The 71,136-nt window shown below is 44.8% G+C and overlaps 3 protein-coding genes across 4 annotated transcripts in view; 1 reads left to right on the top strand and 2 right to left on the bottom strand.

Annotated features, from left to right (window-relative positions):
• TUBAL3 (tubulin alpha like 3) overlaps positions 1-3,614 on the bottom strand; it is a 10,874-nt gene extending 7,260 nt beyond the window's left edge. Inside the window, exon 1 of the mRNA XM_027559523.1 lies at positions 3,454-3,614. Coding sequence (XP_027415324.1) covers positions 3,454-3,456 — 3 coding nt within the window. The 5' untranslated portion in view covers positions 3,457-3,614. The remainder of the gene's footprint in view (positions 1-3,453) is intronic.
• Positions 3,615-11,016: 7,402 nt separating this feature from the next.
• On the top strand, positions 11,017-45,711 carry NET1 (neuroepithelial cell transforming 1). 2 transcript variants are annotated; one of them, XM_027559525.1, is made up of 12 exons: positions 11,017-11,235; positions 22,538-22,604; positions 25,169-25,228; positions 38,992-39,099; positions 39,509-39,676; positions 40,052-40,114; positions 40,434-40,530; positions 40,873-40,949; positions 41,526-41,783; positions 42,196-42,366; positions 43,345-43,531; positions 43,876-45,711. In XM_027559525.1, the coding sequence occupies exons 1-12, from the start codon at positions 11,108-11,110 to the stop codon at positions 44,262-44,264; spliced, it is 1,773 nt and encodes a 590-aa protein (XP_027415326.1). In that variant the 5' UTR covers positions 11,017-11,107; the 3' UTR covers positions 44,265-45,711. The 2 variants fall into 2 exon arrangements, with proteins under 2 accessions (XP_027415326.1, XP_027415327.1); XM_027559526.1 differs by lacking the exons at positions 11,017-11,235; positions 22,538-22,604; positions 25,169-25,228 and adding an exon at positions 33,900-34,112.
• Positions 45,712-63,964: 18,253 nt separating this feature from the next.
• Positions 63,965-64,826, bottom strand: LOC113902818 (calmodulin-like). The gene has a single exon (XM_027558185.1). The coding sequence runs from the start codon at positions 64,660-64,662 to the stop codon at positions 64,216-64,218; it is 447 nt and encodes a 148-aa protein (XP_027413986.1). The 5' UTR covers positions 64,663-64,826; the 3' UTR covers positions 63,965-64,215.
• Positions 64,827-71,136: the final 6,310 nt, after the last annotated feature.

The following is a 71,136-nucleotide window of genomic DNA, read 5'->3' on the forward strand; positions in this document are numbered from 1 at the left end:
CATTAACTCTAGTTATATCTAGGGAGAATTTTTTATCCTCTTTAAACGTACCTATTTTCATTTCCATTGGCCTCCCCTTCCTCTCCCACTTTTAAATCACCATTCACTTCTTTTTTTTTTTTTTTTAAGGCAAACAACTTTTTGTGGTAATTTAAGTATCTACTCACCTAAGAGGAGAAAAAGTTAAATCCTAAAAATCTAAAAGAACAGCAATTGCTGGCTTTAGTATCATTGTGTTCCGATTGCCAATTGTCATGGAACAAGTCTGTGCAGAAGGGTAAGAGGTCTATTTGCTGCAATATCAGGACCCTTCAGGCTGTCTGTCCGATCCACTAATAGGCAACTCTGCCCTCGTCTGTCTGTCCATGGCTGCACTTTGCCAAGGTCTGAGTTATTGTTCAGTCCAACTCTTTGTGACTCCATCGGCTGCAGCATGCCAGGCTTCCCAGATGCCACTATCTCCCAGAATTTGCTCAGATTCATGTCCATTAAGTCAGTGATGCTATCCAACCATCTCATCCTCTGCCATCCCCTTCTCCTCCTGCCTTCAATTTTTGCCAGCATGGGCATCTTTTCTAATGAGTCGACTCATCGCATCAGGTGTCCAAAGTATTGGAGCATCAGCATCAGTCCATCCAATGAATATTCAGGACTGATTTCCTTTACGATTGACTGGTTTGATCTCTTTGCAGTTCAGGGGACTCTCAAGAGTCTTCTCCAGCACCACAGTTCAAAAGCACCAATTCTTCGGTGCTCAGCCTTCTGTATGGTCCAACTCTCACATCCGTACATGACTACTGGAACAACCATAGTTTTGACTCTACAAACCTTTGCCAGCAAAGTGATGTCTTTGCTTTTTAATATGCTGTCTGGGTTTGTCATAGCTCTCCTTCCAAGGAGCAAGAATCTTTTAATTTCATGGCTGCTGTCACTATCCAAAGTGACTGAGACTGGACCACAAAAAGACACTAGCTGGAGGTTGGGGGTAGTTTGTCTGGCTGGTCACACCCCCATCATCTGACCTGGACTCTGTTCCTGCTTAGCTGCACAAACCCTGTACTTTGCCTCTCTGAGTCATGTGGCCTAACAGTGCTTTATCAGGAATTCAAGTGCACAAATCGAGTAGAACTTCCCTCTTGTCGTTTTTCTGTGCCACCATGTCTCTCACAACAAAAGCAGTGAACTTCACTTAGTATCAACCAATTTTTCCAATCTCTTTCTGGCACAGGAAAGCCTAAACAGCACATTCCATCAACAGCCTCCTCACACCCCATCTGCAAAGCACAGCTTTCTCCTCTCCCCTCAGGAAGAACTCAAGATGATCTCAGTACATCAGCTACTGTAATCAGATCAAAACTTACCTACATCTCAAGATTCAGGTACAAACTTGAAAGCAGTGGGGGTGGGGTGGAGGTTTGTTGTTTCTACATCATTAAAACCACTTACATGTGGACTTCTCTCACAACCTCCTCCCCTGGCTGTTTTTTACCCAGTCCACCAGTCCACAGGGCACTTGTCTTAATTATTCACAGTAAAAGTAAACACCAACATGGAAAAAAATCACTGCTCTTCATGGGGACTATTCCCCTGTGTGATGCAGACATCGGAGTGAGACTGAGCCTTTTGAACTTAGCAAGAATACTTGGCCCAAGAAGGACAAATCTTGCCCATACTGGTTGCAGAAGCAGCCGAGTTTATCTCATAACTATGTCCCTAGGGACAGAAGGCTATCTCGACCTTATTCTTCTCTTAGCCTCTTCCTCCTTTCCAAACTATCTGTTAAAATGATCACACTATTTAAACAAACAAACAAAAAAAAAATGCCCACAGAATATCAGTAGTGATGTCCAAGCACTAATAAATGCAGCTTTAAAGCTTACTGGAATTATTGGGACAGCACAATTTTCTAATTACTTTTTATTTTGAGATAAATATGAATTGTAGATTCATGGATCGCTCACCCATTTTTCCACAGTGGAAATATCTTGCAGGGTCACACCCAGAATATCAAAATTGATACAGTAAAAACACAGTGGGTTTCCAATGCAGCAAGCACTCCTCATGTAGAAAGGCAAAATTTTTCAGATCAAAACAATATAAAACAAACATCCTTAAATTTGGAGAGAGTGTCCAACAGGGAGAGATGATAAAAGATGAAAAAAAAAAGCAAAAAGCAGTTTGAATGCTTGCTTCCATTGAAGAATTAAAAAATTCTAAGATACTAAAATTTACTGTGACTGGAACATAAGAGATTACACTGTTGGTGGGAACGTAAATTGGTCCAGCCACTGTGTAAAACTAAAAATAGAACTACCACTTAATCCGCAATTTGACTCCTTGTATTCCAAAAAAACAAAAACACTGAAAAGACACACGCACCTCAGTGTTCGTAGCACCGCTATTAACAATAGCCAAAAAATGAAAGCAAACTAAATATCCGTTGAAGATGACTGGGCAAAGAAGAAGCGGTATGATACAGTGGAATATTACTCAGCTATTAAAAAGAACAAATGTTTGCAATTTGCAGTAAACTAGATGGACCTGAAGTGTATTATAAAGTCAGACAAAGATTACATGTTATCACTTATATATGGAATCTAAAAAAAAATAAGCAAATGAATATAATAACAGAAACAGACTCACAAAGAGAACAAACTACTGATTACCAGTGGGGAGAGGGATGGATGGAGGTTCAAGACAGGGGTGGAGATTAAGAAGTACAAGCTATTATGTACAAAGAATAAGCTGCGAGGATATAGTACACAACACAGGGAATACAGCCAATATGCCACAGCAATTATACATGGAGTATGACCTTTGAAAATTATGAATCACTATACTATATACCTGTAATTTATATAATAGTGTAAGCAACTATATGTCAACTAAAGAAAGAGAGAATGAAAGGAAAGTGGATCTTAAAAGGTGGTCTCCAAACAGAATTATTGTTAAGTGTGTATTAATTATTGTCCACAAAGAACTACACTCAAGAGAGAATAAGACAGAGGTCCCTGTACTTCACCTGGCCACGCATTTGTGAGCTTAGCAAGAGCAACCTAGGTCTAAAGTCCCCAGAAACTTTGAAAGCGTAACTAAAAACGAAGCTACTGATTCCTACTGAAAGATCAGCACACTCACTCTAAAGCAAATGTAAAAACTAAAGAAAGAAGATCTTGGCTCAGTGCTTCCATTGAAGGCAAATCAATGAAGCTTTTCCCAAAAATAGCAGAATTATAGATGAACAGGTGAAAGTCAGAGTAGATTTAAATCTGATCCAAACACAGATATTGAAAGAAACAAATGTCTCTTTAAATATTTTGTCTCTTGTAGGAAGAATCTATGAAGAATTGTTTGGTGGGGAAAAGCTGCGAGGATATAGTATGATATAGTATGATAGGATATAAAGACACAGGATGAGTAAAGTTTGCTATAACTATTGACAGCAGCACTTACCATGCTGATCTGAAGGTGCCCCACTGCCCGTGGTAATGACAGGAGGCACCAGCCCAGGTAAGCTTTATCACAGGGCAGGAAATGACCCCACCTGAGGGCTGCACACTTAAAGCAGCACAGCCTCTTTTCAGTTTTTCACTTTTCTGGGATCAAAGGAGGTGTGACAGGCCTGCCTGAGTCTGCTGGGATAAAATCTGTGCACAACCACTGATGAATTTGCTAAACTTTATCCAAATCTGCTTCTAACATATACCTAGGTTGAAAATAACAAATGTCTTTTAAAAAAAAAAACCCTCCTCTCATATTAAGAATGTATGACAACCGATGAATGTTTCACTTGGTAAGTAGTTTTACAAAAACACTGTTTGATTTTTTTTTCCTCTTTACTCCTTAACTTTACTTTCTAATTCATCACATTTGTATCTGTTACTGCCTCTTTGAATCCTGTTTTTGAATTTTTAATTGAAGGTAATTGCTTTACAATGTGTTGGTTTTAGAATGATTAATTTATACATTAATTTATATTAGTATACTAGTTGCTGAATATACGTAATATCAACCTACACAGTGATCGATGTAATTGCATACAGCTGAAGATTCTGGAAATAATCTAGAAGGAAATCCCCCTAAATAGTATTTGTAAATTTATTGTTGTAAATCCATGATTAAAGGACTTTAGGTGACATTTAGGTCCAATTAAGGTAACAGGAAGATCTTCTCTGGGAGGGAAATCTAGTCTGATTATTACAAGAAAAATAATGAGAGAAAGAGGATTCAGGGAATGTTTGTCATGTATTCAGCACTGTCCTAGGCAGAGTAAGACATTCCATTTGGGAACGGGATTTAGCAAAAGAAAGTTGATCTCTTGTAGGATCAAGATGGTTCACCAGACTTTTCACATCTTTGAGTACCCAGCCCTCATACTAATCCACTATCCTCTGCTCTGTTTCTGCAGTACCTAGTAAAATTTGTCTCCTATTCATCACTTCCCTAGTGTGTAGCCAGGGCATCTTATAGCAGGAATTCAATAAACACTTGTGAGTAACTGAACAAAATAGTAGGTTACTAAGTGTCTAAAAATAGGAAAGGGAGGCTCTGCCTAAAATGACAGTATTCTGATTACTGATAAGAAACCCCTCCCCACTGAGAATCCCAGTCGACATCCTGGATTACCTCTCACTGTGGGAACTGATGATCACAAATCCCAAAGGACTGTTTCCTTTTACACCATCAAAGAGCTAAGGACAGATTCTAACTTCAGAAAATCTCAACTAAGTGCTAGGTTGAAAGGGTGAAATTGTTGTTTCTCTGAGTAAAAAGATCAAATGTCAGCAATTTCTTAGGTACCATTGACATCCCTGCATGTTCTGAAGCCCTGTCTGGGTGGGGACCAGCTTCCCAGATGACATTTCTGTACTGCTTTACTCAAACTGCTCCAAAGCAGTATAGAGATGATTCTTAGCTATCGGCTTCTTACTCTCTAACTTCTCATTCTTTCTACAACTAAAAACTATTTCAACATTTTGTACTAACCTATAAGGGAAAAGAATCTAAAAAGAAATATATAAAATATATACGGTATATATCCCTTTACCTGAATCACTCCTGTCCATTAACACAATATTGAAAATCAACTAAAGTTTAATTAAAAAAAAAAAAAACTTTTTTCCCTGTGTCATGATTCTAGTGCAAGTTCAGTCGCTCAGTCATGTCTGACTCTTTGCAACTCCATTGACTGCAGCATGCCAGGGTTCCCTGGCCATCACCAACTCCTGGAGTCTGCTCAAACTCATGTCCATTGAGTTGGTGATGCCATCCAACCATCTCATCCTCTGACTCCTCCTCCTGCCTTCAATCCTTCCCAGCATCAGGGTCTTTTGAAATGAGACAGTTCTTCACATCAGGTGGCCAAAGTACTAGAGCTTCAGCTTTATCATCAGTTCTTCCAATGAATATTCAGGACTGATTTCCTTTAGGTTTGACTGGTTTGATCTCCTTGCAGTCCAAGGGACTCTCAAGAGTCTTCAACATCACAGTTCAAAAGCACCAATTCTTCAGTGCTCAGCTTTCTTTATAGTGCAACTCTCACATCCATACATGACTATGGGAAAAACCATAGCTTTGACTAGATGGATCTTTGTTGGCAAAATAATGTTTCTGCTTTTTAATATACTGTCTAGGTTGGTCATAGCTTTTCTTCCAAGGAGCAAGTGAAAGTGAAAGTCTCTGTCCTGTCTGACTCTTTGCAACCCCATGGACTATACAGTCCATGGAATTCTCCAGGCCAGAATACTGCAGTGGGTAGCCTTTCCCTTCTCCAGGGGATCTTCCCAACCAAGGGATCGATCCCAGGTCTCCCCCATTGCAGATGGATTCTTTACCAGCTAAGACACAAGGAAAGCTCAAGAATACTGGAGTGGGTAGTCTATCCCTTCTCCAGCAGATCTTCCCGACCCAGGAATCAAACCAGGGTCTCTTGCATTGCAGGCAGATTCTTTACAAACTGAGCTATCCAGGAATCCCTCTCCAAGGAGCAATCATCTTTTAATTTCATGGCTGCAGTCACCATCTGCTATGATTTTAGAGCCCAAGAAAATAAAGTTTCTCACTGTTTCCACTGTTTCCCCATCTATTTGCCATGATGTGATGGAAGTGGATGCCATGATCTTAGTTTTCTGAATGTTGAGTTTTAAGCCAACATTGTACTTTCCTCTTTCACTTTCATCAAGAGGCTGTTTAGTTCTTCACTTTCTGCGATAAGAAATCTGTATGTGTCTGCGGTGTCATCCGCATATCTGAGGTTATTGATATTTCTCCCAGCAATCTTGATTCCAGCTTGTGCTTCATACAGCCTGGCATTTCGCATGATGTATGCTGCATATAAGTTAATTAAGCAGGGTGACAGTATGCAGCCTTGACGTACTCCTTTCCCGATTTGGAACCAGTCTGTTGTTCCATTGCCAGTTCTAACCATTGATTCTTGACCTGCATACAGATTTCTCAGGAGGCAGGTCAGGTGCTCTGGTATTCCCATTGCTTGAAAAATTTTCCACAGTTTCTTGTGATCCACACAATCGAAGGCTTTGGCATAGTCAATAAAGCAGATGTTTTTCTGGAACTCTTCTGCTTTTTCAATCATCCAATGGATGTTGGATATTTGATCTCTGGTTCCTCTACCTTTTCTAAATCCAGCTTGAACATCTGGGAGTTCATGGTTCACGTACTGCTGAAGCTGGGCTTGGAGAATTTTGAGCATTACTTTGCTAGCATGTGAGACGAGTACAATTGTGCAGTAGCTTGAGCATTCTTTGGCATTGCCTTTCTTTGGGATTGGAATGAAAACTGACCTTTTCCAGTCCTGTGGCCACTGCTGAGTTTTCTCAGTTTGCTGGCATATTGAGTGCAGCACTTTCACAGCATCATCTTTTAGGATTTGAAATAGCTCAACTGGGATTCCATCACCTCCACTAGCTTTGTTCATAGTGATGCTTCCTAAGGCCCACTTGACTTTGAATTCCAGGATGTCTGGCTCTAGGTGAGTGATCACACCATTGTGATTATCTGGGTCATGAAGATCTTTCTTGTATAGTTCTTCTGTGTATTCTTCCCACCTCTTCTTAATATCTTCTGCTTCTCTTAGGTCCATACCATTTCTGTCCTTTATTGTGCCCATCTTTGCATGAAATGTTCCCTCGGTGTCTCTAATTTTCTTGAAGAGATCTCTAGTCTTTCCCATTCTATTGTTTTCCTCTATTTCTTTGCATTGATCACTGAGGAAGGCTTTCTTATCTTTCCCTGCTATTCTTTGGAATTCTGCATTAAAATGGATACATCTTTCCCTTTCTCCTTTGCCTTTCACTCTCTTAGGGTATCCAGTAGACATGAGAATATAAATGACAGAAGATGGATTAACAGGAGAAAAGCAAACAGACTTTGACATGTACAGAGGAGCCTCCATAAGAAAACAAAGATGAAAAAAGGCAGCAAATCCTCAGTGCTTAGGCATGAGGTGGGACAATGAGAGGGAATTGTGGAAAAGTAGCTAAAACACACAGGGCCACCAAAGGAAGATAGGAGCTACTTAAACAAAGTCTGTTTCCACACAGTTCCCTGTCTCTTGGCTCTGCTTACCTCTGGTGATAAGTATGTATCTTTCCCCCTGATGCCGGGAGGGCCCCTCTCACAAGAGAGGTTTATCTCCCACCTTTACGAAGAAAGGAGAGGTCAGAAGGCGCTTCTGGCTTTGTTGTTCTTCAGCTCAAAAGAATCCTGCTTCCAAAGCGGCATATTTGGGGCAGCACATTCTGCTGCCCTTCAATGTGTATATAACTTCATTTCTTGGGATAGATTCCCTTTCCGGTGTGAAAGGAGAGGCTATTTTTAAAAGCTTTGAACACCTACAAAGCAGTATTTTAAACCAAAGAATGTACTATATAACAATTGTTAAATTGCCTTTTTTATTTAAGAAGGTCCTTTAGGTGATGTGGTCCTTTCTTATAATTAGAGGATGAAGCACTTTCACCCTCTTTTGCTAAGGAGATGCTGTCCCCACTGCACTGGGAGGCAGGAGGTCTCAGAATCAGATTTACTGTTTCCTAGAGACAACCTGAGAACTCATCTCCAGTACCTTTGGCAACTGGGGATTATCGCACATGAATAATTCATTTTAGCTCATGACTTTCAACCTCTCTTCTCCCCAAAGGTTAAGAAAGATCTAAAAGTTGAATGGTTCCATGAAGACCTACAAGACCTTCTAGAACTAACACCAAAAATAGATGTCCTTTCCATTAAAGGGGACTGGAATGCAAAAGTAGGTAGCAAGAAATACCTGGAGTAACTGGAAAATTTGGCCTTGAAGTACAGAATGAAGCAGGGCAAAGGCTAACAGAGTTTTGCCAAGAGAATGCACTGGTCATAGCAAACACCCTCTTCCAACAACACAAGAGAAGACTCTACACATGGACATCACCAGATGGTCAACACTGAAATCAGATTGACTATGTTCTTTGCAGCCAAAGATGGAAAAGCTCTATACAGTCAGCAAAAATAAGACTGGGAGCTGACTTGGCTCAGATCACGAACTCCTTATTGCCAAATTCTGTCTTAAAGAAAATAGGAAAAACCACTAGACCATTCAGGTCTGACCTAAATCAAATCCCTTACAACTATACAGTGGAAGTGACAAATAGATTCAAGGGATTAGATCTGATAGAGTGCCTGAAGAACTATAGATGCAGCTTCATGACATTGTACAGGAGGCAGTGATCAAGACCATCCCCAAGGAAAAGAAATGCAAAAAAGCAAAATGGTTGTCTAAGGAGGTCTTACAAACAGCTTTGACAAGAAGAGAAGTGAAAAGCAAAGGAGAATAGGAAAGATATACCCATTTTAATGCAGAATTCCAAAGAATAGCAGGGAAAGATAAGAAAGCCTTCCTCAGTGATCAATGCAAAGAAATAGAGGAAAACAATAGAATGGGAAAGACTAGAGATCTCTTCAAGAAAATCAGAGATACCGAGGGAACATTTCATGCAAAGATGGGCACAATAAAGGACAGAAATGGTATGGACCTAAGAGAAGCAGAAGATATTAAGAGGTGGCAAGAATACACAGAAGAACTATACAAGAAAGTTCTTCATGACCCAGATAATCACAATGGTGTGATCACTCACCTAGAGCCAGACATCCTGGAATGCAAAGTCAAGTGGGCCTTAGTGCTTCCACTGAAGGCAAATCAATGAAGCTTTCCCCCAAAGTAGCAGAATTATAGATGAACAGGTGAAAGTCAGAGTAGATTTAAATCTGATCCAAACACAGATATTGAAAGAAACAAATGTCTCTTTAAATATTTTGTCTCTTGTAGGAAGAATCTATGAAGAATTGTTTGGTGGGGAAAAGAAAGACACAGGATGAGTAAAGTTTGCTATAACTATTGACAGCAGCACTTACCATGCTGATCTGAAGGTGCCCCCCTGCCCATGGTAATGACAGGAGGTGCCAGCCTAAGTAAGCTTTATCACAGGGCAGGAAATGACCCCACCTGAGGGCTGCACACTTAAAGCAGCACAGCCTCTTTTCAGTTTTTCACTTTTCTGGGATCAAAGGAGGTGTGACAGGCCTGCCTGAGTCCCCTGGGATAAAAATCTGTGCACAACCACTGATGAATTTGCTAAACTTTATCCAAATCTGCTTTGACTATGCCAAAGCCTTCGATTGTATGGATCACAAGAAACTGTGGAAAATTCTTCAAGAGATGGGCATACCAGAGCACCTGACCTGCCTCCTGAGAAATCTGTATGCAGGTCAAGAATCAACAGTTAGAACTGGCAATGGAACAACAGACTGGTTCCAAATCGGGAAAGGGGTACGTCAAGGCTGCATACTGTCACCCTGCTTATTTAACTTACATGCAACGTACATCATATGAAATGCCAGGCTATATGAATCACAAGCTAGAATCAAGATTACCAGGACAAATATCAATAACCTCAGATACGCAGATGACACCACCCTTATGGCAGAAAGCAAAGAACTAAAGAGCCTCTTGATGAAAGTGAAAGAGGAGTGAAAAAGTTGGCTTAAAACTCAACATTCAGAAAATAAGATCATGGCATCCAGTCCCATCACTTCATGGCAAATAGGTGAGGAAACAGTGGAAACAGTGAGAGACTTTATTTTCTTGGACTCCAAAATCATAGCAGATGGTGAGTGCAGCCATGAAATTAAAAGATACTTGCTCCATGGAAGAAAAGCTATGACCAACCTAGACAGCGTGTTAAAAAGCAGAGACATTACTTTGCCAACAAAGGTCCGTCTTGTCAAGGCTATGGTTTTTCCAGTAATCATGTATGGATGTGAGACTTGGACTGTAAAGAAGGCTGAGCACTTAAGAATTGTGCTTTTAAACTGTGATTTCAGAGAAGACTCTTGAGAGTCCTTTGGACGGTAAGGAGATCCAACCAGTCCATCCTAAAGGAAATAGGTCCTGAATTTTCATTGAAAGAGCTGATGGTGAAGTTGAAACTCCAATGCTTTGGCCGCTCGATACAAAGAACTGACTCATTGGAAAAGACCCTGATGCTGGGAAAGATTGAAGGCAGGAGGAGAAAGGGACGACAGAGGATGAGATGGTTGGATGGCATCACCGACTCAATGGACATGAGTTGGAGTAATCTCTGGGAGATAGTGAAGGACAGGGAAGCCTGGCGTGCTGCAGTCCATGGGGTCGCAAAGAGTAGGACAGGTCTGAGCGACTGAACTGAGCTGAAAATGCTTCCCAGTTTCCCTTGACTTGTGGTGAAAGTCCTAATGAACTGTACAGTAGTAATCGGGCCTTGGCGATTTAAGAACTAGACCCCAGGCCACCGGCTCATCAGCTGGGCGACCCTGAGGACCACGCTCCCCCTCACAGCTTCCGCAGTTTAGCGCCTGAAGAGAGGGGAGGGGCGGGACTCCACGATCCTAGCAACCGCGCCGCGTCCCCTGATTGGCTGGTTGCCGCGCGGCCGCCATTTTCAAACCCCGGAAGATGGCGGCGGCGGAGGTGGCGGCGCTGTCCTGACAGAAACCTGTCTTCGGGCCGTAGCGGCCGGGCGCCGTGCGGCTCCCAGCGGGCCTCCCGGGCACCCAGCCACCGCGCCGCCCCCTCCGCGCCATGGAGCCCGAGCTGGAGGCCCAGGAGCAGAGCCGGCCGCGGAGGCGAAGCCGCCGGGTCTCGGGGCTCAACGCCGGCGGCGCCGCGGAGCCAGCGGCCGACACCCCCAGGCCCGGCCCGGACGGCAGGTGAGCGCGGGGTGAACGGCGCCTGGGGACTCGGGGTGTCGGGCCCGAGGCTGGGGAGGGGGTGGCGGGCAGGGAAGGGGCCGGGGGCAGAGAAGAGCCGGGCTGCCTGCTCTCCTCTCCTTCCTCCTCTCTCCCCTCGTCCCCGTCTTCCGATCGCCTGACCCTCCTTTATTTTTACCTCCGGTTCCTCTCCTTCCTCCCTCTCGTCTCCTCCCCTCCCCGCTCAGGGGGTGGAGGTCCTCTCTGCACACCCAGCAGGTTTCCGGCTGGATTTGGGGGTGGCGGGGGCGGTTCCTAAATGCCTACGGAGAGCTGCTAGCTCAGGGGACTGGAATCGTTCCTGGAGCCGGAGAGTTTCTTTTGTTCAGTCGCTCGGTCGTGTCCGACTCCTTACGACCCCATGGACCGCAGCCCGCCAAGCTCCTCTTGTCCATGGATTCCCCAGACAAGAATCATCCATTCCCTTCTCCAGGGGATCTTCCCAGCCCAGGCATCAAGCCAGCATATCCTGCATTGACAGGCGGATTCTTGACCATTGTGCCACCAGGGAAGCCCCCGAGGACTTCTACCAGACACCAAACTTTTAGCCTAAAAGCAAGCATTAAAATAAAAAGTTTCGCCGACGCCAGAGTCCCTCCTTTCGAGCCTCTGACCAAGTCGGCGATCAGGGCGCAGCTCAGGGCCCCAGCCTCCCGGGTAAAGAGGACGCAGAGGCCCGTCTTAGACTTTTTAGCTGTTGACACATTTCATTCTGTCCGGTGCGTCTGCGAAGGGAGGACACCGGCCGAGGGTGTCAGAGGTGGTGTCTGCGAGGCAAGCGGTGAACAAGGGCTGGGGGCATTGCTTTCCCGTCAGGATGCTGCAGGCCCTGGGTTCCTGTGACCGGCCATTGGACCTTTCATCTCTGAGGTTGGGTCCTCATCCGTCATATGGGGTTGAAATAGTATCCACTTCCTCCAAGTTGTGCAATTCAGTGAGGTCATTGTGTGAGCCTACATGCAGGGAGTTAGAAACAAACTGTTATTTGCTGATTTTTATCAGTAATTCCACATCCGCTTCTCTTTTCAGAAGTCCCTGTGGTCCACTACTTATTCTTAAACTACAGTTCCTTACTGAAGTTACATTCCAGTCATGCTTGGATGTGCCAGTCGTTTTTTCAGAGAAAGGAAAACACCTTACTTTCATGGACAGAGCATTTGTAAATTCACTGTTAATAAGTCATTGTGCAGAGAACTAGACTTTTTCCTTAGATACTGATTTTTTATTTTGAAGATTAGGATAATCCTTGCCTGAAACCTTTTACTGATTACAATTTATATGAAAGAGGTAGTGAAAGAGCAGAAAGACGTCATCATCCCAGAGACTGAGAAATAGGAGAATCAGGACCATGTAGTGAAGGGAAGAAAAACAGTGATAAATTCATTCTGCGTTCATTCAATAAAGCTTTTGAGCATTTGCCTGGAAAGATCCCCAGAGAAGGGCATGGCAACCCACTCCAGTATTCCTGCCTGGAGAATCGCATGGACAGAGGAGCCTGGAGGGCTACAGTCTGTGGAGGTCACAGGGAGTCGGACACGACTGAGCAACTAACACTTTCACTTCCCTAGATCTTCATGGTGTTGTAGATATTGGAGATTTGGGTGAACAGATGAAGTGTCTGCTCTCATAAAGCTTACATTCTGATTAGGGATGAAAGAGGATAATGAAATACCAGGTGGTCATCCTGTGAGGAGGATTAAGGCATGGTAAGGGCAGGCAGAGATAAGGAGAGGGGCTGTGTTGCTATTTTTTAAAGATCAAAAAAGCCTCCTCCATGGTAATGATGCCATTTAAGCAGAGATCTGAAGGAATTAAGGAACTCCACCATGTGAAGATTTGGAGAGAAAGGCAGTAAGTGCAGGGCTTCATAGTAGAATCCTGTTTGGTGTGTTCAAGGACTGTAGAGAAGCCACGGTAACTGGAGTGGAGCAAAACAGCTGGAGAAAGGTGGACAGCGAGGTCACAGAGATGCCTGGGGTCAGATTGGGTAGTACATAGCCAACCACCAGAAAGACTTCAAATTTGAATCTGTGGTTGGGAGACAGTAGAAAATTCTGTGATGTGTATTTTAAAAGGATTGGTCTGCTATGTGGCTGGGAGAAAATCAGGTAGACTAATGAAGAGGTTATTGCAGTTTGAGACATCTGAGTGGTAAACATGGTGGAAAATACTCCTATTTGGGATGTATTTTTAAAGTAGCACCGACAGGATTTGCATATGGATTCAGTGTGGAGTTAAGAGAGACGGAGGAATGAAGAATGATTCCGAGGTTTTTAATCTGAGCACCAGAAGACCAGGTTTCCATGTTCCTGGAGAAAAGTTGGGTTTGGGATGCGTTATGAGGCTCCTATTAAGGAGTGCATCACAACAATTTTTCCCCCTCTTCTCTTTTTTTGCTTTTTTCTCTTAAAAAAAAAAAAAAACTTTTATTGAAGTTTAACAGTCAAATGAAAGAGTGCATGAACCATAAGTGTTTTGCCCAGTGAAATTTCACAAAGTAAACACATCTGTGTAACCAAATATAAATTGAGAGCTTATCAGCAAATAGACTTGAAATCTCAGCACTGGGAAGTCATCTATATAGTCTGACTAAAGGAGAGTTTGAGGCCCAAACCCCGAGACACTCCCCACATGTAAAGGTCCGGGAGATGAACAAGCTCAGAGGAGCCACAGCTGGTGAGGAACCAGGTGAGATCAGTGTCCAGGAGGCCAAGTGGCGAAAGGGTTTTGAGAAAAGAGATGGGAAAGTATGTCAAGTGTTACTGATAAGGAAGGAATGAACAGTTTAGTGAGATAAGGAATGAGTGATCGTTGAATCTGGTCATGAGAAGAGCATATTGACCTCTAGTAGTTTCCATAATATAGTTAAACTATTAAGAATGTTTGTAAAGGGTTGAGAAGAGAATGAGGTGTGGTTTTTTCCAGAAATGTGTGAGTGTCAGACACTATAAATATGGAGATGCAAAATACTGTCCTTACTCTGGGAGTGTTGCCGAGATCCCAGCCTCTGTTCTCTGGTGCTGGATAGAAACACAGAGACAAGAGTTTTGGGTGAAGTTGAAAAGAGTAGCTTTTATTGTTTTGCCAGGCAAAGGAGGCCACAGTAGGCTAGCGCCCTCAAGACTGTCCTCCTTTGGGAAAAATATGAAGGGATTTTAAAGTTCAGGAGGGGAAGGGAGTGCTGTAGATAAGGAATAGGGCAGTAGCAAGCTTGCATTCTTCTTTCCTTTTGGAAAATCTCTGCATAGTCTAAGTCAGTGTCAGGCTGTCGGGAGGAATACAGAAGTCCTTGAGGCTATCGCACTGACTTTCTAGAATAAAGAATGCTGACAAAAGAAGGGAGTGTTAGGAAGTGCTTCCTCAGAGAAGCGAACACCATATGCATTGTACACAGCTCTGATTAGAAGGTAATCATTTTCAAAATGTAATTAAGTAAGCAAGAGAAGCTTTTCTGAGAAAATGGCTTAGTGGACTTAAAAGAATAAGGCCTAGCATGTTGGAAGCAGCCTTAACCAATTTCTGCTCTTACAGAATAACTTACAGTGGTATAGGGAAGACACTTAATAATCATAATCGTGTATGATGACAGTTACTATCGTGTTAGGTATATGATGCCATAGATGCAAATAAAAGGAGAAATTCTGGTTGGAAAGGACAGGAATGATTCCCTGTTGTAACCCTTGAGTCTCGGAGGGCCAGTTTAGACAGTGGATGTGCATGGGTGATATCATGTAGGGGGAAGCATTTAAATGTTAAAAGGCCCTTTACACAAATGAGAGTGAAGAGTTTTAGGTATCATGACACTGACTGTATAGGGAGAAGACTGAGATGGGGATAGAGAGGAGGTAGTGATTAGTGATGATACTGAAGAAGTAAGAGCCACATCACTGAGGGAAGCCTTGTATGCCATGATAGTAAACCTGATGAAAACTAGCCCCCAAACAAGTGCTCATATACACAAAATTCCAAATTTGTGGACTCTTGCAGCCCAACTATGGAACCAAATTAAAAGTCGCAAGTGAATTCATCATCGGCGGGAAGTCAATTTGCAGTTACCTGGATGAGTGTTTGAATCTGGTGGCTGGCAGTGAGATTGGAGAACTTGAAACACTGGGTTACACTTTTAGGAAGTCTCACTGCAACCCGAGGGCAAGAAAGAATAATGGCGGCAACACCCGAAAGAATAATGGAGGCAACACCAGCTTGTGGGGTAGATTCTGAAGAAGGGGTGAACTTGATATGGGGCGGATGAGGGAATAAGCAAGTACAGAGAGAGGTTGAAGAGACAGGAAAGAAAAAAGGTGATAAAACAAGCAACCAGAAAGACAGAGAAGGATGGACTCCTAAGTGTAAAGATAGAGCATCTAGCCTGTCTGAGAGCTGTGGACAGTAGCCTTTGGGGTAAGTTTGGGGAATGTGGGATGTTATGAGCAGGAATTTGGGGGCTTTCCCACCAGGGTTCTGTTTTTTAGGTGAGGTTGTAAATTATGTCAGCTGAGAAAAGGGTGGTGACATAGGCTTCCCTGGTGGCTCTGTGGTAAAGAATCTGTCTGTAATTCAGGAGACACAGGAGACATGGGTTTGATCCCTGGGTCAGCAAGATCCCCTGGAGAAGGAAATGGCAACCCACTCCAGTATTCTTGCCTGGGAAATCCCATAGACAGAGGAGCCTGGCAGGCTACAAAACCACCACCATAGGCAGCGTTAGGAGAATGATGAAGTTGTCCTACTTCATTACTCTGTTCTTTTTTTGAAGGACAAAAAAAAAAGAAAATGAAAGTATCACCTTTTTATAAAACAGTGTTCACATACTATACAGTTTTACCCACTTGAAGTGTACAATTCACTGTTTTCCTCTGGATTCAGGACATGTGAATGTCCTCTAGATATGTGCAACCATCACCAGGCAATTTTTGAACATTTTCTTCACCTCAAAATGAAAGCCCATACCTCTCTCCCTAACGCCTCTCTCTTCTTTTACCCCAAACTCTAACCTGCTTCCTATCTCTATGAATTTCCCTGTTTTGGACATTTCACATGAATGAAATCGTATGTGGCCATTTTTTAGTGAGGCATCCTTTGCCCATTTTAAAAATTGGGTTATTTATATTTTTTATTACTAAGATATAAAAAATCTACTCTTGATAACAAGTCCCTGCATGGTTTGCAGATATGTTCCCCTATTCTGTGGGTTGTCTTTTTTGTTAACTGAAGTCCAGTTGATTTACAAATTGTGTTAGTTTCTGGTGTACAGCAGAGTGATCCAGCACGTGTGTGTTTGTACACATATTTGCATGCACACTGCTGTTTACAGGCCTGCCATTTAATCAGCCTGTCCACGTGGTTGGAGCTCATTTTCAGCCACATCTTTGCTAATTGTTAATCCTAGCCATCCAGATGAGAAACGGGTAGACTTGAGAATGAGCTCAGGAGTTGGAATGGCTAATACATGCAGAACCTGAGAGAGAGGGCCTACTGTACCAAGTTAAATAACGGATCATGACTCTGATCTGCCTCTGCTAAAGACTGATCCCGGGCATTGCTTCACACAGAGGTAAAAAAAAATCTTGAACATAATGTGAATGCTGACACCGTAGGACATAGCTGGGGCAAGATAATTAGGGAGAAAAAGTGAGTAAAGACAGCTGGAATCCATTGGGGGTCTAAGCTTGCTCTGTGGCAGTGGCTCTCGGCTGCTTTCTCCTCCTCCTTGTCTTGTCCCTCTCTGTTCTTGGTGGTAATAGGCCAGTTTCTTGTCCACAGGCAGCCCTGGGCCCCGCTACACGGCTCAGAACTCAGAAAGCAGCGTGCTTCTCTGGCCTAGTTTTCCTGACACTGAGTCTATTCTAGCCCCGGCTTTGATTCAGTTAATTACTCTCTCTGGGAATGGACATTCTTTTAGACTGAGATCCAAAGCTGAATAAAACATTAGTGTTTAAAGAGTTTAGGCTTTACAGTCAGACTCCTTGGGTTCAAATTCTGGCTCTTGAGGATTTAATCTCTTTAAACCTCACTTCATACTTTCTAGCTCATTAGTAGTATCTGTCTCATCAGGCTGTGATTAATCTTTTTTAAATCTCACTTTATAGTATCTGTCCCATAAGGTTGTGGAAACTATAAGAGGTAATTCATATAAAACATGAGAATAATACCTAGATATTAACAAATGCTCCATAAATCTTAGGTATCATTGTTTTCATTTTCTGCAGGAAACACTAAGAGCTATAACTTACCCTCTATCAAGGAGTATTTAGCAATTATCTCTGTTATCAGTTTTGTAGAGGTGGATCTCTGACTAGATGGTAGATCTTTGACTTTTGTTTTTCTAGTGAAATTGATGGATTTGTAGAGGGGACATCCAGAGTTAAATGTATATTCTTAAAGCAAGTTCTGTTAATTTTGAGCTAAGGGTTCCTGTTGCCTTTAAGGGAATTTAACTTCCTGGATGGACTGTTTTTCAAAACATTTAAAAAACCAAATTAAACAGAAATTGAGCCAGTCCTCGATAACCCGGGATTGTCATCATTATTACTATTTATATTAATAGTTGCTGAAAATAAAAGGATGCCCCCACTAGCTCCTAAGGCTGTTTCCTCCCACATCAAAATGACTGTACTGTTTAACAGTTTTATTGAGACATAATTTGCATATCATAACATTCGCCTGTTGTAAGTGTGCAATTCAGGAATTATTAGTAAGTGGAAGGCGATGGCACCCCACTCCAGTACTCTCACTTGGAGAATCCCATGGACGGAGGAGCCTGGTAGGCTGCAGTCCATGGGGTCTCTAAGAGTTGGACATGACTGAGCGACTTTACTTTCACTTTTCACTTTCATGCATTGGAGAAGGAAATGGCAACCCACTCCAGTGTTCTTGCCTGGAGAATCCCAGGGATGGCGGAACCTGGTGGGCTGCCGTCTATGGGGTCGCACAGAGTCGGACACGACTGATGCGACTTAGCAGCAGCAGCAGCAGTATAGACACAGTCCACCATTAGAATTTTCATCATCCCAAATACTCCCTCAAGTTTGTTTGCAGTCAGTCCTCCTCCTACCCCCAGGCCTAGGCAGCCACTAGTCTGTTTTCCATGTCTGTAAATTTCTGTTTCTGGATATCCATCTAAATAGAACCACACAATATAATCTTTCACATTTGCGTGTTTGTAGTTCGTCTATATTAATTACCTGCCATGATAGAGGAGGGCAATGACATAAGTCATAATCTCATATAATTTTTCATATTTTTCATATAATTTGGCTTGAGAATGAAATAACAGGTGATTTTTTGTGGAACATCAACTGTACCATTTTATTTATGTTTTGTTTAGACTAAATCTAGTTGAGTGTAAAAATAATTTACATAGTTTGAGAATACATCAAATGACACAAAAAGAAGTATGTAAAGACCAAGGAGTGATCAGTGGGGCTAATAGGAAACACAGTTTAATATATCAAGCTAGTTCCTTCGGGTATTCATTTATTTTATGCCTTAAAAGTTAGTAATTAATTGGATATATGAAAAAAGATTGGACAAAAATTCTTAAAAAGATGAACTGTCACTTCTTATTTCAGCCTTTGAGCTGCTTTTTAAACGGACTGTACTGCATATCTTTTAAAGGCCACTTTTAATGTTTTATGAAATAAAAAATTTTCCCACAAGGATTTAAAATAGCTGCTACATTTTGAGTGTGACCTCTATGAAAAAATGACTATATATCTTTCCAAGTTTTTTGAAAGCTGGCACTGACTCACATACTTTCAGGGCACAGTTTGTTTTTTGGGTTCCTATTTTCCATTAGTTCTCAAAATAAATAGGTACTTGCTTTTGAAATAGGAAAAAATAGCATTACTATAAAGCTGATTACAGCTGGTGCTGGAAACAATCTTGCCATCCAGTTGGAAATATTTTTCCAGTTTTCAGTGTGTTTAAAATTCCTAACAGCTAATTCTTTCCAGCTTTTAAACATCAAATTCATTCTGAGGTCAGAATGGACAATTCTAGGGAATAAAGAAATGAATATCTTTGGTTTTGTGTTCTCCTTGTCTTATATCTGAAAGGAAGTGCTCAGTGACTATTTTAAGTGCCACTATGATTACTATTTTGTAATGAATATTTGTATAACTTTAAAAATAATCTTCTGAGAAATTATAATTTTTGCTTCTCAACCCAGTCTCCACTGGTGGCTCTTTGTGTAGTATATGATACCTAGAACAGTGTTTTTAAAAAGTAATCATAACATGAAGGTTCCATTTGCCCTGTAATCCTTTGGCATTTGATTATAGCACTATATCTCTGTATACTCTTATCTATGTATTCTTTAGTCATATGAATTATAATTTACTGCTGATATCTTACTGTTTTACCAGAAATCATGCAATCTTCATTGTTACTTGACTTTTCTATAGTGGCAAGGAATGACCAGTTCCTTAGTTTATTTTGCTCCACTAGAGAGGCCCTCAAAACAATTTTTGAGCTACAAATAGTTATTTAGGGAGCATTTGCTTTAAATATCTTCAGATCTTTCGTATCTGTTTCTAATTATTATTAATGGCATCCTATTTCACTGTGTCAGGACCCTTCCCAGGAACTGAACAGGCCTTGAGAGGAAGGGAGAATTCTCCAACCGGACCTTGAGCCCTTTCTAGTCACCTCCCCACTCTGCCGTTGCTGCTGTCCCTCCGCCCCTCGCCATCTGTTGTCAGCAGTATCAGAACTGCCTCTTAACCAGCCTCCTGACCAGTGCTGCCTTCTTCCAACTCAGCCTTCTTGTTCCTTAGAACTCAATTGCCGACAGCTGCCATACGTATTCAAGATCAAGTTCATATTTTTAAGGGCTGTACATGAGGCCTTTTATCATGATCAAGCCCTGTTTTATTTCTTTTGATGCTCAAACATAAAGAGCTACTTGCAGTTTCCTGTATATAATTCATTTCACCCCCCGCTTCACTTGTGCCTTTCCATTTCCCCACAGAGCCTGCCTGGCTCTCATATGCTTTGCTGATTGAGATTTCTCTTTGCTCCAGTTTTACGGTTCAGAGAAGGCAATGGCAACCCACTCCAGTACTCTTGCCTGGAGGATCCCAGGGACGGGGGAGCCTGGTGGGCTGCTGTCTGTGGGGTCACAGAGTCAGACACGACTGAAGCGACTTAGCAGCAGCAGTATTAATTCTTCTGCAAAGCCATTTTGCTGTCCTCTTTCTCCTTGCAGCCATTTTCACTTGTGCTCCTTGTCAAAAATAAACAAACTTCTGCTTTATATTTAGTTTAGAAAACTACAAAAAGCCTGTGTTTGATTTAAGCTTGTAAATGTTTGTAGAAATAACCACCGTCTGTGGTGTTTCTGTAACTTACAGTGACTGAGAATGAAGGTGAGAGACAGAGTACACAAGTGGACAGTGGCCTGACAGTGCAAGAGCTAAGCAATAACTTCTGTAATAATTGGTCCCAAATGGCCAAGACTTGATCAGCAACAGTCAGCTTCCCCAGTTTTTGTCTTTGGTTCAAAATTAAGAATCTCCCTCCAACGCAGGACACCTGGGTTCGATCCCTGAGTCAGGAATATCCCCTGGAAAAGGGAATGGTAAGCCACTCCAGTTATTCTTGCCTGGGAAATCCCATGGACAGAGGATCCTGGCGGGCTATAGTCCATGGGGCCGCAAAGAGTCAGACATGACTGAGCGACTAACACTTCACTTCCAACTTAAAACCAACTCAAGCAAATCCTATCTGCACCCAGTAAATCACACAGGAGCCCCAGTCCCACTTAGCTTGCCTGCACCTTCCCCCTGCTGACAGCCTCCAGTCAGAACACACCTGAAGCCTTCCCTTGTTCCTCATTCCCCAGCCTGCCTTTCAGTCTCCCTAAACACCAGTGATGGTGGCCAGCTCCCTTGCTGTAGCAAGCTCTGAAATAATAACCTTTGCTTTTCTCATAAGTATAGTTTATAAGGGCTTCCCAGGTGGCTCAGTGGTAAAGAGCAGGAGATTCAGGTTCAATCCCTGTGTCAGGAAGATCCCCCGGAGGAGGAAATAGCAGCAACCCACTCCAGTATTCTTACCTGAAAAATCCCATGGATAGAAGAGCCTGGCAGGCTACAGTCCACAGGGTCATAAAGAGTCGGTCAGACACAACTTGAGTGACTGAACATGTGTACATAGTTTATAAACATTTCTGCACTACCTATGTTTTGTGATTTTCTACATGTTTGACAAACCTAGACAGCACATTAAAAAGCAGAGACATTACTTTGCCGACAAAGGTCCGTATAGTCAAAGCTATAGTTTTTCCTATAGTCATGTATAGATGTGAGAGTTGGACCATAAAGAAGGCTGAATGCCAAAGAATTGATGCTTTTAAACTGTGGTGTTGGAGAAGACTCTTGAGAGTCCCTTGGACTGCAAGGAGAACAAACCAGTAATCCTAAAGGAAATCAATCCTGAATATTCATGGAAGGACTGAAGCTGAAGCTCCAATACTTTGGCCACCTGATGTGAAGAGGTGACTCATAAATAAGAAAAGACCCTGATGCTGGGAAAGATTGAAGGCAGGATTGGTCAGTCACTAAGTTGTGCCCAACTCATGGACTGAGCCTACCAGGCTCCTCTGTCCAGGGAAGCCCGTGTCACTTAGTAGTAAAGAACAAAATCCTCGTCACATTTTAACCTTACTTGAGAACTTTGTCTCAGATATAGTTATTCAAAGCTTTTTATTTGGTTTATTTAAGTTAAAACACTAAAAAAAAACAATCAGTACATGGAAGAGATTTACACATAAAATACAAAATAAATTCATTTAACTTTTGTTTATTATGTTGAGTTTTTTACTATTATTTTTAAAATATTAAACATGAATGCTGAATTTTATCAAGAATTTGTTGCATCATTTACTGTTTTCTTAACCTATTAGTGAAATATATAAAATATATTTGATATCATTGAGCCATGTATACGCTTCTAAAATAAACTCTGCTTGTTTTGGTGAATTAGTTTAATCTGTCTACTAGTTTTATAAAGGCTTTTTCACTTTTGTAATGTCTCTGAAAATTTCCAGAAGTGACTAGAACCTATACCCTGATTTTTTGGATTTTGGTTTTTGTGGGTTGTTTTGTTTTGTTTTTAAATACCCTCCCTCTTCTTGCTACAATTGAATGATTAATTAGGCTACTTTGAAGAGTTTTGAAACTATGAAAAAGATGGCTTTTTACCTGTTAGTGCTTAATTTTACTGAAGTTACTCTCAATGTATTTGAATTTTCTGTTAACAGATACTCCCTTCGGAGAGGTAGCTCCTTCACATTTTTAACACCTGGCCCCCATTGGGATTTCACTTTGGTGAGTAGACACCTGGGTTTTTATTTCAAGACATTAGATAGAAATAATTCCTGACTGTCCTTCAATCTAGTTGTCTGTGCATCTCTGAAAGTCTTAAGGCACAGAGTTTCTATCACTGTCTTTGCCAGCATAATTTAACTCTTCTCTGCTAACAGACTGACATTTTTATTTCAGTTAAATGTAAAATATATTTTGAAAAGTATTGGATCTATTCATCTTTATTCAATTCATTCTCTTATTTCTACCAGTGTTAAAATTAATATATTATGAAACATGAATATATTAATATTTTTATGTACATACTCTGACAGGTTTCTCCTTTGTTGAAAAATATAAAAATGATTGTAGGTAATACATATAACAAATGAATTATTTCTGTTATAAACAATCTTAGTATAGAGGGACTGCTTCATTATTTTTAGGAGACTTCCAAAGGCATCCAACCTTATGGAAACTAACACCAGAAAATTGGAGTTTTTTAATAATTAAAAACTAATTTAAATAATTAAAACCTCATTGCTTCATAATACCCATATAAATAAAATATGTACAAAGAGAGCATGATTCTTATGCTTTTCTTATTTGGGGGAAATAGCAAAAATGGTTCTGCTTCTAGTATGCCAAACTTTACCTGTGTGCATGTATTATGATGGTCCAATAATACATGCTTCATTTGTATTCTATTCTCTTGTATTTAATTTGATATTTTAGTGTATCAAAACACAATACTCAGGGTGAGGTTAATGAGAGTGGACATAAATGTGTATTTCAGATAGCCAGAATAATTTCACAGTTGGGGACTGACTTCTAAATTGGATCTGATTAGATTATCATTGTCTTTAACTCACATTGGAAAATGTGAGTGATGATGAGCTTGTCATCTGTATATTAAATTTTAGTAGCTCACTTTAAGGAGTAAGAAATACATAGAAATGAAGTTCTAATATTTTACTCCTGTACTCCAGGAAAGATATCTTGCATTTTCTCTGAGATAGGTGCATCTCACTTGTGAAAACACTTCTATAGAGGTCTCCATGACAAAAGAAATATCTCATGGTTCATGTATTAACACTTTTGGCATATGATTAAGAAAACTTAAGAGGGAGATTTATTACTTTTTAAATACATAGTTGAAAGGAAAAGATCAAAAATTAAGCATCTAACTCAAGGGGTGAGAAGAACAATAAAGTGAACTGAAGAAAAGAGGAGGAGAAGTAAGAGTGGAAAAGTAAAGTCAACACCCAATCATAGTAAAAGTCTTGGCAAACCAAGGTGAGAATATAGACTATAACATCGTACTTAGCCTGAGACCTACCACAAGCAACATACATGATGATAAAGTGCTAGCCATGTTCCCTTCCATGTATTTCCCTGACTTCTACCTGGACTTTATCTTTCCTTTTCTCAGTTGTCCCCATCCTGCGCAGTGTAGATTCTATTCTCCCAGTTCCTCTTCTGTGGGGTGGCCAGGTCCTGGCTGCTCAGTGTTGAGAGTTCACAGGAGCTGGGCTGTGTCATATTTAATCAGAAAATTATTTTGAGATACAGAAGAAATGTTACTTAAGGATTCTTTTTCAGTATTGACTTTGTTGCTGTTCAGTCGCTAAGTCATGTCTGACTCTGTAACCCTATGGACTCCCTATTCCTTATAATTTCCCAAAGTTAGCCCAAGTTCATGTCCATTGAGTCGGTGATACCATCCAACCCTCTCATCCTCTGCCTCCCTCTTCTTTTGCTTTCAATCTTTCCCAGCAATATTGACTAAGAACTAGAAGTTAAAGCTATATACACAGTTGGGTCACTGCTGGCACTTGTAGGGCTGAAGGAAGGTGGTAATGATTACTGGAAGGTTCTCTAGGTACGTGCATGTTCCTCCAGCTGAAAAGTCCTGCTTTGGGCAACACACCTTAATTACTTGGACCAGGAAAAAAGGATATTTCTTTCCTAGTGAAATCACCCCCTCATAGAATAAATAAAATGTGTTCCTTTTTAAAAATACTTCTGCCTGTATATATAAAATATATTTTACTTTTTCTCTAACAAGTATAGGCTTGACTTGCATAAGAGTTCTATTCTGGAAAACTTTAGATAAGTTTTTTAGTAGAGTGGAATCACTTCACACCAGATAATTCAATCTGAGGGAACTTTTTAGAAAGTATATAGTATGTGCTAGTGATAAATTATCAGAGAAGGCAATAGCAACCCACTCCAGTACTCTTGTCTGGAAAATCCCATGGGCGGAAGAACCTGGTAGGCTGCAGTCCATGGGGTCGCGAAGAGTCAGATACGACTGAGCAACTTCACTTTCACGCATTGGAGAAGGAAATGGCAACCCACTCCAGTGTGCTTGCCTGGGGAATCCCAGGGATGGGGCAGCCTGGTGGGCTGCCGTCTATGTGGTCACACAGAGTCAGACACGACTGAAGCGACTTAGCAGCAGCAGCAGTGATAAATTATGAGTATCCCTCATAAAAATAACTTTCTGATGAATATAGCCTAAGGCTTCACTTTTTAAAAGTGATTTTCCTTCTATATAAGAATGAAATCTTTTCCTTTTTTTATAGAAAAGAAAACGAAGAGAGAAAGATGATGATGTTGTAAGCCTTAGCAGCCTTGATCTGAAGGTAAGCCTTATGCTCTAGCAAAGAAAAGCTTTTAAGAATATGCAGATAGCACTTTATTTCTGTGCTATAAAAATAGCAAATGCTGAGTTTTTTTCCATTTTGCATTTTCTGAGTGCAGAACTGAGTGGTATTGGCTCTTACAGATACCCTCCTTTTTCTGTTCTACTTCTCTGTGAAGAATGAGCAGAAAATGTCACTCAAAACAGTAGTGACCACAAGCTCCTGTACCTGAGGAGACCAGGCCTGTCATCTGTGCAGAGGAATGCAGGTAGCTGATGGATGGAAGAGCACGTGTCCCTCCTCTGAGAGGCAGCTTCTCCTGTGCCTTATCCCCAGATCTGGGGTTTTGTATGAAATCCAAATTTTGTATGAAATCCAAATTTTAAGTGTTGGATCAGATTTTTTCTAACAACTGTGCAAGCCAAATAACTTATCTGCAAGCCAGATGTGGCCCAGGGGTTTCCAGTGTGTGATGTATGATCAACCAGAGCTCAGTGCACACTTAGAAACAATTATGTCTCCTATTCTGTAAAATTGTACTTTGAAGTCCAAAACTATTGTTTTGGAATTACTTATTTCACTCTTGTCACTTGGAAGTTTTACAGAACCACCTTGGTTTTAACGAACTTTGTTTTAAAAGATTGTTATGAAAAATTATACATTTTTAAGTGAGGTTTTTTAAAATATGTTTGCCATCATGTTTAATGATGGGAGCTGCTACTTTTTAAAGACAGATATTTTCTAAAAATCAGATTTTTATAGATCTGCCCCTCAACATTTTAGCAAACCTGGTTAATTTGCTTGATTATCAAAGATTAATTGTCATTGCCTAGATTCATTTTTCATTGACATTGCAGAATAGTTCTATTGTGCCTTTATCAGCTCTTTATTAACTGGAACACTTCTGTAAAGAGAAAATTCCTCTCATCAACCTCGGCTACTCAGAGTACTCTTTTATAATAAAGGCTGGACAAGTGCTTGATTCCTTTCCTTTATCAGTTTTCAAAAATAATGAGTTTTAGTCATTAAAATCCTCTAAAAGTAACTAGTGATTTTTGTTTTTAATAGTACTATGAACTCATGGATGTGAACATGTTTGTTGTGTTTTGATCCATTTTAGCTGTTACTCTTACTGGGCTCACATTGTCCCATCTTTGGCTTCTGGATGGCTCCTATGTCCTTTTCCTCCAGCTCTAGTAAGATATAATTGACGTACAACATTGGGTAAATTTAATGTATACAGCAGGTTGATTCCCCATTCCTTTTGATAGCCTCACCTCACAGCCAGAGACTAAATGGCCTCCTTTTCTTCCCAGACGACAAGGTATTCCAAGCCTTTGCGGGTCATATGGTCTTTGCCTCGTGTTATTTTGTCCCCAGTCTGGTGAGAGGGAAATTCAGCTTTCTTCTAAACCTGAGTCATTTTAGCAGTTTTTATTGACATTGAATTTATGGGAATTATTTGAATTACTATAATTTTGAGGGTAGATATTATATTATGAACTAATATTCACCAACTAGCCAAAGACAGGCTTCTGTTGCCCTTCAGAATTTATTAATAGTACATTTTAGGGCAGTAGTTGTATATTTGTACATACTGTTGTTAACTTCCTTTAAACTGAGGAATTATATTCAAGAAGGAAATCCTTATAAAATTTTGGTTGCATTAAATACATGCCCAGCTACAAAGAGAATAATGCAGCAATATGCAGTCTCCATTTGTTCCAAAGCCAAGGATTTGTGTACAACTATAGTAATGAAAGAATGAATTTGAAATAATTATTTATTGAACATCATCTTTGTATACCCAAAATTCACTGAGGTCTGATCTAAATTCTTTTATTCTTTTATTTAAAAAAAAATACCACAGACATTTAGAGTACCCACAATATTTCAAATACTATACTGAACTTTAGAGAGAAGACAGGAAACAAGAACCTCTGACAGAATCATACCTGCATAGATTACAGTAGACTGCAGAAGTACCAGTTGGTATTGCTGCTGCTGCTGCTAAGTCACTTCAGTCGTGTCCGACTCTGTGCGACCCCATAGACGGCAGCCCACCAGGCTCCCCCATCCCTGGGATTCTCCAGGCAAGAACACTGGAGTGGGTTGCCATTTCCCTCTCCAATGCATGAAAGTGAAAAGCGAAAGTGAAGTCGCTCAGTCGTGTCCGACTCTTAGCGACCCCATGGACTGCAGCCCACTAGGCTCCTCCATCCATGGGATTTTCCAGGCAAGAGTACTGGAGTGGGGTTCCATTGCCTTCTCCAATATATAGGGCTACCTCATGCTTTTGTGTAGTATTTCATAGTATTAAAGTACCAATTGCCTGTCATAGTCATTAAAGAATAAAATATATAATTTAGTATTAGGTATAATCTAAAATTGTAGAGTATATCATTATACTCTGCAGATTGGTATACAGTTTGAGTATACCAGTAGTCAAAATGTAACCCTTCAATGCACTATTAACTTTTAAGAAAATGAGATCCCCAAATCTGAACCTCCAGAGAAAGAACCACCACCTCCTTGCAGGAGGCTTAACAGAGGTACAGTAGAGATCACCGCTCTTGCTTACTCCAAATTTGATAGCTGTCTCTGCGTTTTCTCTCGGTATGCAATATTGCTTCAGTCTCTTACCTTGGCCCAGGGGTAGGGGGTTACATTTCAGGGGCTCCCACTTTGCCCTTCCCTCTGTAATGACTTCTGAGAACATGAAGGTTACCATCTTCTTTTTCAGTCTCTTAAAGTAATTAACAGAAGCCAGCCAACTCTGTAGTCCTTACAGTTTGTTGCCCCCATGTCACCCCTGCTACAATACCATTGCTTCACCGCTCCATCTGTACCAGTCCATACCTGTGGTCCTTGTCACCACTTCATCCGTGAGTGACCGGTTTCAGACTCCCATCCCGAGTGTCTGGTCTCTAGGGCCAGTCTCCGTGTCAGTGTCTCAGCCCATGGTCCCTCCAGAAATCCAAGCCTGAGGCATGAAGTAGTGGACAAGGTAGTCGGGTTCCAGGTGTGGTGCCAAGGAACATGGAGGCAGCTACTGCAAGTGTCTAATTATGGGACCTTCTGAAGAGCCACATAAAATACACCACACAGTTGTCTTCTCAGGGTACTCACCGGGGAGCTTTTACCCACCAGCTTCTGTGCTCCATTAGTCAGTGGGTGTCCCAAGGGATGTTAATCCCTCACACTTCCAGGCAACCACTTGTAAATGCCTGTCTCCGCCTCTGAGAAGCCCAGGGTGAGAACTCGACGCAGCTGGGGCCAGGGCAGCTGGGGCCAGGGGCTATCTGAGGCCGAGCCATTGCTGCAGCAGCAGCTGGAGTGAGATATGGGTTGAAAACACAGGACTGGCTCAGAGCAGTGCAGTTGGTCTTTGGGTTTGGGCCTTAGCTGATTCTCAGGGGGGAAATTTGGGAAATCCCACTCAACATCATGATATTAATACATAAGCACAGGCCATCTTAAATGATGCAAGAAATGTTATCCTGTACACTTGAGATAAAAAGTCATCACCAACAGCAGCAGTATCTGATTCTGTTTGATGCTTGGGTTATCATTGCAAAGAGAACTGTGGTTTTGATAATACCAAGCTTCTTAGCCTGTCAGCTATTCTGGTTATAGTCTTTCTCATAGTATTAACTGATCTGAGTTGATCTTTTCCCAAAATAAATTCTTAGTAAAACTTGGACATACTACTCAAATTTTACTCCAAATGTTTTACAATTTCAGATCCACATATAGTTTCATTGCTGACTTCTTTCATACGCATCTCGCCCAAATGTGAATGCCTTTTTTGGTGTTGTTTTTAACTCATTACTAGATATTGTGGAGCACTCGTTCCTCAGAAGTACCACTTTGTTAATATTTCAATCAGTGTTTCCTTTTTTAGTAAGATTTGAAATTCTATTTTTAACTCAAGTATTTTTAGTGAAGTACAGTAGTTTTTGTAATCTTGAACTCGTTTTAAAGTGGAACATAGATTTTTATATTTATAAAAAGTTCTTAAAATATATCTTGTGAACTTTGCAATCTCTTTATATACTTGTACAATTTTAAAATGTTTAATTTAGCAATATAAAACATGAGCGCTATACAAGGGCTAAAGATAAAAATTTTATTGTCCTCAGTATAAGATCCTTACAAAGTTGAAGAAAAGCAGGTTGGCGGTTGCATTTCACATTATCCCTTGTAGAGGGCAGCAGAGAGCTTAGATTTTGTTTTCTTCTTTACCTTTAAGAAGGGTTTCCTAGCCTAATTTCCAATTGCTTGTTATTGTTCTAGACAAAAGTAAGAACAAATAGTATCTAGACCCAAAAAAAAGTAATGATTATTCTTCAGCTCTAATTTATTTCTAAATTCCAGAATTCTTATTTCACATTAAAAGGAGAAAAAAGGTAAATTGGCTAATAGTCCTTTGTCTATAGAGAAGGAAAACATCTTTCTCTTCACATTATTCAAATTTTAGGAAAGTAAGCATTGAAGGCACCATGCGAACAGATGAACATAGGCTATCATTACACTTGGTTTTTGGAAAACAGTAATTTTACCAAAAACTTTTTTTTTTTTTTTTTAAATAAAGCTGCATTACTATTTTTAGATAATGCAATTTTGTTTTTATGTTTATAAATTCTAGATTTTATACACAGACAAGACACTTAACCAATTTGTGTTCCAATTATGCCAGTTGTTGAAAGTCAAATTGCTGTTAATAACATCATTAAAGTAAACTTGATTGAAATAGGATTTTTTCCTAAAACTTAAGCAGCTGGAACTGCTTAATAATAATTTCATTATTATCTTTTTATTTACCTGCCTATAATACAAATAATCTTTCTACTATGGTTTGCTTCCCTGTAAACTGTTGGCAGTTATTTAGCAAAACTAGCCTGGGACTAAGAGATTGGGTTTTAAACTCAGCTCTGCTCCTAACTCACAGAATGACAACCAGCCATGCCTGAGCACTGAGCTGAAGGTGCTACACAGACTGTCTCATGGGGAAGGGACACTGCAGCAGCAGTTGAGCAGACCAGATTCGAACCTGTCTACCACTGATGACCCCTGAAACTTGGGACAGGTTTCTCAAACCTTCTGAAGCCTGATTTCCTCCATCTGTAAGATGAAGGTAATAATACATACTTCATAAAGTCTGGTGAACAAGATAATATACATAAAGCTCCCAGCACAGAATAAGGACTCACATTTCCCTTTTCTTTTCCCCACTGTCCATTTTCCTCTTAAGTTTTCTTAGGAGGGTGAGTTAGCAGTCAAAAGGGACCTTTTTCAGCCATTGGATTTTAATAGAGCATTGTTAGAGTCAAGAGTCCCTCAGACTCATCACTCAGAGTGCTCACTGAACTGAATCCCAGGGTCACTGTTGCTTTTATAGATAATCTCTACAGTTGTCTAAATTAGATATAGACTACAAACCTGAACATCCAAACTGAATCTAAGATTTTAGGTTTGATGAGCTGAGATTTTTTTCCACTGGGACTATCACTATACCTCCTTGGCTTTTGTGGCTATTTCTGCCTTTATCCGTTACATCCTTACTGAAGGAGAGAAATGAGAGATAGTCGTTTCCCCCCAATTACCTTGGCCTTACCTCTATCAGAACTAAACAGAAAAACAGAGCCTTGAGAAAGACGTCAGGTAAGAGGCCGTGAAAATACGCTAGCAGCTTTTTTCCTCAATCCCTCTCTGCATAAGTCCTTTATTCCCTATGAAACTAAGTAGCCACAAGGTATTAGCCTTCCTTGCAACTATTTTTTAATGGATGAAACTAATTGAACCAGATTACTGGACCCTATGAGCTCCGAGGGCTTAAGCAGATCAGTGTTCTCACCTGTAAAATAAGGGGACAAGATTCCAGGATCTCTAAGGTGCTTCCACTTTCATGCTGTGTAGCAGAGAACTGTCTACTACAAGCAGCCTCTCTCAAGGCCCCGTGCGTCACACATGTTGCCCAGGTGTGACTTGGTAATAAAGATTAGTTGATGAAATATAGCCAGTTGCCATTACTCTTTCCACGTCTCAAAGCCGACAGATTATTAACACCATCCTAAATGCAAAACACATTGGTGTTTATGGAAGGACAGCATTCTTCCTCCCTGCAAGAAGTAACACTGTTCTGCAAATCTTAGTAAATTGTTTTTTATAGATTATTTGTCATTATAGTCTATGCCCACTGTTGTTCTGCTTGATTCAGTCTTCAACTTTTGTGGTTTCTCTTCTGTCTTTATTCTGCTGAGCTAGCACACTTGAGGTCTTCATTAGACCTATAATCAGCAAATCCATGAATCTTTTCTTACTCTTCATAACCTTTTTGCCATAATTAACACCTTTTCTTCCCTTGGCATCCTGTTTCCTTCCTTTTGACCGTTCCTTTTGCAAAATTCTTTTTCCCTTGGCATTTCTCCAAAGTTATATCCTTGGGCCTCTTTTCTTTTTGTCCAGCTTTTCTCCCCCCGGCATCTCATTCACTCCCAGAGCTTCAACTCTGATCCCTGTGTCTCTGACTGCCCAGTCTAAATCCACTCTCTGACCTCTTCATGAGTCTTTGTCCAACATTTCCAACTACTAACTCAGTAGTTTTATTTGCATGTTTTTCCACCACCTCAGACTCAGTATATCTAAAATGAAACTCAGAATGTCCTTTCAAAGCTGATTCTTCTTTATTTGCATTAATAGTTAACCTCCTAACTTTACAGTCGTCGGAATCTCTAACTTCTTGCACATGTTGTCTCGCATCTGTCCTTTGCTTTTCCCACTGGCCTACCTTAGGCAAAGTTCTTGATACCTGGCTATGATTTTTGTGTTAGGTTTCCAGCCATGTTTTAAACCATCATAAACCCCACCTTATAACACACCTCTTATCTCTCTCACCTGCTCAATAAAACCATGTGCTCATCTGTGCCTATGACCTCATGCTGTGAGTTTGTTCCCTGTGCTCCTTTGGGAAGGCCTTGTACTGTTCCCTTGCTCAGACCTATGAAAAACACAACATGACCTTCCAGGCCCTGAAACAATGTCTTACAGCCCCGCCCCCAATGTCTTTCCCATCCTCCTCTCAGCTGGGAAGACTCTGGAAGTGGTCTCTTCTCCTGAATGCCTCACTAGCCGTACAACTTATTTGGGGACTTGTAAGAAGCTGTCTTGCATCACTTATCTCTTTGTGTGGCCTTGCTTTACACAATGATCTGTTAGCACTTCAGAAGTGGATGTGGAACCTATTGTTTTCTATCACTTGCATCATCTAGAATAGTGCCTTTACAGAGGTGCCTCAGATTTCTCTGATCCTAATCAACTGAAGGCAGGAGGAGCAGGGGATGACAGAGGATTAGATGGTTGGATGGCATCACCAACTCAATGGACATGAGTTTGAGCAAGCTCCAGGAGGAGTTGGTCATGGACAGGGAAGCCTGGTGTGCTGCAGTCCCTGGCGTCACAAAGAGTTGGACATGATTGAGCTACTGAACTGAACTAAATAAGTCCTAAGAATTGTTTTCATAAATTACCAGCATCCTGTCATTCACAGTGCATGTGTGCTTAGTTGCTCAGTCATGTCCAACTCCTGTGACCCCATGGACCATAGCCCTCGAGGCTCTTCTGTCCATGGGATTCTCCAGGCAAGAATACTGGCGTGGGTTGCAGTGCCCTTCTTCAGGGGATCTTCCCGACCCAGGGATCAAACCCATGTCTTTTGAGTCTCCTGCATTGGCAGGCTCATGCTGCTGCTGCTGCTAAGTCGCTCAGTCATGTCCGACTCTGTGCGACTCCATAGACGGCAGCCCACCAGGCTCCCCCGTCCCTGGGATTCTCCAGGCAAGAACACTGGAGTGGGTTGCCATTTCCTTCTCCAGTGCATGAAAGTGAAAAGTGAAAGTGAAGTCGCTTAGTCGTGTCCAACTCTTAGCGACCCCATGGACTGCAGCCCACCAGGCTCCTCGGTCCATGGGATTTTCCAGGCAAGAGTACTGGAGTAGGGTGCCATTGCCTTCTCCTGGCAGGCTTAATTACCATATAATTAAGAGAAAATTCTACTTTTCAAAATGGAATACAGTACTTATTGTCTAAGAAGAAAACCTGCTCGGTTGTAGGCCTGCCAAACCAACAGAAGTAGGGTTGCTTCACAGAGGTAAGGTTTGGACTAGTAATTGAACTTATGTAAAATAAAAGCAAGGTCCCTGGACAATTACTCTTGTCTTCAGTATCTACATTATTTAACTCTGAATTACGATTTTCTTAAAGTTGTCCGGGAGTTGGTGATGGACAGGGAGACCTGGCATCCTGCAGTTTATGGGGTCGCAAAGAGTCTGAGGGACTGAACTGAAGTGAACTGAACGTTGTCAAGTAGTCCATAATTTATTTTTTAGGCAACAGGGTTTTATAGAAAAAGTATCCGTGTCTGCAGCTAAGTACGAAAAAGGTAACCTGGATAAGCAGTTCCTTTGTCTCTGGGAATGCTTTTTAAATCAGGAAGAGCCTTACGTTAACCCAGTTTCCTTTTGCCCTCTGGCCTCACTGTAGAAATTTCCAAAACCCCTGATAGTTTTCTCTGGCAGGGAAAGCGGAGAGGCCTAGGTGCGCCCGGCTGTCAGTTAAGGCGGTCACGTGTCCCCGGGGCCCCGCCCCCAGAGCCTGGAGGCTGCGAGCCAGGCGGGCGCCCGCAGAAGCTGCGGCCGCGCCGAGACTAGCTGATGGCTGCGCTGGCCGGCTGAGCACCCAGCCGGGAGGAGCCCGGGAATTCGGGCTGGGGACGCGGGGTCATTTGGGAAGCATGGTGGCACACGATGAGGTCGGAGGTCTCTTGCCCATTAAAAGGACCATACGAGTCCTCGACGTGAACAACCAGTCCTTCCGAGAGCAGGAGGTAAGAGTGGACGAGAACAGCCCAGGGAAGGTTTCTAACGCCACGAAACTTACCCTCTTGAACAGCGTATTAACAGAATGACGTTAAACTGAACTTTTGCTCTTACTGAGCATTAAAGTGGCCTTGAAAAAAAAATAAATTGGCCTTGATTCACATGCAAGTTTGAAATGTGTTTATGCATAGCGTTACTTAAGTGTACACAAACTTTCATACAAAAGAAAAAGATTTTAAATGTATATACTTAAGTTTGGTTGAATTGGTCACATTTCTGATGTTTAATACAGTTTTTTGTTTGGTTAGGTTTTGTTTTGGGGGGTTTTTTTGTCTTGCATTTATTTCTGTTATCTAGTCAGTCTTGGGAATTGGGTTGTGGAGTAAGCAGAAAGTAGGAATCCCTTACTTAGAAGTTAATGCTAGTGAACAAAATGCCAGCGTTCATTTTTAATTTTCTTTCCACATCTGATAAGTTCGTTGTGTGTGGCTTTGTCCTTCAGAAAGAAAAATATGTTAAATTATTTAAGCCAGTGAACCATTATTTAGGTACTTCTGCCGTCCTTGCCTTAATTACCTCAAGTTATCGTACTTTTTTAAGGTCTTTGTGAACATTTATCAAAATAAGTGACTTTTATGCCTCTTATTTAATTTTAATAGTTAATGTTCTGTGCTCATTCTATATATATAGCACACGGCAATTAGATATACTTTATGGTATATACTTCATCATTGCTGAGAGAATAGAAATATCATTCCTGTATTCAGTTAACTGTATGCCGCTGCTTTGAGGTGATGGTTTTGTGGCCATGTACGTGTATCAGAACTTATGTAATTATACATTTTAAATATGCGCAATGTATTGTGTGTCTCAGCAAAGCTGTGTCTCTCACAGACACCTTTGGTAGTTAAAATAGCTGCCATCTTTAAAAGACATGATTTGCCTTTGGTTTTCGTTTTTCTGTTTGGTTTTGGCTTATGTGTTTCAGTTTTTGTGAAAGTGGTCATCATGTAAATACTAAAGCGGAACTAGTCTTGTTTGGTATCAGACACTGACCGTGTTTACAGCATACCATTATTCCAGAGATTAAAAACACCAAGGATGTCATCAGGCTTTTAACAGCACAGCCTTAAATAAATAACTGTATTTGACTATTTAGTACTAAGAGGAAAGGGAAGAAATCCTGTGTGATCATAACTCATTTTTATCTTTTTATAAATAACTTTTTCTTTTCATTCTTGTTAAAGCTTTTGCCAGATAGAAGAGAAAATTATTTATCCAGTAACCCGAATGAGTAAACCCAGACACATACTTGGTTTTTTGTGTCTTGATTTGGTTGACTCTAGAAAAGACGACCCCCCCAAAAAAATATCCTCTATGTGACATCCTGAGGAGAAAAAAAACCTTTTTACAAAAAACAGGGTTCACCTTAGAACTTTTCCATGTTGTTGCTTTTATGCACAAGGTACATCCCAGTAAAAGACTTTAAATTGTTTTTAAGAATTTTGTTTGTAGCTATCCAGAAAATATTTTAAGGCATAAAATCTGAGTACACCTGGGTTAGTGAAATAAATTGATTAAATACTAGGTCTCAAGTCAGATTCCCTATAACAATACATGTGATTGCCTGGAGAACCTAGATAGTCTGGTTAAAAGCTAACCTAAATAAACAACATAAGTTTATATTAGAGGGTGTTGGGTTTTTTCCCTCTAAGTGAACTTTAGCCCTAGTGAAAGGTTGCCGACAGTAGAAAGTTCCTTGAACATGTGCAACTTGCTTGTGTTCTTTATTGTTCCCCTGGGTTTTCAGATCCTCTTTGAAGGAGGGTGTACAATCTCACTATCTGTATGCATTCTTTAAGCTTCTTATATTTACCATAATGTTGCTAACAACACTCCAAAACAAAAATAACATGACAGTAAAACCAGGAAGAAAGCCTTATTTGGGTACTGGTAAGACAGGTAGACTCCTACCCTCTGTTCCTTCACCTGCAGAGGGACAGACATGGGTGGATTCCACAGCACTCCCCACAAGAAACCAGAGTAGGTTAGATGGCACATCTCAACCTCTAAAGAAACACTGCTCTTGGTTGTAGCTCACACAGACCAAATTCTAACCCATAACAGACAACTTGTTGTCCCTACCTTATAGGTGACCTGGTCTATAACACTTTTCCCCAACAGTTGTCTCTCATTTTTTTCAAATGTGTTTATCCTGAGATTAGTGAGCCATATTCTGTATTAAATCTTTGCCTTTCAATCATATTTTTTGAATTAGTTATTCATTAAAATTCTCTGTAGTTTTATAATAAATATATATGCTAAAAGTTTGTGTTGTATCTTACAAGCATTCTTCACATGTGAACGTTTAGTGAGGCATGAAAATTACTTTCAGATCCCAAAAGCCAGTGTGGAAAGTATGAAAATGTCCTCTCACCCCAGGCCCTCCTCTGTGTACTGATTCAGCACTACTTTGGTACAGACTCAAGAGTATCTTGCTCTGTGACAGAGCTAGCCGGACGCTCCTCCCAGACGTTTTAGATTAGATACACTCCTGAGACTGGCATCTCCTTTGTGAAGCAGTGAGATTATGGGTGGGCTTCTCAAGGGCTGGGAACATATTAATACCACACATATACTGCCTGGCATAATACCCCACCACCCTCAGAGAGAGAATCCACATTTCAGTTTTAGTTTCAGAAAGATGCTTTAGATATCTTTACATTTAATTATCTAAATTAAATTCAGTAGATTTCATTTTAAATATCACAGTTTTACATTACCAGGAAATTAGTAGTTGTACTGACTGATCCAAAGATAAGAATTTTTTATTTTATGTATTAAAATAGATATCAGAAATTCCTTTCCTTCCAGTTAAACTTAACTTTTCCTTTCAAATTCACTGGGAAGAGCACCTTTCCAAAGACTTTTCAATTGAAATTAAATATTTTATGATTTACCAGGAAGTAAATTGGTTATGCTCTAAACAAGGATGAGGAATTAACCTCTCCTTCCAATCGGTGGGCAGATCTTTCTGACAACTGTTCGGTTTCTCCTTGGCACTGGCATATCTTACTTTGTGAGGTAATTCTATCTCCGTTCACACAGAAGCGTCTTTGTCCTGCCTTTACTAAATAGAAAGGAATGCCTTCTGCCTGCCTTCTGCCCGCGCATGTGTCCCTTCAGTCTTGCACAGATGGGTCTGGTAAAGGCATTCACACATGTCCTCAGCCACACAGTGCGTCGTTTTAGTAGATATCTCGGGAGGTTTCTTTTTCAGTTCATTTAACATTCACACACTTGTGGCTTTATAGTCACGGTTTTACTTCGGAGTCAGTTACTTGGGGTGGGGGTGGGGGCTGGCCTGCCGCAGTACCTCTTCAGGACTGACCCAGGGGCCTGGACTGTGTGGTCTGTCTGCAGAGCCTCCTGGCCACGGCTGTGTCCACACCTTCAGAGCCTAGAAAAGTCTCATTGCTTGTTTGGATATTCCATCTTTTAAGTTCTTTCCGAAGGATTTTAACCCTTTCTGCCACTTTACTCTCAAATTATTCTCAGGGGATTATTTTTATTCACTTTCCTCTTTTTCATGACTTGGGTCATATCAAAGATTTTTTTAGAAAAAAATTTCATCTGTCATTTTTAAGTAGTGAGTTTTGTATAATTTTTCATCATGTACCCTTCTGTAGCCTCATTAAAATTTTGTCAAGCATGCCACAAATTGCCAAAGGCACCAAAAATTACAAACAAATAATTATGCGCCATGGACATTATAAAGGGTAGGACTGTTTTTTGATCTAACCTTCATTACCTAGGCAGCTGTGTGAGTCACCTGGTGGAGTGCCTCCACTCTCCTAGCTGTAAAGTTAAAGAAATGCAGTTTGTAAGGTTTTGGAATCTTTGGTAAATGATGTGTTTACTATACTATTATTGTTTTAAAAACAATATATGTAAAATAATTACATCTTCTCAATCTGTATATATTTTTCCTTGATAATTAAATGTATGAGAGGATCTAATTATTTATAAATATCAGTATTTACATAGTAAGTGGAAATATTCCTGAGAAAGGATGTCAGTAATAGATAAAACTCAGTATGTTCCGAGAACTATTCTAAACCCTTTAAACATCTTATTTAATCTTCATATCACCTTTATAAGAGACGTTCTCATGTTAACTCCATTTTACAGAACATTGGGACCCAGGATGTTTCCTGTCAAGTGTCAGAACCAGGATTTGGGCCCAGTCGGTCTGAGTCCAGAGGCTCAGCCTCCTCTTAACCACTGTTCTACCTACGCTTGAACACCTCCCACCACAGGGACCTGGCTGCCTTGGAGCTGACTCATCCCAATGTCAGATGCCTTCATTTAAAGGCTGTTCGTTAAGTGAAGTATTTAAGAGTGAAATGATAGAAGGTCTGGCATTTGCTGTAAAATATTTCAGTATGGGCACAGATGAAACCTGTTGTTAGACCAAGATCCATTATGCAATTCTCCCCTTTTGTGTATGCTTAATTTTTCATAACATGAAGGTGTTTTTCAAAAGTTACTCTCTATATTAAACTAAAAGTTTCTGTAGGATTTTAGTATCTAATTCTTTTGTTTTAATTTTGGATTTTTTTTGTTTGTTTAATGATAGTATGTTATGTTCTCAGTGATGTTCAGATATTTGACCTTTCTTGTACCATTTATTTTTTAATTTTCCATTACTCATTAGTGTCCTTCATGTTTTAACAATGAGAAACAACATTTACTTTCAGCGTTCCATGTTTCTTGTATATACTGTACAAATATCTGACTTTTGAGAGATATTAACATTTTGTACAAACTTGGTGAAATAGTTATACCTAAACACATGTTTAGTATAACTTGTTCTTGTTTTCACAGGAGCCAAGCAATAAAAGAGTACGACCTCTAGCTCGGGTCACATCCTTGGCAAATCTAATCTCTCCTGTAAGAAATGGAGCCGTCAGGCGCTTTGGTCAAACAATACAGGTAGGAGCAAGTAATGCAGTGAGGCAATGTTTTATAGAAGCCTAAAATTTGCATTTTCTTTGAGCTGTACAGACAAGTTTGTACTGTTATACTTAAATATAATTTTCCTCTTTTGGAATATGCTGTTAAGGAATATTATTGTCAAAACAATATTTATATAACCTCATTATATTAGTTTACATCTTAGAGCAAAGCAAGAACTTGGATAGTTTTTATTCCCAGAAAGTAATTTTGACTGACAAATATTTTATAATACTGTCAGATTGAAGCTGGCATAAATGACTTTTATGCATAAAGAAACTGCCAGAACCTTTTAATTTGTCCCTTTTTTTTTTTTTGAGGAAAAAATAAATAGTTTCTGTATCCTCCAAAGCTTTTTCTTATTCACTTTTCTTTCTTTTCTTTTAAGTCATTTACCCTTCGTGGTGACAGCAGATCCCCAGCTTCAGCCCAAAAGTTTTCCAGCAGGTCGACAGTCCCAGTGCCTGCCAAGAGGAGAAGCAGCGCCCTGTGGTCAGAGACGTTAGACGGTAGCATGAAGCAGTCTCTAACCTCCAGGGAGATCAGACGTCAAGAGGTGTGCACCCCACAGCAAGACTTTATGTGCACTAGCATAAAATGAAACATAGACTCTGATTCTTAAACATGTGTTTTGTCGGAAGAATAGCAAACTAACACCTCCGGCAAGATAAACTTGCATTTTTGCATTTGAGTAGCCGTTTTCAGCACTTGCAGAAGGTGGTGGTCATTTGGTTTAACACCCTGATGGGGTAGAATATGAAACGTATGGCATCCTCTTATTAGAGGTTCCATTCTGAATTATAGTGTTCAGACTGAGTCACTTTGAAAAGCGCTGTTCAAACATAAGTTAAATAATGGTAACTATCCATTGCATGTAATTTTCCTTTCTGAAAGGAAGGAGTGACCTGTGATGTTTGCTGGATTTTTTTAGGCAATCTATGAAATGTCCCGAGGGGAACAGGACTTAATTGAGGACCTAAAACTTGCAAGAAAGGTCAGTAAAGAACTTTCTCTCCTGTGCCATAGGTTTTAAGAATTATATTCCACAAATTCTAAAGGATGTTACCTTTAGAAGTTGAAAAGTAGAGAATATCTACTGGTGTATATTAATTTTAGATGAGGTTTATTAGACTCATTTCTTCAAATATGAATATCAGGAAGAGTTTTTCAAGATGAACATGTACTTTAATTTCTGTTATGTATAAAATAGTAGTCATGCTGGTTTTTACATAGTCAGGCTTGATTCACATGCGGACCTCTCTTTGTGTTTTATTTGCTTGATCTGTGTGTGATGTACTTCTCTCCTCCAACAGGCCTACCACGACCCCATGTTAAAGCTGTCTATTATGTCAGAAGAGGAGCTCACACATATATTTGGTGATTTGGATGCTTACATACCTCTGCATGAAGGTAAGTTGTGCTCCCTAATTTTCGTAAGATTCTGAACAGCAACAACAAGTAATTTTAAATCTAAACTTCTAATTTAGTTCAGGATATTTTTGAAATTTTTATTGACATAGAGTTGATTTACAACATTAGTTTCAGGTGTACAGCATAGTGATTACTATTTGTAAATATTATACTCCGTTTAAAGCTACGGCTACATTCCCTGTGCTGTGCAGTATGTCTTTGTAGCTTATTTGTATCATACATAGTAGTTTGTACCTCTTAACCCCCTACCACTGTCTTGCTCCTCCCTGAATTATTTTTAAATAAACTTGTTCTTGGAATTTCTGCTTTCTTACACTTCAGATTTGTTGGAGAGAATAGGAGAAGCCACCAAGCCTGGCGGGACAGTGGAGCATGTTGGCCAGATTCTCGTGAACTGGGTATGTAGCAGGTTTATGCAGACAGGGCAGGCTTGTCACTTGTGATCAGAATCACACTGATTTGATCCAGTTAGTGGATTCTGAAATCAGATAAATGGGGCACTTAAACTGAACAAATGTACATAGAAGTTACAGTCACTGTTTAAGAAAAACATATCATGAATGACACTGTTTCATTTGTTTTAAGAATATGTTCCTCCTTGGACAGAATTCCCACATTACATCTGTTAATTACCTGTCTTACTCTCTCAGTTAACATCTGAGTGCCTGCCGATGCCAGGCCCTGTTCTAGGAGGAATGGCTGGGGTTCTGTGATGAAAGACAGCCTTTGCATGTACAGTCAAGTGAGAGAACAGTCACCCATTATCACCTGCAGGAGAATCTTCACAGCTTGTTAAAAACTTTCACGAATAGCTCTAAGTTTCATGGACGGAGGAGCCTGGTATGCTACAGTCCACGGGGTCGCAAAGAGTTGGACATGACTAAGCGACTTCACTTTCACTTTCATGTCTTAGAAACAGACATGTTGCAGTCTCACTAATGGACTATTCTTTGATTTCTCTTACTGCTCTTTAGTTGCCGGGCTTGAATGCCTACAAAGGCTACTGCAGTAACCAGCTGGCAGCCAAGGCTCTTCTGGATCAGAAGAAACAGGACCCAAGAGTCCAGGACTTCCTCCAGCGGTGTCTGGAGTCTCCCTTCAGCCGAAAACTGGATCTCTGGAGCTTCCTCGATATTCCTCGAAGCCGCCTTGTCAAATACCCTTTACTGTTGAAAGAGATTCTTAGACATACTCCCAAAGACCACCCGGATGTTCAGCTCCTGGAGAAGGCTGTAAGTAACCCAAGAAGTGGTTCCTGTGCTTTGCCAGTTTGCATGTTAGCTTGCCTGAGAAAGATATACAGTGATCCCCTCACAGCTTCTGCATGCTGAATGAGTACATGAACTTTCAGTTCTTGTATGTTAGCGCACTATGCACTAGTAAAGAGGTGTAATAGATGTTTTATCTATGTTTTAGTCGGAAGACTGGGTTCTAATCTGACCTCTTTCATTAGCTAGCTATGTGACTTAAGGCAAATCACCAGTGTGGCTGACACTGTAAAATGAAGGGACTGACTGAATTATCTGATTGCTGGGGTCCCTTCAAGTTGTAAAATTTTATCATTTTAATCCTGTAGGAAAACAGGGATAAATTAATATGCTGAAAATGCACCATTGATTTTTTTGTATATATATAATTTTTTAGATACTAATAATACAAGGAGTTCTCTCTGATATCAACGTGAAGAAAGGTGAATCAGAATGCCAATATTACATTGACAAGCTGGAGTATCTGGAGGAAAAGCAGAAGGACCCTAGAATTGAATCAAGCAAAGTGTTGCTCTGCCATGGGGAACTGAAAAATAAAAATGGACACGTAAGTGCATTTAACACTAATGTGAAGTGAGCAGTTCCTGCCCTCTTCCCATTGTTTAGTTTTTTCCACATGAATTATGAAGCAGGTTTATAAAATAAACTCATCACATACTGAAAGTAACTGGATTTTATGTTATCAGCTTTGATAAAGCAAATAGTTGGTTTCTGTCATTACAGAGTGACTTAAATGTCTTGATGGAGAATCAGTAATAATTTATTTTTTAGTTTTGAAGCATAAGTCAACTTGTTTGGCTAGGGGTTCCTTTCTAAATAAATTACTAGTTTTATGATGTTTAATAAAAAAGCATATCCTTCAGAATAATTTTTTGAAGAGTTTATAGTAGTGGAAGTTTTTAGCACTATGAAACAAACTTTGACAGCACATAGAATGAGAGCACACTTCTTTTTTCAATCTTAGTTACAAAGGTACCTGCTGAAACTAAGTATACACGTGGAATGGTTTTTTTATTTCATCATGTGCTTTTCAGAAGCCCAATTCATAAGTTGAGGTTCTGTTTGGAAAGAGTTAATCTTCCATCTCTGATTTCTCTTATAAGGCTTCATTGTTCTATAAAAGCTTAGGTTTGTCTCTGTTTAGACAAAACAGAACCATTAACATCTTTACCAGCTTACATTTTTAAGTTCTTGCCCTGTTAGAAGACTGTAGTGTACAGTCCTGGCATTTCCAGTCACGTCGCCACCGACAGGTCTTGGTGGTGCGTGGCGTTTGCTCAGCTGCTGCTGATCTAATGTTACACATGGACAGAAAAGTTGTATATAGTCTACAGTGAGAAAAGCTCTCCAAGGAGAATGTGCATTGCTTTTAAAGCACCATCTATATGAAGTCATTTGTAAGGAGATCTTAGTAAATCAATTTGATAAAATTAAGATCCAGTCACATTTTTTTAAACAATGGATTTCACTCACTTAAAGTCACAAAGTTCTACATTTAAGAAGTATTTGTTTCTCGCTTCTCCAGAAACTGCACATTTTCCTGTTTCAAGACATCTTGGTGTTGACTCGACCTGTTACTCGAAACGAGCGTCACTCCTACCAGGTTTACCGGCAGCCCATCCCCGTCCAGGAGCTGGTCTTGGAAGACCTGCAGGATGGAGACGTGAGGATGGGAGGGTCCTTCCGAGGGGCTTTTGGCAACTCAGATAAAGGTACCAGTCACACTTTAAAATGGTTTCAATGATCATAAACTCAGAACCTAAATGATTTCAGCTTTAATAATTAAGAATCTGTCCCCAGACAACACACTAAACATGAAATGGGTTCTGTCATCCCGAGCTGGTCCACTCGCTGAGTCGTCAGGTGCTGTGGTGCTCTGACTCCCGCATGTGTACCTGATACACATGGGCACTGCCTCATACATACATGATACATAGGGCACTGCCTCCTAGATGTGCCTGCTGTGGGGAGACCAGCACCCATACTCATGTAGTCGGACCACATCTAGGAATAGCTTTCTAAGTCTATTTCCTTTTGTCAATGTTTATTTTTCTAGCTAAAAACATTTTCCGAGTTCGCTTCCAAGACCCCTGTCTGGGCCAGTCCCACACACTCCAAGCCAACGACGTGTTCCACAAGCAGCAGTGGTTCAGCTGCATCCGCAATGCCATCGCCCCTTTCCAGCAGGCCACTGGCCCCTCGGAGCTCCACCAGGAGTGCAGGGAGAACCCCACCACCACCAGCAACGCCAGGGCCCAGAGACAGGCATCCATGGTCTCTAGCATGACTCAGGGCAAAGCTGATGGAGACGCTGCTGAGTGTGGCGCCCCGGTGCACACAGCAGACCACACGACGGGCATGAAAGCACCCCGAGCCCAGACCAGCCTCCGCAAAGCCAGGGACAGAGCCCAGGTCGGTGGCAAGCGGAAGGAGACCCTGGTATAAAGGAAGCTCTGGGCAACAGCTGCGAGAGACTTTATTTATGACGTTGTACAGTTTTTCTTTCTGTCCTGTGAGCACGGCAGCATTACTCAGTACCCGTCTCATGTCTTCTGTGTGTTTGGTTGGTTTTGGTTGTTGTTCTTTTATTTTTTTTAATGGCAGCTAAAGATACATATACAGATTACTGTTAAACTGCAGTTTGTTTTTTTTTTTCTTCTCAGATCATTTAGAACATGCAAACCTGGTATTTTTAATCAAATGAAATACTTAACAGGTATTTTCATTCTGCACTCATCATGACTTTTTAATACCAATTGTGATATTTACAGTATTTGCCAAAACTTAAAATTTTACAAATACCAGGATTTTACCAGTGTTTCTTTGATGAACTTTGCATGCAAAATTTGAAATTGTAACATTGGCATCTAAGATCTACTTGGAATATTTGTAATATTTCAAAATTTACATTGAAACATAAGTTCTTGGAAAACAAACCAAACTTAATCGGTTTTCCATTTTGCCAACTGGAATGCTTTTTATTAGTTTGTTTTTCACTCTACATTCCTCATTTTTCATTGATTTAACCTGCCGATTATTTAATTTTTTTTTATTGTAAAGTAGTTTTTAGTCTTTCCTTTTTTTACTTTGATCCCTTTTCAAATTGGCATGTCTTTAAAGTATTTTTCTCCCTTGATTAAAAATGTGTGTATGTATGTATGTTTTTAAATCATATTAACTTTACCAAGTGAAATCAAGCCATACTGTTTTTGAGCCAATTAAGAAAATTGCGATTTTTAAAGTGTAGTGTTTCAGGGTGGTGGACACACATGAAATGACTCAGTGTGTTCTGAACTACTGAAAGAAAACCATCTTAAGGATTTCATGGAAAGTTAATATTCTCTGAAAAGCAAGAGGGAAGGCAATTGACTGGTAATAAGTATTTTTTTAAAAAAAACAGAGGGAAAAAGAGTGTAGTTTTGTCTTAAAGTAAAAATGTCTGATTGTGTCAGACATTTCTGAGAAGAGATAGTAAAAGCTGAAGTCGAGAGTATGTAGTAAGTCGTAGAAGGCTTGGGGGATGTGAATGGTGTTTGCCTTGATTTACAGTACTTGCAAATAAGGGGTTTGAAAAGAAAAGGAAATGTGTTGAAAATTTGACCATATTAGATCCATTCTGGCAGATTTATTCGTAAGAGGGGAAAAGAGACTGGTGAGTGTTTTACTCTGAAAAGTTTCTGTTCAAATGTAATCATTGTCTTGGACGGGGGAGGACTGAAAACCCATGTCGTGGAAGATTTGTCATGGTGACTGTTCCAGTAAACGTGGACTGTTATGTGAACTGTATCTGGCCAGTGGAAATGAAAACTGAAAAAGGCTGTAAATAATTAATTCCAAATGATTTCTCTGTATAAATGAATTATACAATTAAAAAAAAAAGTCACACCCATAATCACCTAAAGGTTTCCTGACTGGTGGATGTTTGCTGGACCTCTGCCAGAACATGCTGCTACAGCCAAGGAGGTGATGACAAGCCTCACAGAGGTTTTAGAAGGTCACAAATACGCCTTCGAAATGCATCAAAAAGAGAAAGATTAGGTCAAGTTTTTTGAATCTTATTAAACCAATTAGAACACACTCTAATCAGAAACAGCAGTTGAATTGAAGACAGCTGAACACCTGGCCACTTTCTGGATACAGTAGTCGAGCTATTAACAAAGGACCTTCATTAATCTAATTTCAGATTTTAATTTAGGTAACTCAGGTTTCTACCTCTGCAAACTCAAACCTAATAGTGTAGATTACACCAGTGGTTGTGATCGGAAATCGGCAAGATTTCTAATCGTTCCTAGAGATGTTGTAAGATACAGTTTCTTCCAGAGTTACCTTGATAAGCTTCCTAAGTTGTAGAAACAATGATGGTTCAGATGTTCTTAATCAAAAGATGTTTTATTGGAAACTATATAGCTCTCCTGGGATCACTCTAGGGCAGAAATAAGACCCAGAAACTGAGTAATTGTATAGAATGAACACCCTTCAGAAATTGCATCTGTATTTGAAAATCTCTGATTATTCCAGTAGTTCTCAAGCCTGTTTGGGCATGAGTCATGAGGGGTACTTTGAAAAAAAATGAAGATAACCGGGCCTCACCCCCAGCTCCCCTCCCCCAATTTCCACACCTGTTTCACTGAATCAGTGGGAGGTGGGTGGGGTACAGGGGTCCTAATTTATACTTGTCAACACTCCCCCTGGTAATTCTGATACAGAGAATTCCACAAGTCAGCTCTTAGTCATCACTGATCCAGCAGGTATGTAGGTAGTAGTGACATATATCTACTTAACCTGCTTCTCAGTTTGCCTTTAAACTCTTCACAGAGTCTGAGTTAAATATATACAAGCAGAATACTCAAAACACTGTGTTTGTCTGTTTTGAGCAAAGAGTGGTCTTTCTGAACCCAGGGCTCGATCTGGTTGTGTGCACACAGGTGGGAGGGGAGGTACGGGCGCCTGGGTGAATTGTCAGCCAGTGGGGCACCATTGTCACCAAGTCGCCTTTGAATCGATTAAGACAGGCATCTCCTTGGCTGATCCAGGTCAGTCTTGTGCTGACTTAGCTCTCCTGTACGCTTAGTGCTTGAGCGAACGTGCACACCTAGCCCAGTGCTTGGTTTTCTGTACATACGCCTAACGCTACTGTGACTGAGTTCATTTTACAACCATCAGCAGATGCCTGGCCTGGGCCGCCATGATTCAGTCTTGGTGACTGATGCAGACCCGCGTGGGCATCTCTGGTTCTCTTCCTCATCAGAACTGCCAGTCCCTCGAGGAGACACTCACTGGTGGATGGGTGGTATTGTCTATTAGGGTTACACGACCTAGAGGTAAAAGTAGCTGATAATATCCTGCAAACTTGGGCTTTTCTTAATCAGCGTTAAAGAACACTCTAGAAAGAATCGCATCCCTTTGTCCAGTGAAGCCAGTTCCCATGAGAGGAGTATCCTAGAAAAGAAAATCTCCCTCAATCCTAGATCAGAGACCTTCCCAGATCAGAAGGGCTTGGAGTTTTGCCTGCATGAGTGAGGAATTCCAGAACAAACTGCAAGTCTTCGGACTTACCAGGTACAGTTGTTTCCTCAGATCCAGTGTCCATAGTCCTATGTATCATAAGGCTTTGAGACAATGGACACGTTCACTAAGATAATGAGTGTTTAAACCCAGAGCTGCAAAGTGATTCCGTAAGAAGAAAACACCACTTTTTAAACGCCCTTTGGAGTATCTCAGAAAACCCAACTCCTTTGAAAACTGATAATCATTTATTCTGCCCTTTCCTCCACAAACCATATCTCAGGGTAACTAGCTGACGAAGGGAATGTTTTCTTTAGAGCAGTGGCCCAGCTAATCAGTGAAGAAGGCAGGATAGAATAGCACCGTTTTGTAAGCCCTCATGACCTGATGGATCCAGATGTCAACCATTAATAAAGACCACCATACCTCCAGACAAGGCGCCCACCCACCACCTAAGCAGTCTTGCCAAGAAAGTCAGCCTGAGTTCAATCTGCAAGAAGTTAAGACAAATGAGTTCGTTCAGCAAAGTAAAATTAATTCAAAGAGAAAGATGGAGGAATCCTACACCTAAGAGATATATCAAACCATTGTGATGTTTGTATGGACTTGTTTGGATCCTAAATCGAGCAAATTGTTTTTTAAATAAGACAATCCAAAATATCCAGAATTGACTGGGTAAAGTGCACAAGATAAGGTTGTATTTTTATCTTTGACAGAAGTACTATGATTGCAGTCTCCCTAGAGAGACACACTGAAATCTTTATGGATAAAAATCACATGAGGTCTGAGATTTCCTTCAAAATTATAGGGCAAGAGCATAGTTAGGGATAAAAAGGAAACCACATAAGTTGAGAATTGCTGAAGCAAGATGAGGCATCATGAGAATTTATACTCTGCATATCTCTTTGAAGAGATGTTTGAAATTTTTCATTAAAAGTGCAAAAGTTATAAAGAATGAAATTCCAGGATTGTATCCAAGTCCTTAATCTCTTAACCCCCTCTGAACCCCCAGGCTTCACTTTTCATAATAAAGGCAGAATGTTCATCAAATACGGATGGTCTACTCTCTACCCTCTCAGAGACACACAAACCTGCCTCAACGACTCGACATCCGTGTCCTATGTTACCGTTTGGCAACAGGATCAGAAAAATCTGGATTCTGGTTTAATCCACACAGCCTTTTCCTCTCTTTTTCTTCCCGTTTGCCTTTCCTTTCCCTCTCCATCAGTGGCTTCCTTCGCCTGCCCTCTTTCCCAGACACACGGACATGGGTTCCCCCTGGAGCTAAGCCAGTGAGAAACCAGGTGTTTCCAGGTCCCCCAGGGAAGCTTCTCCACGCAGCCCGACCCTGAGACCTTCCAGCAAGGTGGTTTAGTCACTAAGCCATGTCCGACTGTTGTGACTCCATGGAACGTAGCCTGCCAGGCTTCTCTGTCCATGGGATTCTCCAGGCAAGAATACGGGAGTGGGTTGCCATTTCCTTCTCCAGGGAATCTTCCCAACCCAGGGATCAAACACTGGTCTCCTGCATTGGCAGGCAGATTCTTTACCAACTGAGCTACAAGGGAAGCTTCCAGCAAGGACCAGATAGTAAACCACCTCCCTGCCTCTTAAGACGCTCATGTCCATACAAAAACTTGCACATGGGTGCTTTTTCACAGTGACTTTATTCATAATTGCCAAAGCTTGAAAACAACCAAAGTGTCCTTCAGTAGGTGATGGATAAATGAACTACAGGGCATCCAGATGGGAATATTATTACATGCTAAAATAAGCGAGCTGTCAAGTCATGAAGACATGGAGGAAACAAAGGCTACACGCTATATGATTGCAACTAGTTTGATGTCACGGAAAAGGCAAGATATGCCAAGGATAAAAAGGTCTGATTTTGAGGGATTGTGGCGAGGGAGGGATGAACAGGTGGAGAGCAGAGAGTTTTTAGGGCAGTGAAACTTCTCTGTATGATACTGTATTGATGTATAATATATGTGTCATTATTTGTTTGGCCAAACCCACAGGACACACACCACCTACAGTGACCCCTGATGTCAACTGTGGACTCTGGGTCATAATGACATGTCCATGTGGGGTCATCAGTTGTAACACAAGTACCAACCGGTGGAGATGATGACGGGGAAGCCACGGGTGTGAGGGAGGAGGAATATTGAAATGTCACACTTTCCACCTAGTTTAGCTGTGAACCTAAAGCTGCTCTTAGAAGTCTATCTTTTAAGAGAAAGGAAAAACATTACCCAGACCCAGGAGCACACATCCTTCAAGGACGGTCTGCAGAGATCAGAACACAAGAGTGTGCATGCTCTACAAACATGGCCAGCAGTTACCCAACACAGTGACCCAGAGACCAGGCCTCAGGCTTTCATCCCAGCCCCAACCTACCCAGGGCAGCCACTCCTGAAGGGCCAGCATCTACGACAGGCATGCGTCCTGGGCCTGCCCCACAGTCTGGGTGGGAGGGGCCCCAAACTGCCTTCTGTCCAACCCCATGGACTCTGGGCTGGAGAAGCCTGTGTTTCAGCTGAGCTAGGGTGGACCAGCCCCAGGCAGAGACCGCTGCCTCTCTCCCATCTCCTCTGCGCTCGAGGATGGAGGACCGTGGGGGGCTCCCACTCTGGCCCCTCCCCAGCGGGGCTCTATGATGGGATCCGGAAGCAGCAGGCTTCCTCCCATGGTTGGAGTAGCTCTCTCCCCTCTGGCTTCTCCGGCTACAGCTGTGGGTTGAACGTGACTGGAGAAGCTGGAAACTGCCCCAGGGCTGGAAAAGAGGCTGTTATCTGCCAGCATGCAGCTTTGCCAACATGAGCTCGTCTTCCCGCCAGGCTCCATCTCCAGGTGTGATGCTCAGCTCTCAGCTTCTCACCCACCTGCCAGAGAAAAACATGAAAGCTGTGATAACTGGGGGAGGGGCAGGAAGCAGATGGGCAGAAGGCACCCCCAAGGTTGACTCTGCAGAGTTGGGGGCGCCCTCACCCCTGCTTTCTTACCACTCCACCACCGTGTTTTCAGGGCCCTGCTGAGCCTCAGGACAGGAGGGGGCTGCCCAGAGTCTCTGCCCAAAGGAAAGTGCGGCCTGAGACAAGAGGGTATGAAGCCCACATGGGACAAACCTCACAAACCACAGGGGTCAGTGAATAGCCAGCGGTGACTTTTTCATAGCATCAGAGGTGCCCGCATCTCACAGGGAGCAGCACAGCTTTGGGGGCACAGTAGGCCCGGGTCAGGCAAGTCCTCTCAGACCTCCGTGTGGCTGATCCCAGCAGGCAGCGTGCTTTTCCAAAACAAGGGAAAGAGACCCACAGGCGTGTCAGTACACACTCCAGGACCGCGTCTAAGCAACTGGGCAGAGTCCCTGGAACCTGACGTGCTGCGTGCCTGCGGGGTAGGGGCGTGTAGGCGATCTTTTCCACAAGTGGAAACTATTTCAGCAGCCATGCTCCAGCGCTAACACAGCCAGGTCCTCCAGGGCAGGAGCTCCCGACTTTCCAGTCACTTTCTTTGTTGCAGGAACAGACTAGCAAGGGCAGATGCTGGCATCTGTCTGCTGATCAGCATGGGTCCAAAGGGTGCGGAATGAGGTTCTTCAGTCAGAGCCATGGAAAGTGACACCCTGACCTGCAATGCCCCGCACCCTGAGCAGCCAGGCAGGCTCCCTGACCTGGGAGAGTGCTCCTCCCTCCCTCCTTCCCTCCCCCTCTCCCCTTCCCCCTCCCCTTTCCCCTCTCCCCATCCGCCTCCCTCCCTCTTTCCCCATCCCCCTCCCTCCCTCCCTCTTTTCCCCTCCCCCTCCCTCTTTCCTCCTTCCCCCTCCTCCCCCATCCCCCTCTTCCCTCTTTGTCCTCCCTCCACTTCCACACTTACCCCTCCCCCCTCCCCTCCCTCTTTTCCTTCCCCTCCCTCCCTCTCTTTCTCCTTCCCCCTCCCCACTTTCCTCCTTCTCCCTCCCCTTCCCCTTTCCGTCTCCCTCCTCCCTTTTCCCCTCCCCACTTCCTCCTCCCTCCTCCCCTCTCCCCTCCCTTCCTTCCTCCCCACCCCTTTCTCCCCCTCCCTCTCCATTCCCCCTCTTCCCTCCTTCTCCTCCCTCCACTTCCACACATTCCCCCTCCCCCTCTTTCCCCCTCCCTCTCCCTCCTACCTATCCTCAACCAGGCTCCTCTTTACCTGGGTGCACTGCAACCCAAAACACTGAGACACCAAGGTCTGCAGCAAAGAGAGGATCCATCAGCAGGGCCACCAAGCAAGGAGATGGGAAAACAAACCCCAAATCCGGTTCCCCTCAGGCAAGGGGCTTATGTGTTTATGGGATGAAGACTGAAGAAGCAGGTCGTCTGAGACACGGGACCGTGGGGAAAGGTGGTAGAAAAGGGTGTCCCGGTCGTCGCTTTGTGCAGGCATAGCTCAGCAACAGGCCTTTGCATGTTCGCACACTCAGTTGAAAGGTCAGTGGTCCCAGCCAGTCTCAACCAGCTCAGCTCAAACTGGACACCGCTGACTCTTGCGCAGCTGAACTAGACACAGCTGACTCCAGCTTTCTGGAAAACAACCGGAGCAAACGTCTTATTGTTTAGGCGCCTTGCAGCCTGGAGGATGAGCCAGACGTCTGCAGCAACAATTAAAAGCACCTTGATGAGTAAAGGCAGGTGCGATGGGTTTAACTAATCCTTGGTTTCAATCCCTCAGACCCAGCCAGGCCCCACCTGTTCCAGGCTGCGCCTCCAAGGCCCCATTGACCCATCCCCCCGCTAGTCCCCCCAGGGATCTGTTGCTGCCCCCGCGACACTGAGCACTTCCCACCGTCAGCATCACCTTCTCTACTGGTCTGTAAGGTTACTGTCCTTTGCGTCCTTACCACCAGTTCTCCTGACACAGAAAAAGTGCTCAGACGTATCTGCTGAATGAACCAGAAAAGCCACAATATCTTGGCTCAGCCTTAGCGAGAGTCAAGGTACCAGATGGAAGCTGGTCCATGCAGACCCTCAGTGCTGTAAGGGCCCTATGGCAGCCAGGCCTGCCATGAGCCGCCATCCTGGAGTTCAGACCTTCTCCCGCCCCCTCCTGGAGTGCCTCAGCGCTGGCCTGCATGACCAACAGAATAAGATGGAGCTGAAAGCTCGTGACTCTGAAGCCCCTCTGCTGTGCTCGGTCCTGGAGGGAGCCAGACACCAGGCTGTAAGGACACTCACGCTGGTGTGTGGACAGGCCCCCAGGCAGAGGAACTGAGTCCTCGCGCCCACAGTCAGCACCAGCTTGCCCAGAGCGTGAGGGGGCCCCTGAGCAGGGGAGGAAACCTTGAGTCCCAAGCCAAGCCTTCAGATGCTGTAACCTCAGCCACCATCTTCTTTTTAAATTTTTATTTATTTTGCTGCCCTGGGTCTTGGCATGTGGGATCTAGTTCCCTGACTGGGGATTGAACCCAGGCCCTCTTGCATTGGGAGCGTGGAGTCTTAGCCACTGGACCACCAAGGACGTCCCAGCCACTGGCAACCTCATCAAAGACACTGGGCCAGAACTAGCTACTAGCTACTTTGCTCCTGGAGAAACTGAAATTAGGGCTTCACAGGTGGCACTGGTGGTAAAGAACCTGCCTGCCAGTGCTGGAGATGTAAGAGGTGTGGGTTCACTCCCTGAGTTGGGAAGCTCCCCTGGAAGAGGGCATGGCAACCCACTCCAGTGTTCTTGCCTGCAGAATCCCATGGACAGTGGAGCCTGGTGGGCTACAGTCCATGGAGTCGCAGTCAGACACAACTGAAGAGAATTAGCATACATGCACTCATGTTTACTAAGGTTTTGAAACCAAAGGAAATTGTTAAATCCATTACACCTGTACCTGTCCTCATTTTATCAAGCTTGCTTTCACTGCCGTCACAAAAGGCTTGCGTGTCCTCCACACGTCACTGAGCACAAACAATAAGATGTTTGCCCAAGTTGTTTTCTAAGAATTTGGAGTTAGTTGTGTCTGGTTCAGGCTGGTTGGGACCACCAAGCCTCCCACTGGGCACGCACGAGTGTCCGCCTAGTGACCTTTGAGACATCGGGGACCAAAAGGCTACCTTCAGAAGCTGCTAACTGCTCCATCTACTGAACAAGTGTCCTGTGGAAAACCCACAGCTTAGTCAAGGCCTGCTCAGAACAACAGTGAAACTCACCTTTTATTTCCCATCACCTTTCCCTTCTCCCCACACCTCAGACCACGCTGCGTCCTTACCCTGTGAATACCCCAGCCCCTCACCTTTAGGGAGGTAGAGTTCAGGCAGGGTTGTTCTCCCTTTTCATGTCCTGGGGCTTGGACCAAAGCAGAGGGAGCAAAAAATAAACCTCAGGGAGAGAAACCAAGGCCACTCTCCCAGGGCAGCAAACAGGGGAGTAGGTCACAAACATGCACTGTGGCCTGAGGCCTGCCGCCCTCTGCCCCTAAATCCTGCGTCCCACTGGCCCAGGCCCACAAGCTGACCTTGAACAGCCCACTCTTACTCAATCTCTTGACTTTACAACGGAGGATAGACTTGTCCTCAGAGTTGGATGGAAACCTGCAGGTCACGAGGCAGAAAGTGGTTCATGGTGCTTGTGCGGATGAGCAAAAACACAAGTTTTTAGACCTCCAAAAGTTTCTGAAAAACTTTGCAAAGAATCAGAAGTTTTGGAAGCTGTGCTTTTAAAGGGTCCCCCTGTGGCTGTGGCCAGATATTGGCCTCTGGCTTGAGTCCCAAGCTCCCCCGGTGCTTGAGGACGGACGGGGCAGGCGGTGACCATGCTGGGGCCCTCCCCAGGGCAACAGAGCCTGCCCCTGCAGAGGAGCGAGGTCCAGGGTCCTCTGCCCTCAGCTGTTCCCGCCCCCACCTCAGCCGTCCCACTGGAGGAGTTTCTGACCTTTTCTCCTACATCATCACTGTTTCTACCCCCAGTCTCTCTCGTTCTCCAGGGCACTAATACCCCATCTTTCCCTCCTGGGACTCTGGTCAAGCCCACCTCTCCTGTGGCCTCCGCCAGTCTTCAGGACAATGAAAGGCTTGGGCGCATGGATATCTCCAGAGGCCGGGTCATTTAGAACCAACATCACAATTCTCTGGTGTTTTTGAACCATTCACTACCTGCTGTTCTTTACTCCACACATACTGCACTCAGTAAATGTATTTTAAAGGCTATGATTATAAGTGGAAAACCAGCTTTCCTCACTATAAATAGAAGCAAACACTAACAATCAGCGTCCTGAAAACAAAACACCAGGAGATAAGTCCTGCCCGGGACACTCCCCCTCGGAGGGGGAGGCCAGCTCTCTCCTTGGCTATCTCTGTCAGGTTAAGTCCTCACACCACCTCGGGCACCATCAGGCCCAAACTTTGGTCAGCAATGGACTTCCTTTCAGATCTACCAGTTTAGGACTCCCCTGGAGGTTCAGGGGTTAAGACTCCATGCTTCCACTGCAGGGGGCACAAGTTCAACCACTGGTTGGGGAACTAAGATCCTGAATGTGGAGCAGCCAAAAAATTAAAAAAAAAAAAAAAAACAGATTTACTGGTTTAATTATTTTTCTGTTTCTTTCTCCCCTCTCTTTCCCCCATAAAAATCATAATGTACACGTAAGTACAATCCTCTGGTCCGAAAGTATGTGCTGAAAAAGTCTATTTTTTTCTTTCTTCGCCAGCACCAGCCCACAGAGCCAGACACCAGCATTGTCCGGGGAGCAATAATGGCTGTGTTTCCAGCATCCCTGCCCACTGGCCCTGACAGATACCGCAGTGGTTCCTGCCAGGAAATTCCCTGCCACGTGAAAACCCAGAGGAGGAAGCGGAGCCCCATGGACCTCTCAGGCTCCACCCAGAGTTGCAGGAGTAAAACAAGCCCATCATCTCGGGCCCGGGCATCCACAGGGACCTGGGAGCCTGTGACAAGACACACACCCCCCCGGCCTCAGGCGGCCGCCTCTGTGCTTACTCTACCATGTCTGAGGTGGTTTGGGCCCTGTGTACCACTTGATAGAGCCCTCAGGGGAAAAGTATTGCCACCTCCATTTTGCAAACAAGAAAACCAGGGCCAAGATCTAACTCGAGGTCAGCACCAAGGTCAGCTTCACTCCTTCCGAGGCCACTGGCAAAGTGAGCCTGGGCATCTGAGGGGAGATCCTGGTACCCCCAGCCCACCCTCCCATCCACGGTCTTCCCTGGGCTCTTCTCCTGGTGACCAGGCGCCTCGTCCAGCCTTCTTTCCCCTCAAGGACCGTGACCCCCGTCATCGACTGGGCCATCGCCCCAGAGGGCAGCTGAGCCCTGGCTACAGGGCTGGGTCCTCATATCAAGGATCACCTGCCGCCCAACCCCCTGCTGGGGCAGACAGGGTCGGGGGGAGGGAGGGGCGGGGCTCAGCAGCAAGGGGCGAGGGATGGGTGAAGATCCCCCAGACTCGGGCAGGGTCTCCACTGTGCTCTTTCCCAGCCTTCTCCAAGACCAGGCGGACTCAGGACAACTGGCCCATCGTCCTTACAGGCAGCAGGCAGAGCGAGTGAGGCTCAGGTCAGAACCTGAGTCCCGCCCGACCCCTGGCTTTCACCCCCGGGGCCTGGGACCCTCCTCTTTCCTCCCGCGCTGGCCTTGCCGTAGAGGGTCTAGGAGAACCTCACATCAGTGCTTCCCAACTCTTCTCCCCCAAGGACCCCTGTTATTCCCCAAATGGTGTTCTCACCGAACAAACCGCAAGTGCTGCATCATCTGTTTTCCACGTGTGGTCAGGGATGGGCGGCCACCCGGATGCATGCCCAGGCAGCGGAAGAACCTCCCTGACTCCGCCCTCAGGAGCTTGGGAGCCTCAACACACGTTTATGAGCAACTGCTAGAAACTCGCAATGCCCACAACCCACGTGGTCTTCGAAGCCCCCAACACTGAGAGACCCACTGAAACGTCCTGTCCAACCATCTCTGCCCCCGGCAGGATGAATCCCCCATCTCGGTGGGGGAGGAGTGCTCCAGTGGGCACCCCCTCTTCCAGCTCTCATCTGTGCCCAGGTTTGTCCCCAGCACAGGGAGCTTTCAAAGTGGGCACTCTCTTTCGTCACCAGGGCTGGACAGCACTCTACCCAGAAATATGTTGAAGGGAGGGAAGGATGGGAAGATGAAGTCAGAAAGGAATCTGAGCTTCAGCAAAAGCCCGGCTCTCCCGGGGAGAACTGGCTCCTGTTTGCATACTTGGGGCAGCTCCGTCTCCTCCTGCGGCTCCTGTGACCACCCCCTCCCATCCTCAGACCCGGCTCAAGGAAACACTGTGGAAGGAATGAATGAGCAGGTAAGCATCATCGGCACCCACGTGGGTACCCACAGCTCTGGATGCAGGAAAACTCAGTTTGCCAAGAGCACCTGCAACCCCCTCCCCAGATCTGACTCCCATCTGGGTCCCAGGTCAGCCAGGCAGAAAGACCAGGGATCCAGGCTTGGCTCTGGGGGGCAAAGCAGGCGCAGGGGGCTGCGAGTCAACCGGGAGAGCACCATCGGCTCCCAAAGTGACTCAGACTTGACTTGGGCGACAGCGGCCTCTAGCCTGAGCCGTGCTCACCACCCCAATTCTCCCAGCGCACTGCCCCCTGACCAGCGGGGCGGAGGAGGCCCAGGGCAGGGTCATCAGGCAGAACTGTGTCTTTGGAGGCAAGTAAGTGCTTCTTTCTCTTCTCACTTTCTCACCTCGGCCACCAAGCACCTGGGAGCATGAAGCAGAGGGCAAAGCCAGGGACCCCAGAACATCAAGGACCCCCCCGACCAACTGTGGGTTCAGAACATTGTGGGGGCCACATGTAACCTTTTCCGAAGCTCTCCAGGTACTTTAATTGGCAGCCAGCACTCAATATATCACAGCTATATATAAGTACACTCTGCTATATTTAAGATGGATAACCAGCATGGACCTGCTGTACAGCTCAGGGAACTCTGCTCAGTGTTAGGTAGCAGCCTGGATGGGAGGGGAGTTTGGGGGAGAATAGATACATGTGTATGTATGTCTGAGTCCCTCTCTGTTCAGCTGAAACTACCACAACATCGTTAACTGGCTATTCTGCAATACAAAATAAAAAGGCTAAATTAAAAAAAAAATTAAAAGGAATCATGGCTTATAGCAAAGGCGGGCTCAGGCTGGACTGGCAGGGATGATGTGGAAATTTCCTGCCGTGCCCTGGGGTGGGGCCATCTAGGCGGGAAAGAGACCCAAGTGCCAGAGATAGCAAACAGATGCAGGTGAGCAAGAAGGAGCTTGCAGAGGCACGGGCCTTTTCCCAGGTTGCAGTAACATGGAGCGGAGCATGGGAGGAGCGGATGAGGTCATCTATGCTGGGCGATGCCAGGAGGGAGGAGGCAGGCCCTGGCTTCTCAGATGCAGGGCTATGCCCTCTGGACTGTGACCATCTAGCAAAATCTGGGTGAAGGGGCCATGTTCATGACCTCAAAGCTCAGAACCTGGGTGGGGTGACAGAGCAAATGGGGCTGGATAATTAATCTAGAGGGTTCCTGAGGACCTGGAGCACAACTGAATCTGTTGAGAACCTATTCTTCCCAACTTTGCGGGGGAAGAGAGGAGCATCGATCTGAGGTCTTATCAGCTGGAACCAGTGGCCTGACGTCCAGATCATCATCTGTCCTGCCAGTTACCTGCGCAGGGATCTCCTACTTCCGTCCTCCACCAAGTGATGGTTAATTCTGTGTGTCATATTGGCGGGGCTAAGAGATGCCCCAAGAGCTGCAGGAGCCGTGTTTCTGGGTGCAGGTGGGAGGGGTGTGTACAGCAGTGATACAAATTCGACCTGGTTCAGCAGATTTCCCTTCCCAGTGCCAGGAGGCAAGGGGGGTCATCGCCCAATCCATTGAGGGTCCAAGCAGAACGAAAAGGCAGGGGAAGGGCGAGTTCACTCCCTGCTTTGAGCCAAGACCTCCGCCTTCCCCCGCCCTTGGACAGGGGTCTCCTGGTTTGAGCCTTCAGGCTGACATCAGGGTGTACCCCGTCAGCCCCTTGAAGCCTAGCCTTCAGGTCTGGACTGAACTCTCCTGGGCCTCCACCCACAGGGAGCAGGTCCTGGGGCTTTGCCTCCATAATGCATGAGCCAGTTCCCGTAACAAACCTCTCTGTGTCTCTACAGACCCTGTTGTTGTTCAGTCGCTCAGTTGTGTCCAACTCTTTGTGACCCCATGGACTGCAGCACACCAGGCTCCCCTGTCCTTCGCAGACACAACTTAGCGACTGAACAACAACAAAAAGCGTAATTCGTTAAAATTAATACTTCGAAGGATTTGGGGGAATTTTTGCTTTAGTTGTGTGTCCCACTCTTTGTGACTTCAATGGACTGCAGCACACCAGGTTCCCCTGTCCTTCACAGACAAGACTTAGTGACTGAACAACAAAAAGCATAATTCATTAATATTATTACCTCAAAGGATTGGGGGGAATTTTTGCTTTAGTTGAAATTAGTTTTGTTTTTGCCAAAGTGGTTTCACCCCAGCCAGTTCCCACAGATGTGTCAGTTTAGTTCTGCTCAGCCAAACGTCAGTTTTGTGTGTGACACCTTTCAGACACGAGCAATTATCAAATACTTAAAATATATGCAAAATAGCGCTTTGATGGAGGCAGTTAACAAATCTGTAAATTGAAAGGAGTATTGAAGCAGCAGTCTGTTTTGAAAATCTATTCAAGAGAAACCCACCCCATCCATCTACAATTCTTAAGGCCAAGGGTTTAGCTACTCCACCTTGAAAGGAATCGGTTCCCTTCCCCAATATACTAAAAAAGAAAGAAAGACTCAGAGACTGTTCATCTCTGTCAGGTTATGGTTCAATGTTGACGTGAACTGACAGCAACAAAACCAATTTCCAAGCCACAAACTAAAAACTAAAATATCTAACTGAACAAAGAAAACCAGAGAAATATTCAGAAACTGCTCAGAGCATCTTATCCAGTGTGAATCTCTGTAATCCTTAGTGTCCTTAGAGATAATTGTTTGGTAAATTGGGGGTGAACAGCAAGTTGACGTTTTGCAGAACTAGTCTTAGCAAGTGGACTTTCAGAGAAATGGCTTTTGGAGGCCCAGGTTTCCTGATCTGACCTAGAGCCAGGAACTTCCAGCTGGCTCTGCCGTTCCCCTGGGGTCGAAACTGAGTGGGGCTGCTTCTGAGGGGAGTGGGTAACCTGGGGTCCCCACTCCAAGGTCATTCAGGCCCCCTGGAGCCGATGTGAAGCCATTTCTGTGCCCCCTGCAGTGTCAGGTGGAAGGAGAAAGGCACTCAAATGCAGGCCCACAGCTTCGAGAGGCTGGTCCAGCCTTGGTCCCCACCAGCCCACCCAGAAGACCCCTCCCCAGGGCTACTTCCTCCAGGGGCGGGGCTGCAGGAATCTCCATGGAAATCAACTGTGCCGATGGAGCCCTGAGGTCCCTCCAGGTCCTTCTCTCATCAGAGCCCTGAAACAAGTCACTTCCTCTCCCAGACTCACGATTCCCTCTCTGTTCCTGGGACAACAGATGAAGAGAAACTGCTGCGGCTTTCTTCCTGCCTTGTGGCCCCAGCAAGCCCTCTTCAGCAACAGCTCAGCAGGGATGAGCCTCAAAGTTCTCACACCAGCCAGAGGCTGCTGGTGGCTTCATCTCTCTCTTTCCCTCTGCGAGCTCTAACTATTCATGAACTGCTTGCATTGTTCTCAGTATAACATCTTTACACACACAGATATGGAGAGTAAAATAGCATCCATGTATTAGTATCCTGGGCTTGCCCTGTGACTCAGCAGTTAAGAATCTGCCTGCCAACACAGAAGATGCAGGAGGCCCGGGATCAATCCCTGGGTCAGGAAGATCTGGAGGAGGGCATGGCAACAGTATTCTTACCTGGAGAATCCCTTGGACAGAGGAGACTGGGCAGGCTACAGTCCATGGGGTCACAGAGTCACACACAACTGAAGTGACTAAACACACATGTACATTAGCATCCTAGCACCAGCCGGCCTAGGGAACCAAGCGCTTCCGGGTTCCCTCCTCCATCTCCTCCTCTTTCCTCCCCTCCTCCTCCCTACCCTTCTCCTCCTCCCCTCCTCCCCCGCCACAATCCTAGAGTCTGCTCTTCCCAGGTATGAGCCTCATACTTCTTCAAAGACAGAAGAATCATTTTTTTCTTTTTTTTTTTTTAAAGGGAAGAAGATCAGGTTTTTTTGTTTTTTTATTTTATTTTATCTTTAAACTTTACAATATTGTATTAGTTTTGCCAAATATCGAAATGAATCCGCCACAGGTATACCTGTGTTCCCCATCCTGAACCCTCCTCCCTCCTCCCTCCCCATACCTTCCCTCTGGGTCATCCCAGTGCACCAGCCCCAAGCATCCAGCATCGTGCATCAAACCTGGACTGGCGACTCGTTTTATACATGATATTATACATGTTTCAATGCCATTCTCCCAAATCTCCCCACCCTCTCCCTCTCCCACAGAGTCCATAAGACTGATCTATACATCAGTGTCTCTTTTGCTGTCTCGTACACAGGGTTATTGTTACCATCTTTCTAAATTCCATATATATGCGTTAGTATACTGTATTGGTGTTTTTCTTTCTGGCTTACTTCACTCTGTATAATAGGTTCCAGTTTCATCCATCTCATTAGAACTGATTCAAGTGAATTCTTTTTAATGGCTGAGTAATACTCCATTGTGTATATGTACCACAGCTTTCTTATCCATTCATCTGCTGATGGGCATCTAGGTTGTTTCCATGTCCTGGCTATTATAAACAGTGCTGCGATGAACATTGGGGTACACGTGTCTCTTTCCCTTCTGGTTTCCTCAGTGTGTATGCCCAGCAGTGGGATTGCTGGATCATAAGGCAGTTCTATTTCCAGTTTTTTAAGGAATCTCCACACTGTTCTCCATAGTGGCTGTACTAGTTTTTATTCCCACCAACAGTGTAAGAGAGTTCCCTTTTCTCCACATCCTCTCCAGCATTTATTGCTTGTAGACTTTTGGATCACAGCCATTCTGACTGGTGTGAAATGGTACCTCATAGTGGTTTTGATTTGCATTTCTCTGATAATGAGTGATGTTGAGCATCTTTTCATGTGTTTGTTAGCCATCTGTATGTCTTCTTTGGAGAAATGTCTATTTAGTTCTTTGGCCCATTTTTTGATTGGGTCATTTATTTTTCTGGAGTTGAGCTGTAGGAGTTGCTTGTATATTTTTGAGATTAGTTGTTTGTCAGTTGCTTCATTTGCTATTATTTTCTCCCATTCTGAAGGCTGTCTTTTCACCTTGCTAATAGTTTCCTTTGTTGTGCAGAAGCTTTTAAGTTTAATTAGGTCCCATTTGTTTATTTTTGCTTTTATTTGCAATATTCTGGGAGGTGGGTCATAGAGGATCCTGCTGTGATGTATGTCGGAGAGTGTTTTGCCTATGTTCTCCTCTAGGAGTTTTATAGTTTCTGGTCTTACGTTGAGATCTTTAATCCATTTTGAGTTTATTTTTGTGTATGGTGTTAGAAAGTGTTCTAGTTTCATTCTTTTACAAGTGGTTGACCAGTTTTCCCAGCATCACTTGTTAAAGAGATTGTCTTTAATCCATTGTATATTCTTGCCTCCTTTGTCAAAGATAAGGTGTCCATATGTGCGTGGATTTATCTCTGGGCTTTCTATTTTGTTCCATTGATCAAAATTTCTGTCTTTGTGCCAGTACCATACTGTCTTGATAACTGTGGCTTTGTTATAGAGCCTGAGAAGATCAGTTTTATGTACCACAGGCTGGAGCTGTTCTTCTCAGAGGTTGGGGCCTTACAGGACAGTAAGATGTCAAAATTAACATGGGATTCCCCATGTTTCAAAGGAAGTACGTGAAAGGGAAAAAAAAAAACAAACCATCTGCCATGGGAGTCATTTCATTAAAGAAAGGACATTTGAACTATAGAAAGAGCATGTTCTCAGAACTTTAAAAACTGAATACATCAAGTTCATCCAAACATCTTTATTTTCCTTGTTTCCATGCAGAGCCTGGAGCCCTTCGCCTTGGACCAGCTTGGCATTTAAGAATCTCTCATTTAGAAACTCACCTTCTGTGACCTGCGTCCCTAAGAGAATGGGGACTTTCTGGGGGAGTCCACCCCCATCCTGGACGCCCCACCCCTGAAATCTCAGGAGGAGGGAGCAGCCTCCGCCCCCTTCCTCATCTCCCTCTTGTCTCCACCAGACCCCACACCCGATCCCACCCTGGGAACCCTCAGGGACCAGAGCTCCTGCCTGTCTTCTCTGTCTTCCTCCCCCTCTAGCCCAGGCCTGAGCAGGGGGCTTCAGGGAGACCCCGAGGACAGGGCTAGGATGGACCATGCAGCGGGTGTGATGTCACGGGGCCCAGTGACCCACTGAAAATATCCCCAAATGGAAACACTTCATCGGTGCTACAGCACACCTTGATGGTCTGGCCCCACCCCCTCTGCACGGGTACACTGCTCTGTCATTCGCCCTCGAACAGGAATAGGGGAGGGTAAAGGGCTGGGCAGGTGTTTTGCTATAGCCCTCCAGGTAAGCAGACTCTGTCCGTCTCTACCCTGCACTGAGAACCTCTGCCTTGGCTCTGGCCAGAATGGTTTTTAGAAACTACACAGCAACACTGCAAAAACCCAGGTTCCAATGGCACCTCAGCTTGACATCAGGGGGTGGAAGGGGGGATGCTCCTCCCATCTCTGACTTCTGGCCTCTCCCCAGCTCCTCTGTGGGCGCACGCACACCCAGGGAGCTGCTTCAGAGCCCCAACCCCAAAGGGGCCCCGAAGGGCTGGAGCCGAAGGGTTTAGGGGCACCTTCCTCCCTGAGCCTGAGCTAGGATCTGATGGGAAACACCGCCCACCCCTCAAGTGTGATCCCCTCCCATTACCCCATCACAGCATCTCTGGTCCTTCCCACGTCTTGACCATCCCGCCCTCCTTCAGGTAAGGCAGGGCTGGTCCTCCAGGGCTCCCAACTTGGCTCTATTAGTCCCCATATCTCAAATGCAGGACATACACACACACAGAGTTTTCTTTCAGATGGCTACATGCAAAGGGCAATAAATATCACCAGAGGGGCAGGCGTGTCCCACCCCTGGTCCAGACTCTGGCCCCAGGTTCTGACTGGAGCTCAGGCAGACACTCGAGTCCCGTCTGCCCCATCCCACTCATAGCACTCCCCCCACCCTCCTCAACCACCGGCATCAAAGAGGGGCCTCCTGGAGTCCTGCTGCTGCTGCTGCTAAGTCGCTTCAGTCGTGTCCGACTCTGTGCGACCCCATAGACGGCAGCCCACCAGGCTCCCCCATCCCTGGGATTCTCCAGGCAAGAACACTGGAGTGGGTTGCCATTTCCTTCTCCAATGCATGAAAGTGAAAGTGAAAGTGAAGTCGCTCAGTCGTGTCTGACTCTTCTCGACCCCATGGACTGCAGCCTACCAAGCTCCTCCATCCATGGGATTTTCCAGGCAAGAATACCTGAGTGGGGTCCCATTGCCTTCTCTGCCTGGAGTCCTAGGGTCCCCCATTAGGGCTGAGTGGAATGGGGAGAGGCTCAAGGGAACCCCACGTGCCCCCGCTGGGGCCCTTCAACGACCCCACCCAAACCCCACCCTCCCCAGCTCCCCTCTACCCCCATTCAAGCACAGTCATACACCTTGGAGCTTACATCCCTTTATTCCAACCGGTGCATCACTTTGGGTCTCCTCACAACAGCTCTGCAAGGTAAGGAGCACCCCCGTCTCTCAAGCACTCTCCGTCTGGCCAGGCAGATCAGACCCCAGGCGACGGGGAAGCCCCTCCTGCCCACCACCAACTGTCCCCACATGGAAGCAGGGCCTGACCAGGCAGTGGAACCAGAGTTGGGCGGAGGCAGGGGGCAGCAGAGCAGGCGGGGGGTGGGGGGACCTCAGTTCTGGGTGAGGATGCGCACGAATTCCTCATAGTTCACCCGGCCGTCTTGGTCCACGTCCGCCTCCCGGATCATGGCGTCCAGCTCGTCCTGAGACACCTTCTCCCCCAGCTGGGATGTGGCCTGCCTGAGCTCGTCCACGCTGATGTAGCCATCGTCGTCCTGGTCGAAGGCACGGAAGATTTCCCTCAGGCCCTCCGTGTCTGAGGTCTGAAGCCCTGCGGCCATGGCCTCCAGGAACTCCTGGAAGCTGATGCTGCCGTTCTTGTCCGTGTCCAGCTGGGAGATGAGCTTCTTCAGCTCAGCCTCTGACAGCTTCAGGCCCACCTCCTGCATCACGGTGCCCAGCTCCTGCACACTGATGGTGCCATCCTTGTTCTTGTCGAACCTGTCGAAGGCCTCCTTGAACTCCGCCACCTGCTCTTCGGACAGCTTTTCTGCCATGTCGCTCGCACCTGCTATGGAGCTTGCCAGCTCACTGCCAACCCACCGGAGGGGCTCACGTCAGAGCTGGGACCAGCTCGGGACCAAAGCTGTGTGTGTCTGAGAACACAGCTCAGGCGGCAGCCTTGCCACTGCTGGGAACTCCCTCCTTTTCTGTGCATCCCAGCAAAGGGAGGAGGACACTCCCCACCCACCCCATGTCCCGGGGCAAGATCCTCCTCCCAGGGAGGGACAGCGGACTGCAGACTGACAAGAAATACAGGAACTGGAGAGGCGGGCCGGCCCCAGGAAAGGCTGCAGAGAACCAACGTGGCCGGGCCTCGCCCACCCCAACAGCAGAGCACAGTGCCCATGGCACTCTCACAGTCCAGCCAAGCTCAAGATGGGGGGCTCAAGACAACTTCTCCAAATTTAGAGACCAGTGTGGGGAGGGGAGGGGAGCCTCCCACAGCCCTGAGAACTGGGAGGGCTGTGGCCAGCGTTCCTGTTCTCTCTGGGGCTGTCCAGCCCCCGTCCTGCAGGCTGGGCTGTGGTGGTAGAGCTGAGTGGGATTCTCCCAGGATGCACTGCGGGTTTCGTCACTCTCCAGCCCACAGTGGCTGGCAGGTCCTCAGGTGGGGATGCGTCTGCCTGCCTTTGGCTTGGAGAAAGAGGGAGCCGGGCGGTGGGGTGGGGGGTGGGGGTGGGCAGAGCCTGCCACAAGTACTGCTGAGGTTCATTCATGAAGTGAATATTCGAAGTGTGATTTCAGAGGCGAGAGGAAGCCTCCAGTATCCCGCAAGGTCCTCTCCTCTAGCTCCCTTCTAGCTTCTCTGATTCTGTCCCAAGTCCCGGGTTCTCTACAGAGACCCCAGGAAGGCGGGGACCCTTCACTTATAACTCCAGAGGGGTCCTGCCTGAGAGCGCTGGGCTGGATCGGGCAGCCCCCAAAGATGCCAGGGGCGGGAGGATGTAGAAGTGGGTGGCTGGTACTTGGTCTGCCTTATGGGTTTACTAAGTCAGCCCTAAGCAGACAAATTCCCAGGCTGCATAGCCTTATCTGTTTCACCTATGTCCACTGCTCTGAAGCAGAGTTTAGACCAAGAGCTCAGGCCCTGGGGACCATACCCAAGTCCTAAGCCCTGAGATCCAAGGCTGTAAAGGGACATTTGCCCTGGGGCCCCCATGGTGACTTTCTCAAGCAAATTCCCTCATGATCCCTATAAATCCCCTGACTTGCCCCAGCTGTGCCTCCAGGGGAGGAGCAGACTTCTTCTGTCCTCCTGAGAAATTAGTAAGTTCCACTCCTGGTTCAGCCATCTGACAGCATTTTGTCCTTCCCTAGAGGGCAGTGGGCAAACACCTCTCCACTTCTTGACCATGCACATCCACCCCCGGCCACCCTGAGTCCAGGGGACCCAGATGCAGAGAGATGGGAAACCTTCTGGTTGCCCATCTCCTCACATGAAGGGTTTTCCTGGTGACTCAGTAGTAAGGAACCCGCCTGCCAAGGCAGGAGACACAAGAGACCAGGATCAGTCGTTCGGTCAGCAAGATCCAATGGAGGAGAAATGGCAACCCACTTCAATATTCTTGCCTGGAGAATCCCATAGTCAGAGGACCCTGGCGGGACTGCAAAGAGTCAAACACGACTGAGCGCACACAGACATCATGAAGACGATCACTATCTCATCTCAGAGCAGAAGAGTGCAGAGGCCAATACATAATGAGCAATCAATTTCTCAATGAAACTGACAATTGTCTTGGGTGGAGGGTGTGGATTCTCCTGGGAGACCAGCTTCATAAGACAAGTGGGGAGGGTGGGGCCACTGATTACTGGGACCAGCCCAGCTCCCTTGCTTATTTTTAAAGAATATTTGAAGATTTAAATCTATGCTTTAAATTTCCTTTTCTTCTCATCTCATTTACTCTCATTGCTGATTCTGCACTGTAAGTGGAGAGCTTTGCAGATACTGTCAGGAGACTTGAACTCTGGGTTCTAATTCCATCTTTGATTTGGGGACTTAATTTGTGTGTCTGTATGACAGACATACAAAGCTATCAGATAGGATAATAAGTCCCCGTATCTGATCAGACCTCTTAGGATCAAAGCTCGAAGCTTCTTTGATCAACGGAAGGTGCTGTTATTCCATGACCACCTTGTGTTTGGTTGTTGCTGTTCAGTCACTCAGTCATGTCTGACTCTGCAATCCCATAGACTGCAGCATGCCAGGCTTCCTTGTCCCTCACTATCTCCTGGAGTTTGCTCAAACTCATGTCCATTGAGTGGGTGATGCCATCCAACCATCTCATCCTCTGTTGTCCCCTTCTCCTCCTGCCTTCAATCTTTTCCAGCATCAGGGTCTTTTCCAATGAGTCCAGGTGGCCAAAGATTAGAACGTTAGCTTCAGCATCAGTCCTTCCAATGAATATTCAGGGTTGATTTCTTTTAGGATTGACTGGTTTGATCTCCTTGCAATCAAAGGGACTCTCAAGAGTCTTCTCCAACACCAATTGATTCAAAAATATCAATTCTTTGGTGCTTAGCCTTCTTTATGGTCCAACTCTCACAGCCATACATAACTACTGGAAAAACCATAGCTTTGACTATGCAGTCCTCATGTTTGCATTTGGTGTGAACCAACACTCCTAGAAGTATTCACTGGAAGAGGACTTTGCTCTCAAGGCCAGTGGGTAAGAGGACAAGGATGGCCGCCTGGGAGGCTGGGGGCTGAGCATGAGGAGACTGGGGGCTGCTACTCCCTGGGCAGCCCTCAGGCACAGGAGGAGGGAGGAAGGGCTGCAGACCCAGCAGGGAGGCCATGGTCCCCGCAGGGGCGCAGGATGTCTGTGCCTGCTGCCCGCTGGGGTGCTCGGTCTGCAGAGGAAGGAGAGCCTGGAGCAGAGGGAAGAGGGAAGCAGAGGAGACTCTGGCAGGTGGGCCAGCAAGCCTGCCCTGCCGGGCCTCGTCTGCTCCTGACCCCACCTCTCTCTCCCAGGGACACTCGACTTCTCTCAACCCTGGTCCTACAGGAGGAAGGGTGATGGAGGAGGCTAGGACAGGAAGGTGACCTCTTCCAGGCTGGCCGGGTGAGTCCTGAGGCCCTCGGGGTAGGGAACCCGCACACTCAGTAGCCATAAGTGTGTGTGTGTGTGTGCGCCCACGTGCACGTGAATGTGTGTGGCTGAGTGTGCGGGGGAGGTGTGCAGATCCAGGTCAAGGGTGGCTCCGCTTCCCAGGGACTTGACACAGCACCCCACTGCTGTCTGGGTTCTGTGGGCGAAACACCAGGAACCAGCAGAACGGGTCTTAAGGCTCCTCCGCCTCCCAGACCTGCAGGGACCTGCCTGTCCGTCTACCTGAGCCAGTCTCCGCAGGAACGGCCCTGCCACGATCTTACCCAGGAGACCCACTCCAAGAAAAGGGAAAAGACACCGTGTGGGGGTCACTGCCGCCCACAAGGCAAGCCCCCCTCCCCTGCTCCAGCCTGCTGCCCCCACCAGGCCCCCACCCTGAACACAGCACTCCCACTTGGGCCACACAGCAGGGTCCGGAAAGCATGGGGTGTGGGGCTGGCCTCTCCACCAGCCTGGGGTGGGTGACTTCACCTCCCCAGCTCCAGGGGCCTCCCTTTAAAGGAGATGACACAGCACGGGCTTTATGGGGTGTCGGGGATGTCAGGGTGACACAAGCGGACAGGAGGCAGTCGCTTAGAGCCTGGCATACAGAAGGCACTCAATAATAGGGATTCCACTGTCCCTCGCTGCCCCATTACCCAAGTGCTGCTGTCCGCCCGGCACCTCCACGCTTCCTCCCGGCATTTGCTTCCAGGCCAAAGGACAAGCATCCTTGAAGGGGACCAGGGTGGCTGTTCTAAGGTCTCAGAAAGTCTTTATCTGAACTAAACACCTGGGCTCCCAAATTTGGGGGACAGTGTCTGTCCCGCTTCGCTCCTAGCGCTTCTATTGTTTCCTGTTCCTACTGGCCCTCACATGGCCGGTGCTCCTGGTAGAGGAGCAGATTCGCTGGATGAGCACGTTCTCAGGACATGATCAGAGGCTGGAGGCCACTTTCCAGGTCTCTGTTGCAGCAGATGTGTGATTCTGGGGCTTCCAGGAGGTAGACATCACATCACGTGCATGCGTCTGATTGCTCTGCACCCACGACTCTTCGCCAGCCAGGGCTGCTGGATTTTCAGGGCCCACAACTCGCCTGCATAGGGCAGACTGGCAGGACTGTCCTCTCCCCTCTTTAGGGGAACTTGGCAGGAGACATATCATGCTCCACTCATCATCCTTGCACACGCCTGACCCGATAACAGTGGACTTGTCTTCCAGCACTTTCTGTAAAAAGTGCTTCCATCAAGTGCTTCCAGAGGGCTGAGACTTATCCCAGGACACCAGGCACTTTCACTTTAACCATCCCAGGTGGAAATCTTCCTAAGGTCTCACGTGTTTTATTTCCTATCACTGTAGAACTGGCTGGAATGTCCCTCCGGTGGTCAGAGGAGATGAGTGTGGCCATCAGCTGTGTTGCAATGCCCTACTGCCCACTGGGACTCCGGCAGGAGTGCTGGCTACTCGCTACACAGTCCTGGCTTGCTGTTTTTCTACTTGGCCTCCCCACTTCTCGCCCAGTGTCCCACAGCGTCCTCTTCATCTCTACTGGTGACATCACTTGAGGAAAAGCCCAGAGTTGCCTTCAGCACTGTGGGCCTGACAAAACAGAAGATGGGGGACTTCCCTGGTGGCTCAGTGGTGAAGAATCTACATGCCAGTGCAGGAGACATTGGTTCAATCCCTGATCCAGGAGGATCCCATGTGCTGCAGAGCAACTAAGCCCATGTCCCACAACTACTGAGTGTGTGCTCTCGAGCCTGGGAGCCCGCAACTACTGAGCCCAGGTGCCCTAGAGCCCCTGCTCCACACTAGAGAAGACACAACCAAAGAGTAGCCTCCACGCTCAGCAACTAGAGAAAAAGCCATACAGCAATGAAGACTCGGTGCTGTAAAAAATAAATCCTTTTTTTTTTTTTAAAAAAGAAGACGGGGACCCAGTCCTGAGCAGGGGGCACTCGTCTCCCTGTGCTTGTCTGGGGAACCCTGGCTGAGCCGTACAGGGGTGCTGGTTTAGACCAGGTCAGGGCTGACGCCTGGGGAGTGGGGGCAGCTCCGCTCCAACCATACAAGCACACGGCATAACCTGGCAGGTCACCTCTTGCCCGTGGCCAGGATGGCTCAGCCCGGTGCCCAGGATCTGGGTCAGCGTCCCTGCCCCCTCCTCCCTCATCATGAGATCCCAGAAGCCCTTTCTCTGCCACCAGAGCTGGGGTCTCTCTTTCCCACAATCCCGTCCAGCCAACCAAGATTCCTAGAAACAGAATCTGTCTCTCAGGCTGCTTCCTTCTTCGGGGAAATTGCTCTTTCCTGGTCTGGAGTCTCCTACAGACCCGCTGTCACCGGTCAACAGTGAGGAAGCATATTTCTGCTCCCTTCTGCGCCTGATTCTGTACGGCCCCAGGACTCTGGGTGCCCTGAGTGATGGGCTGATGAGAACCTTTTATATCTGTGGTCAGCAGGGGTGGCAGCCCCAGCTTTCCCCTGTCCCCAGCTGTCCCTCCACACCTGCCAGCGCCTACTTGCCTGACCTGGTAAAGCCACGCCCACACCTGTGTTCCCCCATTTACCAGGGGGAGAGGGTGATAGTCTTCCTCACAGCTGCGCTCCCGTGTGCCAGGTGCCTTGAGAAGGGTTCTGAAGGTGACCTCATCTCATCCTCGCTGTTCACTCCTGCTCCCAGATAAAGAAACTGAAGCTCAAGAGAAGTCACAAACCAGAGTCATGGACAAGCCAGGGTTTTGGATCTGGGCTTGCCAGACCACGAAGCCCAAACCCTTCTACCTCTCATGGCATCTGTCCAGAGCGGAGCGCAGAGCAGACGGCTAGCCCAGGTGCCAGGAGGACAGCGTCTCTCCTCCATCTGTACTTACAGTGCTGATTCTGCCGGCATCTCATTAGTGAAAACAGACATTCTGGCTCTCAGCCCCATCGCTCCCAAGAACTCAGTCCAGACGCAAAGCCTTTGGTCTAGGTGAGGAAGTAGAGGGTGGAGGGGATGGAGGGGGTGGGATGTCAGACCCTGAGGTGCACTCACCCCTCCTGTCTCCACGTCCGGGGTTGGGAGTGCGCACGGAGGACTTTCTGCTGGTGCTCTCAGAGCCAGGACTGCACTGATTCTCCCTAGGGTGCTGGGAGGTTGAAGTCACAAGGCCTTCCCCCACCCTGGTCCTCCCCTCCATCACTCCATCATTCGCTCCAGGAGACTTGAGTTCTATCCCAGTGGGGCCTCCATCCAGCCACGTGGCCTCAAGCAGAGCCTTCTTCGTCCATTCAACAGATGCCATTGCCAGGGTTGAGCTTGACCTTGAGAGCCTCCAGTGACCAGATGCTCTCCCCGCCTCCAGAGGGGCTGAGGCTGGCGAGAGGACCCCTCAG

The sequence above is a fragment of the Bos indicus x Bos taurus genome, chromosome 13 (genome assembly GCF_003369695.1).
Source record: "Bos indicus x Bos taurus breed Angus x Brahman F1 hybrid chromosome 13, Bos_hybrid_MaternalHap_v2.0, whole genome shotgun sequence".
Lineage (NCBI taxonomy): Eukaryota > Metazoa > Chordata > Mammalia > Artiodactyla > Bovidae > Bos > Bos indicus x Bos taurus.

What these genes read in the sequence shown, in the direction of transcription:
- NET1 (XM_027559525.1), top strand. Translation starts at nt 11,108, where the DNA reads ATGGAGCCCGAGCTGGAGGCCCAGGAGCAGAGCCGGCCGCGGAGGCGA. An exon ending in TTAGCAGCCTTGATCTGAAG is followed by an intron (nt 25,229 to 38,991) that starts GTAAGCCTTATG and finishes TTGTTTTCACAG; the next exon opens with GAGCCAAGCAATAAAAGAGT. An exon ending in GGGAGATCAGACGTCAAGAG is followed by an intron (nt 39,677 to 40,051) that starts GTGTGCACCCCA and finishes GGATTTTTTTAG; the next exon opens with GCAATCTATGAAATGTCCCG.
- LOC113902818 (XM_027558185.1), bottom strand. Translation starts at nt 64,662, where the DNA reads ATGGCAGAAAAGCTGTCCGAAGAGCAGGTGGCGGAGTTCAAGGAGGCC.